Source organism: Neolamprologus brichardi, chromosome 7 (assembly GCF_056152115.1).
Source record: "Neolamprologus brichardi isolate AB-2024 chromosome 7, ASM5615211v1, whole genome shotgun sequence".
Taxonomy (NCBI): Eukaryota; Metazoa; Chordata; class Actinopteri; order Cichliformes; family Cichlidae; genus Neolamprologus; species Neolamprologus brichardi.
The window spans coordinates 56,293,162-56,348,596 of NC_142110.1; the positions used below are offsets into that span (position 1 = coordinate 56,293,162).

Here is a 55,435-nt window from a genome sequence, read left to right on the forward strand (position 1 = left end):
GACATTGGGTTTGTAAGACATTCCCAAAGACATTGTAAATTAAAGAAATAAAAATGACCCGAAATTCAGTGAAGCGTCTGTCTCTCACTTTTTGTTTACAACAGCGGCACCGGCAAATATGGCCGTCACTTTATATTGACACCCACTGTGCTTTTTAACATTGCTACTATCCACTGCGGATTATCAAGAAAACGGTTAAAAGAAGCACATTTCACCACAAAGCGACCAAATTCGCGCACGCTTTAAGACGCATTTTAAGCACATTTGCCAACCTTTATCCCGAGTTTACTTTAACGACACTTTTAAAAGACTTTTTTAAACAAAAAGTGTTTAAACGTGATATGTGTTTAGATGTTTTAAACTTAAATTTTTACACAACATTATGAAGGAGAAACTAGACTTTTAAAGTAGAATAGGCAACCAGACGTGGATACATGTATTTGAGGTTAAACTTTATACTCACTCATTTTTTTTTTAATATATATATTTTTTCTTTTTTTTTTAAGATAAAGTATGAAAGAAGACCAGCGTACCTGTCTTTGTCTGAGGGGTCGTATCCATTACTACTGATAGCAGTCTGCTTTACCTAAAAAGAAAAGTAACTGGAGTTAGAAGCAGGCGCTCTTATTTCGGAGACTTGGTTATCTTCAGTTTTTCAAAAATGTGCTCAGGAGTCATTTCAGTTCTTCATGTCCCATCAGTACTCTTGGCCACATGGTTGGACACACAAAGGCAAAAGTGTGGTCCAATCGTGGCTCTCAGGGTCATGACCCGGACCCCTGCCCACTCTAACCCCCCACCCCCAAAAAACGAAGGCGCACGTAACAGGGTGAAAAATGCACTGTTTAGCGTTAAATCATTTTAAAATAAACGTTCCTAATTTTGGTAATTGCAATCTTGGCGCAATGCAAGCAGTGGGAACTCATCAATAAAACAACCATATAAAGCTTGAGGTTTAGAAGACAGCAGTTTTTATGGATTTTTTAAATTATTATTTTATAAAAAATAATTAGTCTGACATTTTAAGGAGCTGGAGAATTGCTCCATAAAAACATCGTAACGGCCTTTCTGGGAGTATTTCACCATGCTTTCGTGTTTAATGCACTTTGTATTAACTTATGTGTGGGGGAATTATATGTAATGGCATTATATACTTAGTTGCCAGTTTATTAGCAACACCTAAAGTAATAGAGCAATAAATGCTCATATACACCTTACACGTTTAATATGCATGCATAATGCTTCTTCTGCACTTATTAACTACAGAGCTGTACTTTAAGTACCTAAATAAATAAATACAGAGTAAGCACCTCGCAGCATTCTCACATGGAGTATTTTTACTTTTCATAGGAGTATTTTTAAGAGTGGCATTACTGCCTTTAATAATAATAATAATAATAAAAAACCAAAACAAAAAACAAGCATACCACACTTGTCATCTCATATTGTTAGTTGCTGTTTTTTGATAAACAATTAACTGAAGTTTCTGGAAGAACTCAAGTCCAGTCATCTGTAACTGTAGTCTGCATATCTGGAGAATTCTATAATGTAATGCAGTAGCTTTTCAGTATTACAACACACAACAATGTAGAAGTATACCAAGCTTTATTGAGCATTGCACTCAGTCATATACAGGTAATTTTGAACTTTTGTACAACTCTTGTCAGTAGTGCAACTCGTGCAATAATGAAAGGAAAAAACATTTAAGTCCTTCAAGTGTTTCAACTTCAGATGAGCCAAATCTGTCGTGACATTTTGACAGCATTAAAAAAAAAAAAAAACAACAAACAGAAAAAACCCCAATGTTTCCAAGTCAGCCACCAGCCCAAAAGATAAAATAACATGAGTTGTTGGTCTGTACATGGTGCACATTCAAGTTAAAATGAGACTTCCCATTAGAGAGCAAGCTCTAACGAATAAGTTCTCCCTCCACCATAAAAAAAAAAAGAAAATTTAAAAAAGGATGCATGAACAATTTCAGTTTGACTCATTTTACAAACTGTACAAATGATACAAAGATTTGTTCTTGTTCCACCTAACAGTAACCACTCCACAGGTTTAGGAATCAAACACATCCTCTGTTTAATTATCACCACTGGGACAGCTCACGTATCCAGACTTTGCTCTGACCCTTCCAGGGCAGGTCGAGCATCACACAACATATGACTGAGGTGGTACAGGCTCAACAGAAAAAGTGGACTGTACAACAAACAGACCTTAATTACAAGTAAGCTCAAGAAAGCAGAGAAACTGGAGAACCATGTTTGGATGTTTGACACATACGAGCTGTAAATACAGCTAAACACACACAGAGCAACTGTACTGAGCAAAGATGTCCAAGGACCACTGAGTTCTAATCATGCATTTGCGATACACTGTAAAACTCTTGTGTTTTGGGTCTTCGTATGAGTTTAAACCCTGAGCAGATTTACATTTACAAAAAAAAAAAAAATCAAAGTAACAAAAGAAAAAAAAACACTGAGAAACTGAGAAGGACACAGTGATGCAGACTGCTGTGAAACCTTGAACATACGCACACACGAAAAAGGCTGTTGTCAACAACATGCATTTCACAATTTTTCAGGAACCCTTTATCTTTTTTAAAAACTAATCATTTTTTTCGCCATTTTCTCTGTTTTAATAGCAGCCAGCTAAAGACCAAGTCAAGAAATAAAACTGTTGTAATGGATTGGAAAGGAGTACAATATTAAATAGTTTTCCCCCCGACCCCAAACTATGACCTAAATTTTTCGATTGCCAAAATTTTTTTAAGCATCAAGTAAACATTTAACAACTGATTCACAGCACTGTAATGTAGCTTTAATTATTTAGCACTTTTGTCTATGATATTTCTTCTTGTGAGCATTCAAATGCTGCCACGTCTGAACAAATGACGACACTGAACCATTACAGTTGCCTAATTTATGTGCTTTGTTTCATTTCAGTGCAGTGTGAGTCTATACTGCACTTTGCAGTAATTTATGGTCTCTGCATTTTATCACCAACTGCCCCTTAAAGCCTCTGATAGTAAAGGGAAACACTGTATAGTAATGTTAAATGCCCTCACATGAGGAGATAAACTCTTAACACCATCTGTTTGTAGCTACAATAAAGGCCATAAATCATTTATCAAATGCTTCAATACTTTAATAAACACTAAATCGTATTTATTATACCTAGTTCCCCAGTTTGCTTAATATTCATCATCTCTAACATTTTAACACTAATATATATATATATATATATATATATATATATATATATATATATAAAATCACAGAGGATAGCTGATGCAAAAATAACCAAATCATCTTTGTGAAGGTGACCAACTGCTGTAGCTCCAAGTACTCACACAAATGCACGTTCACAAACAACTCGTTGATAAAGTTCCAACATGGACAAAGAGGAACAAAATGTTCAAGTTAAACATTAAAACAAACAAAGGAACTTTAAGGAATCTGAGACCTGTGTGAAAAACAGATGAGCAACAACAGAAATTGGCCTGATTTTAGAAGGAAGTGGAACCTGACAATAACGATATTTGGTTTTTACCGTCTCATGAGCAAATATGCCAGATACAGTGCATCAGAAGCCCCCCCAAAAAGCAAAAGGTTTCCTGCAGTAAACTGCATCACTTTTTCTACTTCAGAAAAAAACAAAAATTCTTACGCTGCAGTAGTGCTGGGTAATATCTAATATAATGAGTCTCTAGCATACTTTAATATGTGATTGTAGTTAAGCACTATATGCCCATCTGAGACTTTCCTCTGACTCTGAAAAAAACGTAGATTTTGCTTCATCTACTTTTGGTCCAGACCCACAAAAAGTATTTGTTTCATACTGAAGTGGTTCTGGGGTAAAACAGGGTAAAGTATCGGTGAGGAGTGGATAACTCAGATCAACATGCTCTCTTAAAGTCACAAATCTTCTCACTCTGAATGTCAGAGGAAAATACATCACCTGTCAAATATCTCCAGGTGAAAGAAAGAGTCTCTGGAGATTACAAATTTTGGAGGGTTGGGGGGGGGGGGGAAGGTAGAAGAAAAAAGAAAATTTCTCTATACAACCACTGCTTTACATCCGAGTGTCACCACAGCTTGGTACCACACCTCAGACCCTCAGGAACAATGAGGGTTGTGCAGAAGGTCCTGGAGCCTGCAGTGTAGAGATCCCTTCAGGGAGGGATGTGAACTTGAGGGGTAGAGATGGGGATTAAAGCCCCTAAACTATGTGTGGTGTGTGTGGCTCAGACTCTGAGGGTGAAGCTGCTGCCGTTTCTGCTGCTCCTGCACAGCCAGCTGCTGACACTGGTCCGATGTTGAGAGCTTGTTAATTAACGGAGACACACAGTTCGCCGGAATGATCAGTCCTGCATTAAAAACAACACAGAAATTCAAAAAAAAAAGGTCTGAGCATAAGCTCGGTGTCTACACATCTGTAGACACCATGTTACATGTCTGTCTGTTAAATAATAAGGCACAAAACATAAAACCAGGAGTTTCGCTGAGACGCCAACTCTACCAAGAAATGAGACTAGTTTCCAAAATATGAACTTCTCCTTTAGTACAGCAGTGACTTAACTTACCGACTATCCTCTGCCCATCTTCGGTTCTCAGCCGGACAATCTGCACCTTTACATTGGTTCCACTGACCGGGGTGAGCACTTCCTCCAGCTCATTCCAAACACTGAGCACTGATCCACACAAAACGTAGTACCTCCTGCACCGAAGACCAACTTCACACTGTAGACCTACTGATGCCTTCTTGCAGTTACCGCGCCTGACAACAGAAAAACACAAACAGGTTTACCAAAAAAAAAAAAAAAAAGGACCACAGAGCAATGGAAGCATCAAAAGGTTGAAGCTGCTGATGTCCTCTCATTAAGTTGTCTTCATGACAAAAGAAGAAAAGTGTTGTTCTAAATACTGGTACCATTTTCATTGCCAAATTCATCTGCATTTGGTGCTCTGAGAAGTAGTTTCTGTCATCAACAAATGTGGGATTAGAATAAAGTAAGCACCATGCAAATCTGAAGTGCACATACCAATATGCGTGTGAGCAGATTATTTCTGAAGACTTGTACTGGTCAGTCCAGTGCTGCTTGGCATCTTCTGACAAGACCTAATACAGGGAGGGCAAAACACATATGATTCACAAAAAATATTCTGTCTTTTTCTTGTCACAGTTTAAAGGAAAGAGTGTCATCTAACCTTTTTAAATTTCTTCTTGAGGTCTGCGTACGTCTCCAGTTTGACCTGCCGGCCGGTGTTGGGCCTGTACACCAAGAACAGCCTCTTCTTAGTGTTCACCTCTTTGACAAGGATGGCCGTTTTTTTGTTGTTCCTCATCTGAAAATCAACCACAGACATGTATGTCATATGTCACTGCTCTGCATTCACACACACACACACACACACACACGTACGAGTTAACTACACTTTATTACAATCTAGAGGCTAACTCACAGAAAGAGGTTTGGCTATTTGAGGCAAAAAAATAAAAAATAAAAATAAAAAAATAAAAAAAAAAATCAAGGAATTAAATGTGATCAATTACCAATGATTTCCATAACATTTATTAAGTGTAGTTAGTACTTCCATACCTGCACATAGAAACCATCATCAGCTCCATTCTGGTCTGCCCAAGCGTGTGTGGCTTCTTCCCAGGACATTCCCCTTTCAACACTTACCTGTGAATGAAGACACATAAAGTCAGGGGCATGTTTGCTATGACACAACATTATAAATGGCATACAAAATAACAAGTCTAAAAGTAAGAAAACACTTTAAAAAAGTTAAGACTGAGCGTATCTCTCACACACACACACACAAAAAAAAAAGGAGGTTAAATATCAACATTTAATAGCGTTAACCACAATCTTCACCATATTTAAAATGTCGCTCAAACAGATGACTTGACTAGACATGTGAAGATAGACGCGCTTTCTTTCCTTCCAGTCCACAGATCAGTTTACGATAAAATTGCCTACATTCAATCACTTATTTTCTTCCAATAGAACCAAATATTTGTCTGACATAAAACAAAAAATTAAAACATTTCAGATGTTTCGGACTTCTTATCACAAAGCGAGAGGCAACCTTATGTTCGGGCTCTGTAGAATATTGTAGTGTCTTTAGCCTACAATATAAACTACCTTGTGGTAACTAATGTTGTGAATTGGAAGTATATAAATAAGACTGAATGGAGAACTTAATTAGAGCCTACAATTAAAATCAGTCTTGGGCATTAAAATATTAAGAGCTTGTTCAACCTGTGTTTTGTTAAATATGTTCAGTATATGGGTAGTATTGGGTTATTTTTCTTCAATGTACATAATCTAAAAAATATGTTTTTCTAAATGTTGTCTTATTTTATTGTCAATTGTTGCTGTTTGTTATGTGCAAAAAAACAACAACACTCCTGTTTCCAGGCCCCCCCCCCCTCCCCTCACTGGAATATCAAAACTCAATGTATAGAATTACCAGTTAAAAGGTTCACCAACTTTTCCCCAAAGTAAGATTTAAAAAAAAGATTTCTTCAGTACCACGTCTCATCCTCATACATAGTCTATAGCTGAACCAACTAATCACGCAAATCTCTGACTAGAGCATATGCATATATGAACTTACAGTGTAGAGTTCAACATGCCCTGATGTAGTGTAGCCAGGTGTTAGAAATTTCCTGCAGTCCACCTTCTTTACCTTTTCATCACCCGAGCCCAGATCTAATAGAGGACAGAAATAAATGCATTGAATGATTAAAATGAAACACAACAGTAACATTCAATCTCCAAGAAAGAATAAAACACTTAATAATTTATTACAAAGGCCATCCTTTGGCCCAGCCTTGCTTCTGTGTTTGTAAAAGCAGTTGAATAATCTTACCGAGAATGCCCATGTCATATTTGCCATTCTTCTTTGCTTCCTGAATCACCGCTGCAAGCGTGTCAGAAAAGTACTGAAACAAAGCATTCTGCTGATGGACCTCCATGCCCAAAATACGATTCAGGAACTTCCCCATGTTGTTGTAGTCTGCAACAGTAACAAGGCACGTGGTTATTTAAAGGTTCCCAAGAAGTAAAAACAAGAGATTCTCCTTGAAATTTCCCAGTTTCTACTCACCTTTGTCTAGTGATAGTGTGCCAGATCTGTCCTCCACATTTATGAGGCCAACACCTACTAATCCAATTTGAATTTCTGTAGAAAAAAAAGACAATAACCATATGTGAAAGTAATTGATTAAAAAAAAAAACAACAACAGAAAGGTATACAACAAACATACCAACATCTACAGTATGAACTACATGCGCAGCAAACACAACAAGCCTGCAGAAATGCAGGAAATAACTCCTGTCCGTGGTTAACAGTGTATGAGTCATACCTTTGAAGAAATCCCCTTTAAAGTCCGAGGGTGGAGATACTAATGGAGTATCAAGCTTTACGATCGACTTCATCACAATTTCCAGAGCGTTTCTGCCATACTGTGGGAGAGTATGAGTGAGTCACTGCCCTAAAAACCACAAGACATCCTCTCAGAGAAGTGCTTGATGTTCTTACTTTGTTGTCAAAATTGAATCTGCTCAGATCCCGAGTTTCTGTTGCTCTTCTGTCACCATGAGTAAGAGCACCCTGTTACAAAGAATGAACACAAATGAAGTCCACATATGAAGAGAAAAGTCTCTACAAGACTTAAGAGAAATAAGAAATAAGCATCCTCACCAGGCTTTCTAGTCTTTTGGCAACAATGGATGCAAATCTTTGCTCTCCTGCAAGCTCCGATATGAGGAAGACATATTCTGGAGCTGTGACCTGGTTTGATCTGTGGGTTCTCCCTGTGTTTGAGAATAGAACATCAATTTTGTTACATACCTTTTTATTATTCTTTTTTTTTTTTTTTTTTAATTAACAGGGTGCAGTCTAACACAGGAGGAGGAAACCAAAGAAAAATCATGTACTGAGAGTACAGAGGAGTAATATCTACTGACCAAACTGCTGTATAGCCCTGTCTGCGCTCCATGGCAGCTCTAGTGTCATGTGGACTCTCCGCCGCTGGTTCTTCACTCGACGGTCAGCCTGCAGGGATATACCTGAGCTCGCTGCTTCTGAGATGATGGCTATGTTCTGGTTGAAGGAACAGATGAGTGAATGTTACACTCCAGACACAAAAGTGCAATTAGCAGCTGTGACGTCTGTATTTATAGACACATGTCAGTCAACCACAAGCCACAGCTTTGAACCTTGTTGGTTCATTTCTACAGCAGGCCTACAGCAGTACAGTTTAAGTGCATATTGAAATTGGTTATATGCTAGGAAGGTGGTGAAAGCAAACAAACCCAAAGGATTAAAACTATATATATATATATATATATATATATATATATATATATATATATATATATATATATATATATATATATATATATATATATATATATATATATTTATTTTTTTTTTTTATTTTTTTTTTTTTTTAAATAAAATAAATTACTTTACCTTCTCTCCATCCATGAACCTCTGCTTCTCAGTGAGATTGAGTATTTCCACAGGGACGTCCAGCTCAGAGCGAGATTCATAAGTGATGGTCCCGTCATCGTTGCTGACCACGCGACCTTTACGGCCAGTCATCTGAAGCACAATTAAAGAATCCGCAAAGTTAAAATTCATACAGGACAATCCAACTTAAAAACTGGTGGGGTGGGTGAACACGGGAACTGGAAGTCCAGCCTACATACAACAATTATTTTTTACCTCAGCTACATTTTCAGGTCCTCCCAAATCATCTATGAGCTCATCCAGAGTGTTGGGAGGCAGATCCTCTGCCAGATCCTCCAGTTTTTCAAGCAGTTCTTTCTTCATTTTCTGGGCAAGTTCCACTGAGTCCTGACTTGTTAGGCAGCTTTCCTGACTTTCTGATTTGACTGATGAACAAGGAAAGACACAGTATTCATTAACCTCCAAAAAGCTCAGTCAGGGTAATACAAGTTTATCTTGCCATGCTGGAACATGCTTACCTGTGGCAGGCGTGCTGGGGGGATTAACTGAGGCAGTGAAAGTAGGCCTAGTGGAGCACAGCCCCGAGGCCAACAAGGCACTTTGAATCGAGTCTGGATCAATACTCTTTCTCCTCTTTTTCTTCTTCTTCTCCTTCCCTTTCTTTGGTTCCTTCCTGTTAAGCCATGGATCTAGAAGAAGGAAAAAAAACCAAAAAAAACAAACCACTGATTTGCTCAAATTCACTTTGAAATGCTTTAATTTACATCCAGGCTCCCCCAGTATCCTCACCATCGTCATCGTCAGACTCTTCTCTGAATGGGTTGAAATCATCATCTTCGTCTGCTGAGCTGACTGATTTGAAGCTGTCATCACTGTCACAGTCTCTGTCCGACTCCTCTGACTGGCTCTCATCTGAACTCGTACCCGACAGACCCCCATGCTTCCGGGGACGCTTTTTCTGCTGCTTTTTAACCTCTGAACCTGGAGAAGCAGAATGAAATAAGAATGATGCAAAAGCACAACTTGATTTACACGAGCCATCTTTTTGCTGAGCTGAGTTTTAGGCATCATTAATGTTTTTATGATTTTTTTTTAACCTTTCCTCTTCTTGCCCTTCTGTTCTTGTTCTACTGCTGTGTCACTGGGAGAGGGGGTCTTCTTTGCCGAGAGGTCGATACCCAGCAGGCTGTAAAGCTTCTGTCTGTCTGGAGCTGGGAAGTGCTTTTCAATCAAGGACTGTAGCACACCTCTACAACAGAAACATTTTATCGCATTATTGTCACGATAAAGACACAACTATGTTCACACTGTCACAAAACTGTCATTTTAAGTCAGTCCGTACTTTGCAGTTGAAACAAAGTCATTGAGTTCTCCCCCTCCTTCCTCCAAGGCCTCCAGTGTTCTTGCTTCACCAGTGGACTGAAGGCCAATCACCACACACTGTAAAGGTAAAAACTGGTTAGCTTATTTTTTCTCTTATTTAGGAGACAAATGATCACAATTGCACAACTTTATATTTCAAATCACCATTAAAGTTTGTGGCCAGGGCTTTGGTCCCTAATGTTATTCCCAATTCCAATTACACCCAACTCTATTCACTTCTCTGTTTAGCTGCCATAAAGATATAGGGCATTTTAGTCCCCCACAGCAGAGGGGAAAACAATTCAATTTCATCCACTGGCAAAAACTGAAAACACTTAAAAAGTTGCAGTCTGGTGGGATTCACTAACAACAAGGGAAATAATCCACAGCTACATTTTATAAGCTGTGAAAGTAAAAAAAACTAAACACATGATAAAAACATCCTCAGTATGTCTACGTGTGTAGCAAAACAATGTATGCTTAAGAATAAGATAATACTTTATTTATCCCAAAGATGGGAAATTCCTTTGGTACGGCTAAAACAAAACAGAATAGTAAGCAGCTCGATAAGATCCAATAGGACCAAACAAATTTGTGAGTTCTGTTTGCAATTACCTTGTAATAACTAAGAGTGTTAACAAAACGCCTTTAGCTAGTTATAAGTGTTACATTTTGCTATGTCAAGGGCCTGAAGCTGATTTTTTTTGAGGATAAAAAGTTTTCCCTGTCAACTGGTATGGTTCATCGCTTCATCACTTAACAACTGAATTGGAGATTCGGTCATGTTCTCCCATTTGGCTACTGATTGGTCCTTTAAGAGCAGGAGCTGGCTCAATCATCTATTCATTCAGGTGTCGTTCATATCGTCAATGACAATCACAGGATGCACAGTTGTGCTTTTATTGTGGAGTAAACCTACAATTGACAGTTACTGCTTCAAGTCACTGAGTATTTGTTTCAACGGATCTCAACAGCCACACAAACACAACTACCCAAATTCAGATTGTGTGGGAGTTTTAAATTCCACTATGTGTAGCACTTTGTGGCATACACAGCAACGCATGCAAACATGCGCACACACGCACGCACACACACACACACACACACACACGTCTGATTAATTTGCCAAGTGTGCCTAACTTTAGCTATCACATGCAGCCGTATTTCCTTGCAGGTTAAAGTCCACGCCCCTGCAGAAACTTGCTTCAGCTGACACACCCTACATATCAAATATATTGACATATCAATTTGTTTAACCAGTTAGTGAGGGCAACAACATGACTGTTAATCACACTACAAAAACAGTTTTACCTTTCCATTCTGAACCTCTTCTCTGGCCAGCTGAACCACTCGGTGGACTTTGGAGGCAATGCAGAGATACTTAAAGAACCTTTGGTGGGCAGACCAAAACTGGCCCCACATGGACTTCTTCATGCGTTGCTCTGCATCCATGAGGTTTGCAGCCTGCTGGAACCTTTCCCGTGCACTCACCCACTGGAAGAAGCAGGAGACAAAGTTGAAATAAAATAGTGCAAGCACAAACGGAAGAATTAAAGTGATGAAGAGGTAGATGCTCACCAGTCTAACAGATTTGTTGTACATGTTGATATACTGCTGAGTCAGGGGAACCTCGTCGATCTTGAAAGTCACACCTGTAAAACTCAGCTGTCTTGCAATGTACATCCCTCTCAGCTTCATGTCCATAGCTACAATCTCCATGGCACCAACACCTCTGGAATTGAGAGGAAAATATATGCAAAAATGACGTGCATGTTATGACCTACAAGAGGCTTCTATGAAGTATGAAGCAGCCAGTGGAAAAAGTAGAAAAGCTATTAGCTAGCACCCTTTTTCGAATGTTAGCTCATGTAATTTCATCCTTAATTTTTTTTCCTCCTTGTATCAAAGCAAGCACTTAGTGGGAAAAAAAAAAACCCACACACACATACAAAATTAATCACAGGGCTGGGCGATATGAGGAGAATCTAATATGGCGACATTTTTTGGCTATATCACAATACATGATATATAAATGTTATTTTCAACCATATAGTGCCATAGAATTCAGGACACAAAATAAAACAGCGGGAATTAAAAACGTCCTCCTTTGTGCTTATAACACATAAAAATTGGAAAATAAAAAAATTTGACGACCAGTGTAGACAGTGACTATAAAAACAACTGACCAAGAACAGTCACAAGTATCACAACCGATTTATTTAACTTTTTTTTTTTGGTGTGCGTGGAGACGATGACATGCCAAGTTGAAAACAGTCTTCGTTTTCCAGTGAATGACTTTTAAGCTGGTGGAATAAATTTGTGGTGCTGCTACCTTTTTCCAGCAATAGCTTTAACACATGCTTTGCAAATGAGCGCATTTTGTCTGTGGTGGGGACCAGTTTGCGGCATAATTTGCATAGTACAGTTTTCTGGTCCGTGTCGGACTTTTCATAAGCCCCTCATTTAGGAATAAGGCCCTTGATTTGCTTTGACAGGTCCTTCTGTTTGGAGCAACCTGGTTCTGCCTCAACTTCTCTGGCCATGTTGGTATTCTTTGTGCCTGCATCCACGTGGTGATCATCCAAACAATGAAGAAAAAAATAATAAATAAAAAAATACTGCAGTAAACAATGTATTTTGCGACACCACGAAACAAACGATAGCGTCTAATATGAAACAATAGATGTTTTACTTTCGCCATCCGATATATTTGATCATACCGCACAGCCCTAATTAATCATTTAGCAAATTTTTCAGAAAGACCCCTCATGACCTTGATTCCAATATCAGACTTCTTAATGACTTTTGGGAACTTTGTCTTTCAAGTCTATGGCTTCTTCTGCAACTAAAGGCTTACCTGCGCTCAACAGCTTGGATAAAGTCCCCAAATTCTCTGAAGGGTGTTTTGTGTCCCCATATGCCCAACCGGTTCATGTAGGCCATGTTTCGTGGTTCAGAGGCACCTACATAGGATTTTGTTTGTTACAATATTTAATGTTTGCAAAGATGCATAATAATAGGATTTAAGACTGCCAATTTATTCATGGATCAAATTATGTTTGTGTTGTTAACAAACCTGTAGCACTTGCATACACAACCCGAGCCTTTGGGAGTTTGTTCTGCAGCTCCAACACTGCAAGCCCAGTTTTTGTAGGCTTGGAGGAGCCAATTGGACAAACGTTTTTGGCTTTATGACACTCATCATAGACAATCTAAAGGACATTTTGTTAAGGAAACCCCTTATATTTATCTTATTTATATCATTTTACATATAACTAATCATACTCATGTGTACATGAAAACAAAAATGGTCTAATCAACCTTTTGTATGCATTTAAAAAAAGAAAAGAAAAAAAAGGAAACACTTCCGAAAGGATACGACTCCATCAAAGTCTTCGCCACACCAGTGGAGAAGCTGCTCAAATCTGGTCTTATATTTCCCTCCTGACTGGCTCTCTCCTATCAAAGAGGAGTAGGTGGCAAAGATGACACCTTTCTTCACACTTCCATTGTGCTTTGAAGAGATTTTGCCATATTTGAACTGAAAAACAGAAAAGTGTAATGTCATACGAGTGAGTAAACACTTGACATTATTGTGTACATCATGAAAGTGTTTTACCTTGTTCAGGGAATGAACCTGGATGTTCTTGGCTCCAATGTCTCTTAAATCCCTTTCAGCGTCATACTTCAAATCATTTGAGACACTAAACCTTAAGAGAAGACAATAATACACAAAATATTATACAGAGGACATGTTTAGGTTTTATTTTACAGTCAATCATCTGTCAACGACTGTGGCAAATATTAGAACTTACCATAGTGACCTCTTCCTGCCCAGGAGGTAATTCTCATAGATGATCCCTGCAATCGTCCTGCCTTTCCCCACACCAGCTCCATCGCCAATCAAATAAGCAGCTCGATCACCATTTGGGAGGAATGTCTCATGTTGCTGTGGTACAGTGAGATAAGAAATTTTATTTTTCAAGATAGGGAATAGCAAAGAACTCCACAAAAATAAAAATACCTAAACAACAATCGCAGCAGAACAGAAGATCATCACATTAAATATTATACACCATTTTCAAATAGCAAGTTTTGGTGAAACAACAACAGAAGAGTTAAAGTGGAACAACCAACCATAGATGCATTTTTTAGTCTTATTTTTTTTATGAATAAAAGAAAGAAAGTTACTGTATAGTCAGTCAGTTTCCAGTGATTACCTGAGCTGCATATGTAATAGCTTCCAGCTGCAACGCAGAGAGGCAGCCCCTGTCAATGACTTCCTCTGGGATGGTCAGTCTGTACCACACATCTGGAGGGCTCACACTGGACAGAGAACTGGTCTCTACAACAGGATCTGGGTGCCTCAGGCCAACCTTTACTGCAGTGACAAAACCAAGTGGTCAGAGGAAGAAGGAAGCAGCAGCAGCAGCAGGCAACTGCTTCTTGTTTGATTTGATGGAGCAGTATTGATTAAGGGTGATGCTGACACTGCTGTCTTGAGCTCCTTGCTTAGTGACAAAATGTCTCATTATTGATGAAACTCTTTGATTCTTTGATTTAAAACAGTAGTACTTACATTTCTGTGGCATGTACTCTGCATAAGTCTCAGCATGACCCAACTCATCCTCCTCTTCCTCCTCAGGCTCATCCTCTTCCTTCACCACTGGAGGTTTCTGTATAGAGTCATGTGTAAGCAATGTTCTGCTTTTAAATTGTACGCCAAAAAGAACTATTTAGAATCACTTATATCTACTCTATAAAGAAAAATTAAAAACATGAAAATTACCATGACTGTCCACCTTTAATATTATAACACTTACCAGAGAATGTGGAAAGGTTTGTAGTTTAATGTCATCATGAATCCAGATCCTGGCAGCATCTTTACCCAAAACTTCTCTCTTGATTCCATTGTTCAAGTCACCTAAAACACCAACACGCCATTAAACTGTTACTGGTATGGTCAATGCCACATGGATGACTTGTCATTTTTGAGGCAATGCTTATAAATCAGAAAGATGTCTCTGCTAAACTATAATAGTTAGGACAACAAATAAACAGCATATTGTTAGTTTATGCTATTATTTCTACTTTTCATTTTATTTTCCAGGTAAACATCTCTGTCTCATGAGATGCAAACAGAAAATGTTCAGCTCTGGATGAGCTCAGCCAGGATTTAAACCAGTTACAACCGCTTCAACCAACTACAACTTTAAAGATCATATTAGCTCTCTGGGATTGAGGTGAGCTTAATGATTCTTATCAACAGAATGATTAAAACGTCACAGCTGTGGCATGGAGTTGACATGATTTGAAGAACCTGAAATGATTTATGCGGCCTGCTGTGTTAAGTATTAGTCGAAATGTTTACAATACATATTTACAAGAACACATGATAACTCACCTGGGCCTGTGGCTGTTGCTACTGGTGGAGCAATATCAGGTGGAGGCTTGAGCTTCATGAGCTCTATCAGACTGTTGCCCTTTAGACCAGTGCTCTTCACACTGCTGGGCCGAAGGAGGTCTTTCAACTGAATCTGCTGAGATTAGAATGATTAGCATAACCAAGTAAAATGCTTTTCCACTGACTAAACTACTTACCCACTGAAAATATGAGCTGCATAAACTCACCTGATCTCTGTTAGAAGGCACTACTGTGGATGCTGAAGGGGGAATACTTGTGGAAGAGGGAGCTAGTGAACTTCGCAGGGTTGAATTCGCCACATGAACCACCTTGGTGACAGTTATGGTATGCTTGACAGGGTTAATAGCAGACTGTTTGGTCACAACAGCTCCCAGTGGAGGCAACTGATTCAGCTGATTTAAGACAAACGTGGTGGTTGATGGCTGAGGTTTGTGCTGGTAAAAAATAAAGATAGTAGATTTGAATTCACAACGCAAAACATAAGCTGCAAAATACCAGTGTTAACTAAAACAAGAGGAACATATTGTTCTGTAATCTCACCCTGATGGTAACAATGGGGACTGCAGCAGGATGTTCAGGTCGAACAACTTCTACTGACTCTGTCCCCACACCAACACCAACATCCAGGGCACTGATGGAGATAGACTGTAGGAAAGCAAATGATAACATTAACATATATACAGATGTCTAAACGGTAATTTCGCCATAAGAACAAAAACTAAGGATCATCTTACTTGCTGGGTTGTAGAGGGCTGTGCAACATCCTGAGAATCAACATCAAATAAGCCAATATCATTTGGGCAAATTCCACTCTCACTGAGAGCGGCGAGAAGTAAATCCTGTCCGGGATCCATCTGCAAGACAAACGTTAATATAACCTTATGGAAACATCTTCCATTTAGAGTGTTGATTAACCTACAGGTCCAATAATGATGGTATGATGAAAATCACACTCAGAAGTTAACACGGAGTGGATAGAAAATCAGCAGCCATTTTGTTAATTGTGTTATAATGAACCAAAGGGGAAATCAACAAAAAAATGTTTCCGGCCTCTCAAATGTGAACATTCCTAGCCTAATACGAATCCCTCTAAAAACAAATAATCCGAAGACCTTTTTGTCATATGTTAGGTACGTGTCATCTGCATTTTTTACAGTGTGTAATCAGCCAATACAAACAAAGACTAATTGTTAGTATAACTTCTCTTCATCCGCAGCCCTAAAAATTCTCCAACACAGCGAGACACCCTTCCCTGGGATGAAAAAGAAACTATTCACTCTGTGCAACCATGAAACTCAACTGCGAATTTAAAAATGAATGCTATTTTCAGCCAAATGAAAACTTTCCACGTCAAGCAACATGTGTAGCCTCATAAGGTTACATCTTTTACCCATTTAAAGCTCATTTTAGTCTCTAGTTCAGATTCAGATGCATTAGAAAAACTGAGCTCTGCTTAAACAAATACAATCAAACGTTGCCATCAAAAGCAAACCAGTAATAATCAATGCTCTTTCTTACATGTCATTTACAGTCACCAGACATAGAGACATACAATGGGGACAGCTTACAAAGGAAACCCAAAAGAGTAATGTAAACCACAAATATCAAAACCCACATGTAAAGCACACGTGGGGTACAAAACAATCAGTGTAAAACAAAATCCAAAGCTACGCTTCCCGATGAAAAATAAATTATATTTCACACTCAGCATGAAACAACAAACTTTTGATGCTAAACTTAAATCCGCAAATGCTGTTTCAATCAAATATAAGCTGTTTGGATGTTTAAACTCTCCTCAACTCTTGCAAGATCGAAACAAGCAAATTAATGATGAACAATTCTTGTAAACGCTGACTCGATATACTTTAATTCAGTCGTTAGTAGGATTAACAACACGAGAATTAAAGCTAGCCGAGTACTATAGCAACTTCTACACACCCGTGTGATACAAAGACTTGTTCCAAAGTGACCCAAAACAAGACACGTGTTTGCAATGCCCTCTTGTAACTTCCTGCTCTCTCTGGATCATCAGAGGTTCTCCTTCCTCGTTAGCTCGGGTGGTTCATAGCCTTACTATTTATGCATACAATAATATCGTATATGCTAAAATATTATGTAAGCTCAAAGAATACATATATATAAGATAAACACCAGTCTGCAACAGCCACTGCGTGGTTTTTCAGAATGTTGTACAAGCTAAACTGGCCTGCTTAGATCAGGGTGACACAGCTAAGCTACGCTAGCTTGCTCACTAACCGAAAGCTAAGCTGCTGAAACTGAAAACCAGTTTCATATTCAGTATTTCAGTGACAAGTCAGAAAGGTGAAATGCTCTCAAACTGACAGAGGCTAACCTAATGCCAAGTTCAACCACGTACAAAATTCAGAAAGAAAGCTTACAGCCGTTATGGCTCAATGTTATTAACGGTAACCACGGATACTTGCTTACGTCCATATGTCAGTCCATTTATCCTACTGTAGATTCTCGCTCCTGGAAATGTTTGTTTTCTCCAGGTTTACTTTATCTCTCACTGGTCTAACTATCGCGGATACTTTGATTCCACTACACCGTATTAGAGACCTCTAGCTAGCTTGTTACGTCGGCGCTCCTTGAAGTTGATAACGAGTTGCTGATAAATGACGTTAGCAAGTTTTTTTCAGCACTAAGTGAGTTTTAAAAAATACCAACTTCGACTATTGCCATGAGGCTACCCCTCCTACTCTCCTGCACCACAGCTAACGAAAAAAAAAAAGAAACATGCTATCGACCCCTCACATTGTTTTGATACTCACTGTACTCTCCCCCACTGTGTCGCGGCTTTTGCTAGCTAACATTAGCAACAAGGAGCGTTCAGACCAGCTACCCGCTATCTTCAAATCGAGAACTTTGAATTTATTCTTCAACAATCAGCGCAACACCGTAATTTTTACATTTTCCTCGCGAAGAAGTTGAGCTAGCGTTAAAACGAAGCGTTCCCACGCCGATGTGCTCACCTGGTGGTTGAACGGCCGCTGCGGCTCGCGATCGGCAGCGCTCAGCAGTTCGGGGCTTGTTGTCCTATCCGCTCCGTCGCGCTCACGCCATCTTTTTATCAAACGCTCCGCCGCATGCTGGTCACGTGACGTGTAGGCCTACAGCGTCCGTTTTCGAAGTCAAACTCTTCGGGCAGCGCCGACAAAAACGAGTCTCTGAGCAGCCGCGCGGCATCCCCCGATGACAGTAAACTGATAAAAGCGTGAAAATCAACATTTCTTCAACGTTTCCGCAAACGATAAACATAGCAGAGTCATCGAGCTAATACCACATCACGTGACCCGACCAGGTCTGGATAGGAAGTGACGATGAAAATTGTTTCTTCTTCGTCTTCTTGTTCCTTTCACACCTCTTCGTAGTTCTGTTTTATTAAACAGAAATATGCGCATGCCTCAAATACAGAGGCAAAGTATCGATATCGTTCGTTTTTAAAAAAAAAAAAAAAAAATTCATAGTTTTTTCATCGTTCTATTTTTTTATTTTACTATGAAATAAGATGTGAACCCAGTGGGTAAAATTTGGAACGACGGGATATTTCAAAAGGATCTGACTGTTATGAATACCATCCAGCACCCCTCGACCCTGAATCAAATAAGTGGGAGTGAATAGATGGAAACAGAGGGGTGTATATTTTACAACTGCATGAAGTTAATCAATATAAGTAATAAACAAATACAAATACAAAATTAAATAAAGGTAAATGCATTTTTGGGACATAGGGTTTTTACAGACTTCTTGTTCAAGTAAGAAGAAATAATGCTCACATTCGCTGTCCAAAACACTAAAGAAGTGTTTTTGTTGGCAAAGTTGATTTATGACAGTTGAACACATAAACACAGAATAGTTATATAATGAATCGTTGATGGTTATTCGTCATTCTTTCACCTATAAAAATCAACAGTTCACAGTCATTTCATAATCCAAAATCAAATAGTCATTTCTGTAGGCTCTAATAATCTTAGTAACCACAATGTTTTCATTTAATAACAAAATAGAATAGAATGAATGTGCCATAAAAAAAGAAAGAAAGAAAAAGACATCAATCCAAAATCAGTGAGAGTACATATTACATGAGAATAACAGATGGAAGCATAAAACAGGAAATATGGATTTAGGACTAAATGAAATATTAACTGGAACAGATGAACAGTGTCACTCCATACCCTGCCACCCACTGGTCGTTTAATGTTACTATAGATGTATGACGTGTTTCATTGTAATTATTGTTATTTAACCTTGTCATGCATGAAGTATGACAACCTCAATCAGGATTTTGTTTTTAAAGTATTTTATTCATCTCTTCATGCCTAAAGATTAATACAAATTCTTAAGAAAAAAATCCTGATTGAGGTTGTCATACTTCATGCATGAAAGGGTTAAGGGCAACTTCAGGGCAGTTGCACAAGTTGTGTGCAAGTGCAGAATATAACAAGGTGATGCCCTATCCCTGCCGTTGTTCTGAACTGAAGAAGCTTCTCGGATGAGAGGTGAAATGTCTTCAAGTAACTTAAAGAAGTCCAGACGCTTTTCTTTGCAAGCTCCTTTGACTACGATGACCTGGATGACTGAGAACCTTCACAGACAAACATAAAATGTAGGAGCACAAGAAAATAGAAGAAAAGAGGAACCGGGGACTGAAGAAACAAGTGGAGCAGATGTGAAAGATTAAGTCCAAAGTCTCCCCAGTGGTAACAGGAGCATGAGAAAATGTTCAATTTAGTTCAAATGTATTTATAAAGCGCCAAATCACAAAAACAGTTACCTCGAGGTGCTTTTTATTGTAAGGTAAAGATCCTACACTGATACAGAGGAAACAATATAAACCCAAATCTTCAAGAGTGGCTCCAGTAGATTCCAGGCACAACATCAGAGGCCTCTGCTCAGAAGAGTGAAGTCCTAGGAACACCTAAGATGCTGTGCAATACCTTCAAACTCCCAGGCCTCTGGCAGAGGACCCGAGCTTGAAGAAGCATGCAATACACTCATGTTTTCTCTATATAAGACTAAATTTTCTGGTTTCTTTAGTTAATGTAAACATATAGAGTGAGTAAACAACAGATTCCCTTTCCTATCATAAATTATGAACCAGATTCAACTCTTTGAGTCATTACAGCATGGTGCTGCAATGGTTGATACTGTAACCTCAAAGCAAGATGGTTCTGGGAGAGAGTACAGTACAGCTGTCTGTTTGTCTGAAGAAACAAATTTGAGTAATATATTTTATGAATGGTCATGAAGAGAGCTGTACAACACAGTTTTTATTTTTTTCAGTGTGACAGCTTACAACATCACAATGACGCCATAACAGTCTGATGTAATCATATTGTAGCAAAAGCAGGCTGGCATCAGCAGTAATACAAACAACATAAAACATCAAAGCTTTAGTATAGCCCTTGTCCATCAGGGGGCCCTGCACTCTCTTAGTGCTGTTGTTTATAAAACTACTGTTTTGATCTTCATTATATCCGTATAAAGAGTCAGATTTGGTGTCTATGCAATCATTATGATATGTTACAGCTTTGGCAATATTTTGGGGATTTTTCACTCTACTGGTATCCACATACCTTATGACAGATATCAACACAGAAGCCATGTAGTGTTATTCAGTTATGAAAAAACAGTGGCTTTATGTATTGTACTGAATTGTATTGTAAAATCCTTTGCACAGAGGCGATTGTAAGTGTGAGTATTTCAAAAATGTGACAGTTAAGTGAGATTTCTGCTAAGCTAAGAAAGAGCACATAGTTTTAATTTCAATCTGCTGCCCCTTGTCCTGTGATTTTTTAATGTTTAGCAAGTAGACCTAAACTGATTTTAGTAAACACAGCTACAGATACTCAATAAAGAAATAAATGATATTAAAATGTACAGTGAATGTACATTTTATTATTATTATTATGTTCTTATTAATTGATATATGTGCACGTGATGACTGACATTTACTTTTGGTACTTTGTACTAAGCTGTACATGAAAGATTTTGAAGCAGAAATTAAATCTTGCCTATTTCTAACTCTATAGCTTTACTCTTAGACTCTACTAGAGTTGCTTTGATTTACAGTTACAAATAATCTGTATTTTTCTTATACTGGGCCTTTGTGATACACCTCAGTTCATTATCTGGTATAAACTGGATATTTAAGTTTTCTAAATTTTAAGGTAACCACAGATTAATAATAACAGACATAATATATGACCAAAAACTTATTAATTAATTAACTAAGAGGTCCTCTTTAATATAGCTTTAGCTTTGTTTATGGAAGACTGTTGCTCAAATGGTAGAGTGGTAGCCTACCAATTAAAAGGGCAGAGGCCTCCAGTCCCCAGACTGAGCCATACTTGGGCAAGGTCCTCAACCATCAGAGTGTGTGTATGTGTAAATGTTAGAAAGCAATTAGGCATAGATAAATGACCCTACAGTAAAAAGTGCTTTGAGTGTTCAACTGAGTAGAAGGCCACTATTGAAACACAAATCCATTTACAAACTTACAGTCTGCACTGGTGCCCTCTGAGTGTTGATAATACAGTACCTACACAGGCTTACTGCGTTAAAATACCAGTTAATTAAAAAAAAAAAAAACAAGACAACACGGAAGCCTGGAAGTGTTGGTTTGTTTTGCGCGGCAGACACTAAAGGTATCGAAATTTTGGCTAATAAAACCAGAGAAAACGGAAAGACAAAACACACAATAATTGTACTGTCGCTGTGGACCCGCAGGGGGCGCCGGAGTTCCTCCACACCTCTCCTTCATTTACAAGCAGACAGGAAGATGGCGGAGCGGAGCTGTGGAGGCTGTATTGGCTGAGCTGCTGTAGGTTTAAATGCAACAGAAGGGCACGCAGTCACCGTGGAAGCGGCCGACGTGAAGGGACATCTTTCCCTTGTAGGAGCAGGGCGAGGTTAGCCTTTTACTGGATTTTCTGTTTGTGTTTTTCTCTAATCGAGAGGAGAGTGCCGAGCGAGGAGCAACGAAAACAAGTCGGACATGAACGGGGTAAGTTTGCTTGTTCGGTCATCACCGTCGAGCCAAACTGTGGTTAAATAGGGAGAGCTAGCTAAAGTGGGATAACTCTTGAGACTAAGGTGCTTGCCGGTGGAAATGTATTTAATTAATACTTGTAGCCCAGTTGGGTAGTATTTTTTTCTGTAAGTTAGTGTCGTTAAACTCGCTACAGAGGTGCCGTTTTGTTGGGGAGTGCTTGTTTTGGCTACTGAAAGCTACATGCATGTGTCTGGCAGCCGAGGACACAACAGCATTTTCGGATGTTAGAAGAGATCGAAATACGTGATATTGTATTTCTATTTTTGAGCGGGGTTTATAGATTAAAATCAGTTCCGTGGTTTGGTTTGAATGGATCTGATCGGGAGATAATGAGTCGGGAGGCCTATCTGTGCCTTCACTCTGGATTTAAAGGGGCTGACTGGGGAGTGTAGGTGGGTGTGGATCCAGCGTGGTGCCCTTTTCCAGGCCCCACCCACAACACTGGTGGAAAGTAGCGACTGTTTTGTACTGAAGGAAATGATAAGATTGAGGAGAGCTATTAAGGAATCAATGAATATAGAAAGATAATTACATGCATATGTAAAATAAAGTAGATGAGATAAAGTGTGTGACAAATTAAAGGAAAAAGTGATCCTCCTACCTCTACAACGAGGCGATCCGCTGCGTGTGTCATGCTTTGGGGCAATTTATGATGGATTTGTTTAGCTACACTTCTTCTCGACAAAGGATACGATCACTCAAGTGTCTCACCAGAAAGAGAGCACCAATTTGTTTATTTGGTAGTTCAATGAAAGGCTTCAGTTAGTTAAGAGTAAGGGAAAAATGCGTTCACATCTGCGGTTTTATCTTGTTATACAATATTGGAAATTTAAAAAAACTAACAAAACACTAAATTTTCGGAAATATTTGTGGGTGTTTTCTTGTTTGTTTGTTTTTGTACTACTCTGAACACTAATGTGGCCCTCCAATGAGATGACAGTACCAGCAGTGGCCCGCAGCTCATTTAAGTTTGAGACCCCTGCTCTAAATGAGCACAAAGTTACTGTGAGTGATCACCTTCGTCCTATGTTGAAACATTCTGCCCTGATACGAATGCTAATTTCCAGGATGGCAATGCTTCTGTCCTGAGGGTACAAGGTTCACTGAAGGGTTTATTTAGGATGAAAGTCATGTGGGTCATATCTTTTGGGTTTCACAGTCTTCAGATCCCAAGTCAATCAAATACCTGTTTGTGATTTGGGTCAGACCTATGAGAGTTCTCTCTAAATAATAAATGAATACATTTCTTTTTGAAAACTGGTGTTTGGTCCATCCAGTAGTGAGTCTCAAAATGGTAGAGAAACATTTCTAGCCTGGTTGGTAAAAATCTTAATGATACTTTATTTATTTTTTTCTATTATTTGGCACCCATCTCGATATTTTATTATAATGATTATAATATTGTCTTTCTTGTGTGTATTCTAGTGTTTAGACATTGCATTTACATTTAATATGCAAATCAAGCTCTAGATTTTCAAGTGAAGTAGTTTAATAGAATTACCACAAAACACGCCCCAATCGGACTGTTTTCACCGTGACAAAGTAAAAGTGGCTGTTGATCTTATCCCTTCCTGTTGATTGCATCATTTCAGCTTCATTCATACAGAAGAAAACAAGCTACATCTTATCAACAAATTAGCTGAGCCATATCTTGAGTGACTCATTCAACTTAATCCCTTTGCATTTTGGTTTGGATTGGTGATCCGCTTTTGTTTTTGTGCGCCATTAAACTCATTTTATTTGTTTCTAATATTTGTTTATTTCCAATAATATAAGCCTCACATTCAGTTACAGGTGGGCATAGACTCACAATTATACCACAATATTTCTGACAACAGAGAAAAAAATACTTAACATTTTACTGGTGCTTGCAGCTTGCACACAGCTCATCATATCATATATTGAGACAATGATTGTTATTGTCTCACTGATAAATTCCAAAAATGTGGCAAAAAAGTAGGTGGACATGCATAGGAGGAATCAGTGGTACTGAACAGGCAATCGCAATAGTAGTGCTTGGTTGTACGAGATGTGCCGTTATATTTCCAGGGAGTTGCACATCAGGTTCTAGCAGAGACTACGGTGTTGGGTTTCCAAGGGTTTGTAGTTACAACATAGGTACTACATGGATTTCCTGCTGAAGCATGAATCCTCAGTTATAGAGCAATAATAGTGCACGTCAAGCAGATAGGGTTGCACATCACCAGCTGCTAGTATCTCCTCCTACTTACTTTTTGGTGTCCTTTTTTTTCAAATTGTAAATTGAGCTTGTTGTTTCCACCTTTAGTAGGAAGAAGTATTGTGCTTTGTTGGGGGATGTTGAAGTAGCTCCCATTTTAGGTACTAAATCGCCACCAGAGGCTGTCGCACAGCTTTTACCTCAGATGTGCCTCACCTTGTCTCGTTGCTATAAATGGACTATCCCAAATATTCCTCTCCATGTTTTGTGATGGATCATTCTAGAGAGTGATCAAGCTTTCTCTCCTTTCACAGGACACTGTATGCAACAGCCATTCATTCGCCCTCTTGAGCTGCACCAACTCCATATCATCAGTTCAAGATGAAAAGCCCACCATCAGGTTGACACAGGACAGAAAGTGCTCTCCAGTTTTGTCCTTGCAGAATGATGCCCAGAAGCCAGGAGAAGGTGAGTATGTTTACTCCAGTTCTTCAGTTTGATTGTCAGCAGAGGAGAGCTGGTTTAACAGTCCATGGGACAGTAAATGAATCCCTGTTATTATATATATCATGTAAGAATTTCCAGTGACAGAAATTAGAAGCACAAGATTTGTCTGAATCTTAAGGATGATGTTTCTCCATTCACTCTCAGGACAGACAATGAATACCATCAGCACTCCAACGAAAGACCCAAAGGCAGATTTCACAGAGATGGAGAACAGCTACAGCCAGTGTTCACCCTGCTGGTCTGATGAACAGCCATCACCTCTGCAGCTCCACTGCACCGAAGCCTACCTTTGTTCTCATCCTGAACTCTCCCTTCCCCTCAGCAATGGCTTAACTCATACTCCCCTACATGCCAATAATGGCGGCGCTCTCCATGGCCTCCAGAGGAGGGGAGCCCGGGTCAAGGTCATAGGAAAGAAATCCACTCGAAGAATGTATGTGTTGATTACTGATGCATTTTTACAACCTTTCCTGATGGTACATGCAGAAGAGTGTGCTCTCATGCTGCCTTTTGTATACAGGAACCATACATAGTATAAATGTCATGTTCATACCCCAGATACCATGTATGGATTAGGTGGTCTGATTAGATTTTGGAGCACCTTTGTAAGTGAATTTATATCTTAATTACTACATTTTCTTGTAAACACGTTAACTCACAAGAGCTACACACTAGATAACCACATGGACACTATATAAGGAATATAGTTATAGTCTGAACTCTTTTGCATAATGTGTTATATGTGTTTTCGGTGACTAACTTGTACATAATGTAGACTTTTAAAATATTTGGTCTAAATCTTCCAGTGCTTTCTTGACTAGTGGTAAGCCAACTAGCTGTGACTTAGTTACTTAGAATATATGTGGTAAGTTTTAGTCTGGTAATGTTGGTTGATGAAGAAATGTAAAAATTGACAGTTAAATTACTAAATCAGCCCTGGTAGCTTGGATGAACGAGCCAGTCTTATCCACTCAAGGGAAATTTTGCTACAGAAAATCCTAGACATTACCGTTGAAGAGCCTACAAGGACTTGGCTAACCTTAGTTAGAAGAATGTTGGCTCAAGGTCAGATTTGATCTCAAAAGCCAAGTGATCCATTAATAAATTGAATGTCTTGCTGATGTTGACTGTAGTTTTTCACTGACAGACAAATTTCTGTTTGGCTAGATGGGCTTAATTTGATTAAACAGACTTTCTTCTGGCTAATCTTGATTAATAGACTAGTGTTTAATAGTATCATATTATACTATAATATTATATTATATAATAATAAGTTAAACTATCACCACCGAGTGTCTAAATGTGGTTAGGGGAAGGCTTTTCAGTTGGAAGGTCAGTAGTTTGATCCTTGGTCCTCTAAATCCAAAGAAAACTTTTTTCCCTTTTTGGCCTGAATGAATATGGCACCTATCCATGAAGGAGTTCAAATGCCTCTTGGTAATAAATGGTGCAGTGCTGTAATAGCCTATCATTAGGCTGAATGGGTATAATAGTTGTTAATGTTGCAATGTGTTTATTTACTATAGGGCAGGAGGGGAAAATTCCCAAAACCGGAAAGTTACTGACTTCTATCCAGTAAGACGAAGTTCAAGAAAAAGTAAAATGGAGCTCAAGGTAAGAAAAAAGTCTATTTCATAATGTACTACAACATATGTTATAGGTAGTTAGGCATAGGCATATTATTTGATATTCAAGTGGTTTTCTTTGGAGAAGTGGGAAAAGTATGGGTCTTATTAAAGTGTTTGCCCTCAGCCAAAACCTGTTTTGTCTTTGTGACAATTATGTGCAACCCCCACCCCCACTCCACACTTTGACACAAGAGCAGGTCTGAATTGTTTGTGGTGTCACTGAATATCAAAGTAAGGGCTGAAAATAGCTGATATAAAAAATGTTTTTAAATGTATACAATCACCATTAGAAGATATTCTCTACAAAACCATATCTGAATATGAGTGTTTAGTACCTGTAGGTAAGATGCAACATACTAGAATCTGCTTTTAGTTTATACTGTACCTGTATTTGTAGGCTATGGCTGGATACATTATGATGATATAGCCTTTTTGTGTGTGTTTGTTAGTTCTTGTTTTTTCGGTTGATCAAAATTTGTGAACAATAACTGTCAAACAGAACAGGAAGTTGGAGTCAGAAGACCTTAACTGATTGGTTCTCAGACTGATGAAAGTGTCACTGCTAAGTAAAAATTTTCTCGAATGGAAAATTCTGGTGGACAGTTTCCACAAGTGCAGATTTTCTAAGAGTAGATAAAGTTCAAAGGTGGAGTTTTGACCTTAGCTGTATCTTTAAGAATGCTCATGACAAAAGCTTTGTCCTAACATATACTCTCATAGCATGTTTAGTATTGCCAAAAACATTGTCTTTATGTTTGCACTTGTGTGGTGCTCTGACTGTGTTTGAGGGAAATATACTTTTTATTAATAATGTGGATGTACCGTGGGGGTAATAGTTATCTGAACCCTGCTTAAATTATACATTTGCTCACCTACAAAATGAACAGTCTCTAATTTTTATGGTGGTTTTGTTTTAATGGAGAGAGACTTAATATTAACCAAAAACATAAAAAATAAAATTGATTTCCATTGATTTGTCATGGAATGAAAGTATTTGATCCCCAAACAAAAGATGAGTTGGCACTTGATAGAGAAACCCTTGTTCACAAGCACTGCGAGAGATCTGGGGATTAAATAACTATTACCCCCGCTGCATGACTCTGTGTATGAAGACAAATCTGGTCTGGCCTGTTTCATGTTCCGTTTTGTTACCAGTGCGAAGAAAAGAAGCTCATAGATGATCTCATTACAAGTGGAATAGAGGAAGGAATGGAGGTACGTTGAATTTTCTTTGTTTCTTCTTTCTACATCTGAAGGAAAAATCTTATTGTCATTGTAAATGAGGATTTACTGTAGACCTTTAAAAAATCCTTAAATTTTACTCAGTCATGTTCTCGTACAAAAATGTCTTATTTTAAGGATTAATTTGAATATGAAGCCCGCAAAAAGGCTCAGAGTGACCTAATTCAAATTGTACATTGTTCATATGTTTACTGAAGAACCTTTACTTTGCCAAGCTGTGTCACCACAGAAAGCCTCTTGTACTGTTTTTGTAGGTGCAATACATAGAAGGAAAGGGGAGAGCGGTGTTTGCCACTCGGTGTTTTCAGAAAGGCGATTATGTGGTGGAATACCACGGAGACTTGCTACAGATCACCGATGCTAAAAAGAGAGAAGCCGAATATGCTCAAAATCCAGCAACCGGCTGCTACATGTACTACTTCCAGTACCTCTGCAAAACATACTGGTAGGAGGAAAAGACTTATCTGGGATTCTATGAACACTCATTGGACATTTTGGAATTTGTGTTATATTAAGTTATGAAACCAGTTTACCAAAGCCACCAGTTTGATAGGACAAATGATTAATTTCGATTTTTTTTGTTTTATTCTTTTAATGAAAAGGAAACATTAACATAGCAGCTAATATGGTCACTGAAAACAATTCAGTATTTAATATGAAAATGTAAATGCTGTCTTGTGAACATATTGTGTATGTATATTAAACAACCTCTAATACGAACACCAATGTAATTGTATGTGTTTCTGCCAACAGTGTGGATGCTACAAAAGAGACTGGTCGAATGGGTAGGTTGATAAATCACAGTAAAAATGGGAACTGCCAAACCAAACTCCACGACATCAACGGTGTTCCTCACCTCATTCTCATCGCCTCTCGAAATATTGACAAAGGCGAGGAGCTGCTTTATGACTATGGAGACCGCAGCAAAGCTTCCATCGCTGCTCACCCCTGGCTCAAATATTGATTAAGAGGTCCAGAGAAAAAGTAAAGGGAAACGTACAGTAAGACTTGTTTTTTCATTAGCTAGTGTACAAAAGGCCTTAGAAACAGAATGTGTACCTTTTTTTTTTTTTTTGTTTCAATAATGAGGAAGCTGGGGTGTGTGAAGGTTTAGTAGACATTTATGGGTCCAGGTCATGGGGGCTGATTGGGTTCATATCACATTTCAGTTAAGGTCCATCTGCCTTGTCAGATGTTATCTGTACTTTTTATTTATGTGTGTTTCAGAAACATTCTTTTGTTTTGCAGCACATTTGTTTTGTACATTTTGTATTACCTATAGAGTAGTGCTTCTACAGCATGCAGGTAGTAGTTGATGCTCTGCATTTTTATACAGCTTTTTTTAATTAGTACGTAGATACTTGGCAATACTTGTATTTGCTCCCCTTTTTGAATCAGCAGAAACTATGAGATGCAAATTACAAACTCTTTTTAGATATGTATTCTATTCAAGGGGTATCTATTTTCAGCAATTGGACCTCACACTCATTGTTTAGTGGGGTAAAATAGTTAATCACGTTCACGGTTTATTTGGCGTTTCAGGATTTTGGTTACCAAAAAAGATCACATGTTTTGACACTGGATGAAATACTTTGTGTTGATCATGGAAAAGATTACATTAGAATATGGGAATTACTCTTATGAATGTTTATTTTTTAGGATAGATTGTATTTTATAATATTAAACATGCCATATACAAAGAGTTAGTATGTGGTAAATTTTAAAAAATTAAAACAAAAAGTATCTGGGAAAACCTACAGAATATTCTGTGTGACTCGAAGAGATGATTCGCTCATGCAAGTAATAGTTTCGGTGTCTCTCTCTAACCTCAATTGGCACACACGATTATCTCATCTGTTGGATTTAGTTTCACTTAATTATAACTTCTCCCACTGATGACGACACTGTCTGTGGTGCTGCACTTTGTAAATATATTTATTTGCTTGCTGTTACAAATCCAAATGTTGTTTCAAAAGAAATACTGTGACATTTTGGGAATTATGTTGTATTTTTTTTTTTTTTTTTTGCTGAGACTTAATGGGAAGATTGATCAAACTCTCCTGTGTCTATGCAAAATGTCAATCTGATCACCTTTTTTGAGAGCGGACACCTGAGCTTAAATCCAATGCATTATACTTGCAGTTGCATTAATTTAAGAGGGGAGAGAAAATGTTGATGGTTAGGCTAAAATGCAAATTCTCAGTTTTATTCATAAAGGTTTTATCAGACAGATTACACCCGTTGCCTTAAAATTAAACTCCTAGCTGAAATATCATTTTGAATTTTTGGACTATCAAATCTGTCATTACTGTCAATTATAGTGAAGCTGTGTCGCGGTTTGAAGAGCCCAGGGGCCAGGGGAGGTCAAATCTGCTTATTACTGTAATATAACACCACTGTTAGCATTATTAGAGTATTTGCTTCTGAATGATTGCTTAAACACACATCTGGATGGAGAATAGTGTAAATTTGCTGTACTAGTGAAACTAAAGTTCCAAAAACCAGCCAGAAGGGTGTGTGCTCTTGTAATTAACAAGGTGCAGTACAGGTACCAATGAAAGTTTGTTTATGTGCCAAATCTTCACGATGTTTGGTAAATACAAACTGTGATTCAGTTCCAGTATCTGTAGATTCCTGTTTCAACATACAGACATCATAGTCTTATTGAACCCACAGCAAAATGGGAAAATGAATGTATTTACCAAATTCAAAAAAAGCAGTTTTTGACTGTGAACTCCATTAGTTTCTATTTACGTACAGATATAAAACAGAGTCACAACAACTGTATGGCTTTTCTTCTTACAGATGTTCCAAATTTATTAGCTCAATTGTCAACAGATTTGCTGTTGTTGCATATATATCCATAATTAACAGTGCTTATACAAATCAGTGGACAACAAAAAGCCAACTCGATAACAGCTGACCCCTTCCTAACAGTGTAGTGTGTTATAAATGGGTAAAGCTTAACAAGTTAAACAACAGAAACGCAATCAGACTTGGTTACACACAGTGTTAATTGGCAGCTTAATCCACATTTGGTGTTCTAGTGAGGACAGCACAGGATTAAATCATGCATTTGTGTTTATGGTAATGAACAAACATGTCACCCAGTCCCACAGTCTGACGCACTTATGTTCTTTAGCAGTTTATCAGTAACAACAGAACTCTGTGGTACAAATACAAGTAGTTAATTAACAGCATAGTTCGTTGTTTGTTGTAGGTTATTCTGCAAGTGTGTGAAAATGATGATGGAGTTTAGTTCCAGTTGGATGAGTTTAAACGTACTCAAGCTGCCACTGATGCTTTTCATCTCACTGATGCAGTGATTTTAAAATGGTGTACACGTGATCTGCTTACCCATTGTTTCTAGTAGTAGTTCAGACTTTTACTTTATTTGGTTTTCATTTATTTTTAGTTTGTGTAGTTTTAATTATGGTTTTAGTCAGGGGATCCATCGGGGCCTGTGTTTAAAGACACAGTGTTACCAGATCTCAGAAAAAAAAGTGTGACAAACAGTGTTTATGTGGGACAAAGTAGGACAGGATGATGCAGGGAGGCAGTCCAAGATATCTGAAAGCAACTTTTCTGGCTTTCTTGCTCTCTTGTAAATACAAGAAGAATAAAAGGAAACGTATGCTGCCCTTCTTACTAGCGCAAATTTAAGACGGTTGTGATACACAAATGCATACTGTGCCACCTCACACCATATTTTCTCCTGTGTGAAACTGAAAAATAAATTTTAAAAAAAGACATGTCAATTACTCAAACTGCTGCAAAGCTTGTTATGTTTTGGTAACTTGAACAGATGGGCTAAGCTTCAGTTGACTATAATAAACATGTGCTTGATCAAAGTCATACTTTAGAAAAGTGTGAACCAGTCAAAATGTGGGGCATTGTCTCAAGATGTGGGACAGGAGGACAAGGAATGAAATTGCAGTGCAGTCCCACATGCAGAGGGCATCTGGTCACCCTAGCTCTTACTTATTGTCTAGTTGAGAGTTCAAGAAGACTAGCCTAGTTTCATGCAAAGACTGAAAGTGAGAGAAACGATGTATGACCTGTGGCTGCTTCCAAAGGTCAAGCCCACAGACTGGCATGTTACATATTGTGTTGACTCAACCTTGCAAACATTTGTACCTAAATAACATGTGCTCTAATTCAGCTTTTTCAACCGTAACAAGTTAATCATGAATTAAATAAACTGAAATACTGAAATCGGTCATTTCATTTAGATTAAATCTCATTTAATTCAATTCAGTGAGTGGCTATGCTGCTAAGCTTAGCTAGCTCATTTTTTCAAAAGAAAAATTATTTATTACTTTTCTTCACCAATTTTACCAAGCCTAGTATACTCATAAACTATTTAAATACATTAAAGTATGTGATATATGAGGTAGCTTGTACTCATGAAACCATGAAAGCCATTATAGAGACAGGCACCACAGCTAAGCTTGACTAGTTAACTTTAGCCTCCTAGCTTTTAGAAGGAGGAATTCATTCCCCTTGTAAGTTGTCCTGTGTCCTGCACACATTACTGAAGCTTAAAACTTGCACAAAACAAACTAAAAGTTCTTCTAGAATCAAGTCTGCTATCTTGTTTTGTTTTTGGGTGTTTGGCAGGGTGCCATATTTCTCTTATAAAATCTCTACTTAGCTGTAACTAGCTAACTAACTAGATACATGTTGTGTTTTTTTTTTTTTCTGTTTCATAGTTATTGTGATTTTTTTTTTTTATTATTATTATTTTTTTAGTTTGCTCATTTCCCCCAAAATTACACTCTAAAATATCTTTGTGGTGTATATATATATATATTTTTTTAAATTTATTTTTGTTTTTATAGCCAGGCTACTGTTTCCCTTGTTTCCAGTCTTTCTGCTATGCTAAACTAAGCAGTTCCTGACAAATTCATGTTAACTGTACAGATATGACTTGTATTGATTTTCTCAGCAAAAATCCAAATGAAACACAATTTCCTAAAATGTTGAACTATTTCTTTAAGCCTTTTATTTTATGTTTTTAATTTCTTACTTGATTGTAGCAGCTTTGTTTAAAAATGACCCAGCTAAACAGTATATTGTACCTTTTGCACCAATTTCTCTACGTGCTTATTGTCTGTACAGCTGTCGAGGTTATGGGGATTTCCAAAAGACAACAACAAATCCAGCTCTCTAAGTTATTCTTAAAATATTTAGTATATTTAATGTTTGGATTTCTGTTTTTGTTAATATTATTTAAATACAAAAGGAAAAAAACAACAACAACAACCCAGTATTAATAATAAATAGCCCAGTCACGTGTATCCGAGGAAGTACATCTTAAGTGATGCACTGTGTTTAATACATAAGGATACACCTTCCTCTACTCCCTCTATCAGTAGCATTGTGTATGAAATGTTTTCATATGAGCCTTTCTTGACACAGATATTCCACTCTGGATTATTCTATTGTCTATGTGGAACTAATGCAATAATAGTTGAGGGGCAAAACAAACCTGTTGGCTGTTTTTTAGGGCATGATAGATCTTTGCTGTTGTAGCGCTGATTAAATCTTAATGCTGGGGTTTTAGGCATTGTTTAATAAAGATGTAATATGCAAATTAAACACCTTGGGCATCTGATTTGTTCTTCTATTAAAAGAAAGAAGTACTTTAATGCTTAAAACAGTTTTGAATAAATGGGAATTCAAAAAAAAAAAAAAAAGATGGGAAGAACTCTTTTCTACCATGAGGGTTGATGTTGTATAGTTTGTTCACCAGAGGGCACTCTGCACCACACCATCTGTCCATTTTATTCCACCTATCCAGTTTAGGGTTGGGGCTAGATCCTATCTCAGCTGTCACAGGGCGAGAGTTATAGTACACCCTGGACAGGTTTGCCAAGGGCTATTACAACCATTCACTCCTATTGTCAATTTAGAATCACAAATTCCACACAGCAAAACCCCAGGTTGGAATCAAAACGAGACCAGGACTTTCTCACTGTGAGGCGACGGTATTAACCACTGTACCACCATGCTATCCTCATCTAATTGAGATAAATCCTATTTCTTCTTGTCACAACTTTCCACACTAACCCAGCATCTTAAATAAATAAATAAAATCATCCTTTTTTTTGGTGAATTGGACTACTACTGCTGTGCTTTCTGTTATGTTTCATATTTACTCTTCTTCATATAGACCTCTGATTTCTAAATTGTTACATAAGTGCAAAAGGTGATATATTCTATACAATGGAATTTCAACCAAGACAGAGGAAAATTAATGTAGTTAAAATCTTTCCCCATGCCAGTTATTTTACCACACTGGATGTTCTTTGTTTACAAATGTATGTTCCCTTGCCCATTTCCTTTTACAATTATGAACAAATCAAACACTTGAACGTGACTGCGATCTGTTGTTATGCAAGTTAGGAAAAAAACAACAACAACAAAATAAAAAAACCACACGCAAAAATGTCAAATATTACAGATTTTTATTACTGATGTGACATGTTTGAATTTCATAAAGCATTGATCCATTCAATATATCTCTTAAATCTCCACTTTAATGGGCTTCATAGGAGACTCAACAAAGGAAAAAAAAATGAAGATTGGAGTGAGCACTCGGGTAGGAGTTAATTTCCCTTTAAAATATTTCACTGTTTAATTCCTTCATGAATAAATTGAGCAGATCCCTTTGACTTCCAAATAACATGTAAAGTATAATTTCTCTTTAACATATCTGTGATTTCATAAAAGGGGGAAAGCTGCTTTGACACACGTCTTTAGCCTCATTTCTCAATCTTTTCATTTGCCATTCATTTATTCCACCTTCCCGGGTGAGTATAAATGAAGATAAAGTGCCACTACTGTTAACGTTTCCATGAAGGCATCAGCTGTTAAAGCACAAGCACCATCCGCAAAATAGTCTTTTTTAAAAATAAATGTAAACACACTCTTCAGCTTAATTATCATTATTTTAAACCATGCACAATTTGAGAAATAATTAATCCTTCATGACTTACAATGTTTCTAAACAGAGCCTTGATTCATGTTTACATTTGAGGCCTTGTATAAATGATGCATATAAACACAAACGCACTGACTTCTATTTTGCACATGATGTGTGATGATATTCGAGGTTATTATTGTTGCTTATGCTGAATATGAGTATTTTATCTAGGGAAAAAGTGCAAATGTAAGATTTAGGCTCTTACTGATGGCACAATATGTATTAATTAAAATACATTTTAATTTATTTTGCTTTTATTTGAAGTGAAAGCTGCTGTTCGTTTTTGTTATAAGTGATTCTAATACAATATTACACTGTCTCTTCAGGTCTATGTTTGATTATAGAAATTAAACAGAATCATATCATATTATTGCCTGCTATGGTTTGGCTGGTGTTACAAAACTGCAGATTTGCATGAGCACAATGTGGAGCGTCACGTTTGCCACTGAAAGCGTGAAATCAGACTTTATGACAAATGTAAGTTTGTATGTAAGGCTTTGTTTAGATAGTGTAAAATATTAGGGGAATTCCCATGGCACAGCTATTCTCTCTTTCACAAAAGAGAAATCTGTGTTAATTGTTAGAGAAAAGGGGCACATAAAAAGAAAAAAGAAGCATCACAAACATAAATATATTCAAATTTCTAGAAACAAAATAAAGAGATACTAAGTCAAAACTATAGTGAGTGAAGAGCTTACTATGTCAAAATTATGAGACAATACATCATTATTAAGTTAATAAATTAGAATTAGATTGACTAAAAGAAAATAAAAAATTGCAGCAATGAACGAAAAGCTCAAGCTATGATTTACAACTTTTAATCTATAAAAAGATCATTAGTATTATAAAGATCTAATAAATAAAACGGGCCTGCTAAATCTTACAATTTAATTTGTAATTTGTTTAGTCAAATGCATTACATTCATTTACGGTTTTCAGATCATAAAAACAAGAAATTATTAAGTCAGGTGTTAAATTTATACTAAACCATGATGAGTGAGTAAAAAATGTAAAATAATTCATCAGTAGTAGTTGACTTAAATAAAACTGGAAAAGTTTTATAATGAACTAATTCACTATGCCAAAGCTTTTATATTACCATGAAATTATGGAATATTGCAAACACTGACTTAAAAAGTACAAATATGTGAATTAATGACTCACTAATTCAACATTAAAGCCACAATGTTGCTTATTTTGTATAATTTTTGTAATTTTATACAACACATAGCCAACATTATAGGAGACGTCATGAAATGCTAAAATGCTTAAACCATCCTGTAATAGGATAGTAAAAACTATGATGAATGGGTAAAAATGCAAAGACAAATTGGGATTATGATGGCCAAAATCTAACTTTCACTTTACACGAGTACTTTAAATTCTCATACCCAAGTGTTTATGCATTCATTCTTTCTAGTCGCAGAAACTGCTGCATTGAATATGAGAACAAAATATCTTCACACCTTCACACAGCTTTAAATTGTGACTGCATGCAACATTTAAACAGAGGCCTCAATTAGATTTCATAGAGCTGCATAGACTCAACTTGCAAAACGCTGGTGATGGACTGATTAGCTGCCCACTTGACAGAAATTGGAAATAACTAAATGGGATATTAAAATGTTGCTCTCATTAAAAAACTAGTGACACTCAGGTGTGCAGTCATTTTCCCCCTTGTTTACTCCGGACCTCCAGCTCCTTATCATTTACCACCTGCCAAAACATTCCACTCTCCACAGTCAACCTGAGTTTACCCTCTCGCCTGCACGTCAATCCTGTAAAACACTTTCAGGGATTTTTTTTTAAATGGCAGAATTTGAAGTATACACAGTATTTTTTCCAAGGACATTAGATTCTTCTTGTTTCTTGCCATCTTCTCACCTCATGTACATGGCATTTCAGCTGCAGTGTGAGTTGCTAATATTGGTTTGGTTTGATGCAGTTGAGTGATGGGAGTGTTAAGAGTTTTAAGTCCCATACGGTGACTACATGTGCTGCAACGCCTCCTGGGCTTGTTCGGTGTACACGTCGTCTTTGCCTGCCCACGAGCCGAAGCCGACGTCGAAATGTGCACTGCGCTGCGAGCTCCGCTGCTTGTCACGTGAGAAGAAACTAAACCTGAGACGAGAGAACGGAGAGAAGAAACAGGCGGTGGGTTACAACACCATATATGTAGGGCTAACACGGAGTTTGAGCTACATGTAAAGCAGTGTTAGAGTAATGGTAAATTTAACAGACAGAATGCATCACAAGTGAATTATTTTAGTTTTTAATTACGACACCTTCTGTATAATTAGTGTAAACAAATGCCTCTATGTTACATCAGTCGTTTTGTTTGGATATCTGCTCCTGACACTTAAAACTGGTTTATCTGAATAATCTGAACACTTCTAATGTCAACAGGATTGTTTTCCTTTTGTCATATGTCAAGTTCTGTTGTAACCCTGATTCAAATTAACACTATAACTATATAGAAATTGAAGTAAATTTCTGCTCATTTAAACGTCCCCTTAATTCCAATATGTAATTTTCTTTCCAATTTAACCTTGTCAAGTGAGGTGATGTGGTGCATTCATCACTACAAAGCACTAACACTATTTTTCAGCGATTTTTCCCTCATGAACCTATTACTTTCATCTCTAAAGTTCTCTTGTCATTTTACCCCCTTTTACCCAGCCCCTTTTTCCTCTTCACCTGCCCTAATACACTATTGTAAAAATTCATAAATTGTAGCAGAAATTATTTCGTCATTTTCTGTAAATTGATCCGAGCAGATGATAAAATATTAAAGCATTAAAAATTAAATTAATCCCTAGCTATGATCTAAAAGCACTTTAGATCAATTTAGATTGTAAATTCCACACAATCATTTTTAGTGCGCATGGTCAGTCAGGATGGTCAATGAGGGTAAAAGTTGAGACATTAGACTACACACTATTCTGACTGGCTGATTTATTTTTTGCACGATCCTTGGTCATCTCATTCAACAAACACAATAAGACAACCCCACAATCAGCCAATCAGAATACTACAAAGGTGCAAAAAGAAAGCAACCCCCTGGACATGCAAACGGGGTGAAGTCTGTTAGCTGAGACAGTGATGGATTGCAAAGCCAACCAAATATAGAGTCATACAAGTGACATGAGGCGTCTGATTGGCTGTAAAGTGGGGTCATCTGGGATCAAACCAGCCGCTACCATTGGCATTATAGCGGTGAAGATCCTGTTACACAGAAGTAAAGACACGAAAACACACATACATAGGGGATGGGGGAGGACAAGGACCACATCAACCGTTGACCTCTGTCTGAACCAAACCTCATTAAAGCTCAAAAGATGTCAAGCTGAGTTTATTTTAAACCAGAGAGGAAAATAAAATTATGATATTGAATTAAAAAATACAACAAAATCCAAGAACAACTCACAGCATGTTAAAAACCAAAACACAGTGAATGCAACTTAGTTTGCACAGATAAACTGTATAAACATGCAAACTGCTGCTAATGTTGCCACCTTATTGGTATAACGACACCTCCTGATACATTTAATTAATGTCCCGAATCTTGTACTTACACTTGCTACTGTGCACACTGACAGAGCTGCCACATAATTAATTAAAAAAAAAACTTAACCAGAAAGCTTGTAATAGTCTGCCACACACACTGGAGCAGCCTGGGATTGAATCATTTCTTCCTCCTGAGGCACAGCCACCTCGTATAAATAATGTAATGCATGGTAAAATAAAAAGAACATGTTTTTAAATACTAAAAAATATTGTAGAAATTACCATTTATTGATATCACCCTAATCTAATAATGTCTGTTTATTGTTTTGGAAAACAATTGTTTTATATTTTGAATACTTTTAGTTTTACATTCATGAAAATATTTACCCTCATACAGTCACAGGACTTACAGGAATGATATGTACTCTGTATCAGAGAGCTATACAGAGACACAGGTTAACAGGTAAACAATTTCATTAAAAAATTCTCGACACTAAAAAAAAGACATTCAATTAAATATTACGTTAATAAAATAGTAAAGTGTCCTACAATTAGAATACTTGGGGCTGCTTTTAGTCTTGAGTCCTTGTCAGAATGTGACAGCTAATTGGAAACAACCACAGACTCCAGTTTGTACATGGCTGACAAACACAGGATAAATGTATGTTTACTTGTTAGTAGCCCAGCTACCTCTGTAAAGTAAAGTATATATAGTATATGGTATCACACGAGGGAAGTGAAGTCTAAAGCTAAAGCTGCCAGCCTGAAACAGCGTCTGGCACTGCTGCTGAAGAGACAAGAACAAGCATGTAATATGCAAATGACTGAGCATGTAGAGACCAAATAATCAACCGCTACTCACAGCATGCAAAGTTCCCATTAATCACAGGAAGCAAGGTTTTCACAGGCAAGTGTTTTCATTAGCAGATGTTACATGAGTGAGAGTATTTGTGTGAGTGTGAGCTCCACATACAGGCGTTTGATTCCCGATTCTGGCTGGGCAGAAGAGCGGGAGTGAGTCCTCAGTTCAGGGGAGGGAGAAGAAGATGGAGTTCCAATCTCCTCGTCTGCCTCATCACTGCAAACACAGAGACCACCAGAATTACAGAGATCAGGATTACTTTATCTATGAAGCACAACATATCAGGCTTTTTAAGATAAGATAACTCTTTATTGTCATTGCACAGTCATACATAGTACAATAGTACAATGAAATTGGAAAACTGTCCTACGTCGGCACTACATATAACACAACACGACACGATATGACACATCACAACGCAACACAAACAACACAACACAGTATAATAACTTAGTAATAAAAAAAGAACACAGGGTTTCACAGATGGACAAAAAGAATTAGATGTAAAAAGGTGGATTTTTTTGGAGTAAATACATTTTTAACTTAATGTGCTGGCAGAAGGATGACCAAAAGATGTGCGGAAAAAAGGGAACAAAAAATATGCTTTAGAGAATTTAAATCGGTTGTTAGTCGGATTTTAAAGCTCTGTGGCAACTTGTGTTGGTTGTGAGCAACCCTCCAAGAAAAATATTAAACAATGTGAATGTCTAACACTAAGAATACATCAAGCAATACATCTTAATTGGGAAATGCATATGGTTTCTTTATGGCTTCTTCATGCACTGATTTTTTTTCTCTTCATCATCCCACAACAAGTCATAGTAAATGTCTATCCCTTGTGGAGGAACGGAGTATTTCTTTACTCAGTCCCTCCACTCATACTTATGATATGGGTGGACACCAATAACATAACTTGCCAAAGTATCATAATAATCTTACGGCCGAAAAGGCTTCACAAGCACATAAACAAAAGTCTGAAAGTTGAAGTAAAAGCAGAGATAACAGTACAAGAAACACGAGGCTAAAATATAACTGTGCTAAGTAACAGAGCATAAACATGAAAGAATATAATAATTAAACTGAAAACAACTACAAATAAGTGCAATTGTAACATATATTAATGAGGAAACAGCAACTTAAAGCACTCAGCAAAGAAGCTGGCCCTGTGTGGTCTGACTGAGAAAACAAACTTCTAAATCCTGTTGATGCTTTAAGCCAGCGGTCCCCAACCTTTTTTGCACCACGGACCGGTTTATGCCCGACAATATTTTCACGGACCGGCCTTTAAGGTGTCGCGGATAAATACAACAAAATTATTCATAACACACGTGAAAAGACCCAGGAAAATCGAGTTCACGATAAAAACGATAACAAAATAACGCTGAAAACCGATAAAAACCCTGAAAACCATACATTTCACACCTGAGCCTGAACTCTCGCAGCCCGGTACCAAACGACTCACGGACCGGTACCGGTCCGAGGCCCAGGGGTTGGGGACCGCTGCTTTAAGCGCACGATAAACACCGTTTTGTGCAGCTTGTAAATATCTCTCTCCACAGGAGGTGGGTAATTGTCAATATTAACATGTTTAACACCTAAATGTACCTTTTATAGTAGGCCAACTCCTCCTGCAGCAGGAACACTTTGGCCTTTAGCTCATTCCGCTCATGCAGGACATCCCTCAGCTCCTGCAGGGTGAATCTGGGCCTGTTGGGGTCCTTTGGATCCAGGGCCCCTGACTCCTCCTCACACAGCGCCTCCTGCCGAGAGAAAAACACATTACACAGAGTAAACTAAACCAGAGAACAGAAGGGAAGAGGCAGGGGCGGGGAGTGAGGATACCTTAGTGAAATATTGGAACACAGCAGGCATGTCTTCATCGCACATCGCCTCCTGGTGGCAAATGTTTAACTACAAGTCAGACACAGGGCCTTTTTGTTCCAATGCATTGGTTTAGTTCAGACTTCACCCCAGTCTGTGAGCTAAAATGCTGTTAGCTTTTTTAACTTTTTTAAAGAGAAATTTACTGAGTGTTAAAGGAAAACACCTGAAACACATGCTGCGGACACGAGGCACTCATGCAAAATTCTACCCTAAAATGTCCAAAATTCTCACGCTTTTCAGGATTCTGTACACAATCTCAAAGTCCAACTGGAATCACATGTTTCGTCAAACTTTTTAAACATTAGAGATTATCCGAATGTGTGTGCAAATGAATAAAAAAATGGTTTTGTGATGCGCTTTAGCTCAGCCACTCCTGACTTTGTTGTCTGCTCCAGACATTTTCAGCTCACTTGGCTGTTTCACAACTATTCTTCCCTGCAACACTTCAACACTTGAACAAATTATTTTACAACATGTTTGTTATATATTTGTTTATATTGTCTATCTTATTACTTAATGTTTTCTTTATTTTAACCTTTGTGTACAGCGCTTTGTGACTGCCTGTCTACAAAAAAGCGCTTAATAAATAAACCTTACTTACTTACTTATATTTTTTCTTTCATTTAAAACCAAATAGTACAGATTTTTTCATGTGGTCGAACTGACAAATGCTTATTGTCTAGCAGCCCCAATGCTAAAGTGAGACCATCTTTACATCTTGCTGGTTAATGTCAAGCAGCAACAGCAGGAAATGTTTGCACAACTTTGGATAACTTGTAACCACTGATTGTACACCAAGGTGAACAGATAGGCATCTCAATAGAGTTGGGCCACCTCCTGAAGGCTGATCTCGGTCATAAAACAGTAGTTTTGGAGGCTGATGAAGTGAAAAGGACCAGATGTGAGTCAGCCGTGGTCTGTGGCTTATTTTCTCATTTATCAGGGATCAAAGAGCCAGAACACACAGACCTGTTTGACTCACTGAGAGCACACAGTAGTAAAGACAATGGTGCATGTACATCTTCCACCGCAGCCGTCTAGTGTGCTTATTTGGCTCAGATTCAGTCCAGGTTCAGTGTCGCTGTGAGAACAGATTTATCGGCATGTCTCCACCTTTGTTTAGCACGTCAGATGTTTCCATCAGTGTGCTGAATACTGCTGAGCGGCTAAAAAAAACTCAACCATGAGCTTTCATGTCATTAGCTGCACTAACTGGCTAGTTAGAGCTGTCATTCATTTATCATTTATGAAATTTTTCTGAATGTGTTTTAACGTGTTTCGAAACATAACATCAATTGTAGTTAATATAAAAGTCTTAAATGTAGCTACATTAAAAAAAATAACATTGTAGTACTCTTGTTTCCTTATTCTTTCTTACCACTATTACAGCAGAGAAATAAAAAAGAAACACTTAATTGTAGCTTTTTCTGCCGTCTGTGTTTCAATCTCAGGGTGCATGAAAGGACAGATTCAAGTGTCGTTAAAGGCTGGGCTCTTGCAGTATTCTATATTTAGAGGGGTCATGAGTGCACTTGTCCAGAAAGTCACTTAGCTGTGGAGAGGAAATCCATGCAGAGTCGTTTCAGCACAGTCCACATGTCACAGAAATGTTAGTCTACTATCTTCCTTTGTTTATACCCACAAGGCTAATGTTCCATGGGGAGGAGTGCAGGTTTGGAGTTAGAGTCAGGACAATCACATCACTCTAGTGCTAATCAGCACATTTGCATTACCCAAAGCAACACTGCATCGTCCTCAGCGTCCTCGTGTGTCTCTGGGCTGAGGGAACCACACAGAGGCCACGATACACCATCAACCCCCCCAGGTGTCAGCTCTGAGGAGCCCTCAGCCCCCACCAACACTGTAGCAATTTTACCACACTGGTGAGGCAAAAGACAGTTTGTGAGACATATAATAAACTATTGAGTTGGCCTGAGGATTTGTGGTGCACAAATCCACAAATAAAGTTCAAATAAAAGATGGTGGTTTGAACAACTGCATGTGAAAATGATCAGATCTGTTATACAATGCAAACGATTTGCATAACATGCTAGTTTGTTTGCTCATTTCTCACAAGTCAAGAGAAGATCAAACTAAAAGGTTAGCTTCACACAAAGACTGGAAGCTGGGGGAAACTTCCAATAATGTTTCTGTTATTATTTTTCACCATCATCTCACAGAGGCCCCACCTACTTGCTAGTACAAAACATCTGTGTTTTGTTTGCAAAGGGCAGTGAAGAGAAATTTGGGGGAATTTAGCAAAAACATCTTGTTTCACACAGAGAATGACCTGAGGGGCTTCACCAAGGCCCAGCATAAGATAGAGAAGGATTATTTAACTATATAACATACAGAGAGTCCAAAAATTAAGAAATATAGAGCTTGTGTAATAGGTCCACATTAAAGTAAGCAATGTTATCTGTACAAAAAACTAAAATGTGAAAACAAAAAGTTATGTTCAGTTTTCCCTGTGCTCTGTTACCTCTGCAGGTGAAGGAGGCTGAGGTGGGGGCTCGTCCGGGTTCTGAGCAGGCAGCTCTCCTTGAAGCCTTTCCCTTAAGCGTGCCGCTTCCTGTCGAAGAGCAGCAACTTCCTGTCCCCGAGCCTGAGCACTGGCCTCCAGCTCAACCTTTTGTTCAATGAGAGCTTTCCCTTGAGCTTCTACCACAGAGATTTTATGGCGCAGGTCATGGTTGATTTTCATAAGTCGAGACTGTTGCTGCTGGAGCTGGAGAAAGAAACAGAGAGACAATGGGCTGCATGGTCTCGCGTATGTTGGAAGCTAGAAGTGTTTCCCGTTTCTCAGAACTGCCACACAGGAGAAAAGCCAGCCATCAAAGGTAAGAGCACGCATTTTCAGGCAGTCTGTCTGAGGAGATATTGATTGTGCTGTACTGGGTGACACACAAACCATTAGTGGGTGTCAGGGGGTTTCTAAAGCAACAGAACAAATGAACACTGAATTCATGGACAAGTGAAATAATACAAATGACTGAAATGGAAATTCACTGTTAAGATCCTAAAATACCTGGGCCTTAGCATTTCAGAGTGAGAGTGCCTAGGCTGCCTTTCCCAGCATGGCAGCAAAGGAAACCAAATGAGTGACGTCTGAGTACTCAACTTCACTGTCTATCTAAAGTAAGTTTCACATGTGGAAAATCTTGGACTAAAGAACATTTTGAACTCTCACAATGCACATTATTTTTCTACCTACCCATGCGTACAAATTCACATACCTCCTGAAATGTTCAGGAACCTTTACATATCAGCCTTTACTTGGCTGATATGTTTCCTGTTTTGAATGTTCAACTGCAGTATCACATACTATCACATAGTTCTGTGTTGTGTCTTATCTGCCTATCCAAGTTTTTTTTCTTCAGATCTCTAGTAGCTATTTTGGTGTCTCATCTGTCCTCTGCTGTCTCCCATCCCGCTAACAGTAAACAGGAAGGTTATGACAACAAAAACTGTTCCCTAAATTGTATTTTTTTTGTCATAATTAGATCATTAACCCATGTTAATTATCATTTTACTATACACATAAGCACATGTATTGGAATCAGTCTTATCTATGATGTTGTATACAGCTGTATTCACAAGCTAAAGTGTGAGTTGCTGATATTTATGTTAGTAATGGTTTAGTTTTCTGACAAAGATTTGGAAAACCAGTAGATCAATAGTAGATTAGCTGACTTGCTAAAGAATCTTCTTCATCGACATCCTGAACTTGAGGCCACAGCATTTTTACGTTCCCTTTATCCACCACCTCATCCAGGACTCATCCATCCTTTTTAAAAAAGGCTCTATTGAACCTGACATTAAAAAACTGGCTCTGCTGTTATTTTCTGGAAAGCCATCTTGTGAAATTTTACATGTTTATTGGAGAAATTTTAGTCCTCTATGTCAGCTTCTGACTCGTTGACCTTTTCCAGATCTATGGCCATGTCTTCAATTTGCTACACAATGGTCTGTAGTGATGTTCTTTGCATGACCTTTACTCTGGCTTGTTCACACTACACTGTCGCATTTAGGTGGGATCTCTTTGTTATCTGAAACCTAATCTATACAAAAGAAATACTCACAGGCTCACAAAACACATCAAACACCCTTCATCTGATAATGTGAGACTTTGTAAATTATACATGTAGGCTGTTTGTTTTTGAGACTTGTATGATCCACTTCAAAGGTTTGTAAAATCAAGATAAAGAAGTTAAATTATTTGAGACTTTGCAGAAATTATGTACGAAAATAAACAAATACTTTGCACATTTCCAGGGTTTCTTAGCCTATGTTGAGGTGGGAAGCTAGAAATTGAAGGTAGGGAACTTGGGCACTCTGATAAAATAATCTTAAGAAACAAAAGTCTGATCAATGATTAGAAAACTAATTTGTTACAATCTATATATAGCTATTTTTAAAATAGATGCTCGGAAGACCCATTCTATCCCTGAACTTTTTTACCTTTTTTTAAACAGTAAAACACTGGCAGCAAATATGTGTCTGCTCAATACTGAGCCAAAACATTTGCTGCTCATCTCGATCTAACCAGGCCTCTCTTATATTTTAAATATAGAAAATATCTGAATTCTTTATAATTCACACAAGAAAAAAAAAAAACAACCTCTTCTCATTAAGGCGCCGAGTTTTTGTGTCCTTACTGCTTCTATGTCCTCGTTTTTTAGAGTCAGTTCACGGTCCTTGGCTCGAATCTCATCTCTCTGCTTGTCCACCACTTCTTTGAGCTTCTTCATCACCTGCCTCTCCCTTTCAGACATACCTGGAAATTGGTGACAGAGGAAAAAAAATTGTCAGCCATAAAAATAAACAGGACAAATAGATTTTTCATCTGGGCTGACAGGCAGACATGAGCTCTGATTTGTGTGTGAGGCTGGCAGGTGTGCTTGTACACTGAAGCTGGTCTGTGCGTCAGGGTGACTGTGGCCTCTGTGTGAGACCACGGAGAAGCCTCTGACGCAGGGATGAGACTGGCTCACCATTAACACAGAGAAGGCTCCCTTTGTTTGTGTTTGTAGTGTGGTACTGCGTGCACAGCAGAGAGAGAGAGAGGGGGACACACATGAGAAACTTATCGAGGGCAAACGGACAAGTTTCGGGGCGCACACGGCACAAACTTTAACTGAATTTCCAGGAAAATCAGCAAAAGACAAGCTGTTTCATGCTCTGCTGTGATGTAAACATTACTAGGTATCAGCAGGTTTTGAGTGGTAGCATGCAGACTCCCAACACTGAAGCAGGAGTCTGTTGTTTGGAATTATTACCAGGAACATGCTCACAGTGTTAGTAAAAAAAATTACCCATGTACATGTTTCAGAAATCCGACAGTAACTGCAAAGCTCTTTGTAGGACCAATGCATAACCACACTTTCCCTGAAAAGTGATGAGCCTACTCCATGAGCCTACTTTTGACTCGATTCAATCTTGGTCTCAAAGATTTGCATAGAGGGCAGTAACATTTCTACACACATATTAGTGAATAACACATAATAATGTTTTAAAGCAACTGACTTGTAAGTCATTCACATTCTCAGTCACTTGTAAACTGGTGTGTATCATGAAAAACACACATACAAACTTTCTTTTAAGCTAGACAGTACTTTGCTCTGATGGAGCCCCACATCCTTACCCTCATGCCTCTGCAGCTCCTCCTCGCTCATGGGGTCTTTCATGGACATATTGGTGAGAAGGGTTTTGTTCTCTTCCTGCAGCTGAGCAATCTGGGAGAGCAAATCCTGAGCTTCTCCCCTCCACACATCCTCCACCAGCTCCAACTCCTGCGCTCAGACACATACACACATACTGTTATACTGTACATGTATCATTACCGATCACGTTTGTTATGGCTCGGTAAAACTAGAGTTAAAAAAATTGGACTGAAGGCCTCATTGCATTGAGGTTTTTTTGCTGCCTGACTGTAAGGTGATTGTACATAAAAGCAATATTACCAAGCATATATGTACAGACCTGCTTCCCTGGTTCAAAGAAACCATTTCAAAGCCAACAAGCAATTTCACTGCAAACATTCGCAATAATTTTGGTTGTGTAATGGGAGGATCAAAGCATTGCTCCACTTTGGTCCTGAATATCTCAACAACAACAACTGGATGGACATAGTTTCTACGAGCATTTATGGTGCCCAGACCGGCATTACAAAACAAAACTGGCACTGCTGTGGTCTTCTGAGTTTTTCCTCTTTGTGGTTTATGCACATATGTAAGAAAAAGAAATCTCAACATCTCTAACTTTCAGAATTTACTGCAGTAATTTGCTTTTAAAGAACACAACTGTCATATCAAAGAGTAATGCGTTAATGACAAAAGCCTATAAAACACAATCGAATTGACTTGCTTTAAATTGTGGAAAAATTTTGGCAGATACTAAAAACGAAACATCTTCCTCAAGTCAGTCACTCAGACCTTAAATGATTCATATAGCAACTGGAAAACCAGGAACAAACAGGAAACAGGAAGCATGAGTCATTCTGTTCATATTGTCAAAGCAGCCACATTAACAAGAATGCATAATTTGCTGTTTGTAGTACATTTTTCCAGTTTACCTGTGAATGAATAGGCAAACATCACTATTACTTTAAAAGTAAGATGCATGTTTTTCAAATGGGATTCCATATTTAAATGTTTATTTTCAATGATATCAGAGGTGACTGTATCCGAATCATTGTTGAACAGCTAGTTAGGATTCTGAGCAAAAGTAAGAGTTACAGTCATCAACAAGAGAGAATTTTAAAGACTTTTTAAGGATTGTAAACATGCAAAATTTGACACGTTGGTCGCTATCATGATGAAGGTACCACGGGAGGCTACGCAGACTGTGCACGGGAGGCGTGGAAATGACAGATTCTGTGGACATGTGCCATTTCACACTGCTCCGAGGCCTGCTGGAATCAGTTTCATTGATTTTAGTGGAAGCTTAGTATGGGAGCACGTGCACTACACATGGGCAACATATGCTACATGTTCAGTCATTGGGTTCATGAAAAAAACAAAAACAAAAAACACACAAAGTTTTATTATATACACTGCTGCACAACTCTTACATTAGCTTTTATATACACAAAAGAAAACTGTGCACGGAGCCAATAAACACTACACCGCATATTTTCACTGTGGATGTGAACTTTTCATTTCCATGTGAAAACTGTGCTAGCTTCAAATGGCCTGTGAGTTGCAGCACAAACAGCCTTCTCCACTTTATCACGGTCACGAGACAGTTAATATGTGAACCGATGGCTCAGTCACTGTCACGAGAAACTGACACACTAACTTTTTTTATAGCACTGAGCAGTCTGAGTGTCCGGCTTATTTCAAACCCCAAACACAGGGTCTACTTTTAGATTCACAAAAATGGAAAATAAATGAAAACATTTAAAGCTCGATGCTTTAATGCACTGCATTTAGATTTTACTTGACCATTTCATAATACTTTACATTTAGATTCCAAAGGGAAATGTACTTTTTACCCAGTTCCTTTATGTCTGCCAGCTATAGCTACTTTCAGATTATATACAAATATATAATTGCCTTATAAAATACAGCACGTGGTTAAGGATGATTTTTTCCTTTCATGGTGTATGAATACATTTTTACTCCATAAATTGTTTTTAGTGGTTCTTGAACCATTGGAAAAAGAAACCCATTCCTAGACATTTCTAAAGTTTACCCAACTCCTACACCAATGAATATGAATTAATAATTTATACTCACCTCACTAACACACTGGATTAATCTATATCTAGATTTAGAATAAGTACTATCTGTATGTAAAGTCATTTCAACCACTGGAGCTCCAACTCAACCAACTTCAGTCACAGACTATATTTAAAACTGGACATAATGATGAAGGATTTGATCTGACAGGAGTGCTTGATGATACTACGTACAGCCATACTGTGACACTCTATTCATACTGTAGTGATTTTTCAATCAAAGTAAGCCTCGCCCCAAACCTGATTTGTCGATTTTACTTTAAATATGACTAGAATTTACTAAATTAACATAGTCTGTTATGAAATGAGACTTGAAAAGACAATTCAGATCATAAGTTCACAAAGTAAGTGTTTGCCAAGATTATAAATCATGTCAGAAACAGGATCACTTTATCATAGACTTCTTTCTAATCTAACTTCCGTTTGAAACCAGAGTCACTGCCCCCGCTATCTATTAAAAAGAAAGGTTTAGAAATTTCACCTCCTGCTTCACTTCTTAGAGCTTATGTCCAGCTTTTATTCTGACTGAAACACAAAAATGCTATTTACTATGGCTGCAGCTATGATGTTTTAATTTTGACTATTTTGTGCATTTCTATTTAGTGTTATACATTAATAATGTGCACTAAAAGCATTTTATACATGTTTTACTGTCAGTACTTGCTTTTATTTAAATATAATGAAAAAAAGACTCTTTTAGCAGGGTATCCTTCCTGTTATAGGATTTTTACTTAAGTAATTGTTACCACTATCCACGTGCCTTGTAATGCTTTTTGTAGATATTTTACTGTTTGTTGTTTTCTTTTGTTTTTTCTATGGTTGAGTGCAAAATATTACTATACAACATTGACTGTAATGGATCATATTAATACTGTGTACGTGTAGGGGTGTTGTTGTTGTTGTTCAACTTGTTTAACATCCAAAACTTTATTGTGCCTGATTCGTTTTAGAGCACAGTGACACTTACTACTTTGACTCTGGTCACATTATAAATGCAGGACATTTTACTGTGGTATTAGTATTGTCCTAGGAAGACGACCTGAACACGTCCTACACGGATCAAAAACATAGTCTGACAGTCACTGACAAATTAAATCTTGATTTCCACTTTTATTCTGTATAGCAGAGAGTGATTTGCTCTGTGGCTGTGCAGTGTGAGACCTTTCTGTGCTTCTTCTCCTTCTCCAGCCGGTCTATGCGCTCCAGACGCAGCTTGTCCAGCTCCAGCCTCAGCTCTTCGGTCTCCGGGCTGATGCTGCTGCGGCTCACCATCACCTCCAGGATCTCCAGGACCCGCACCACTTTGGGCATGAGCCTAGACAGAGCCTCGCAGCCATACTGGTCTATGATCCGCTCAAACTCCTGCCCCACCACTGCGGCGATGTCATACACGTCCATCACCGTGAGGTCAGCCACATTTTTCTCCAGGGCAGACCCGAAGTCCTCCATGTCGAGATATTTTGTCCCTCCCCGGTTTCCTATTATGTTCCCTTCGCCGCAACAAACTTCCTCCCCCGTGAAGAACAAGCCTGCTGAGTTACGCTTTATGTCCTCAGCTTGATAAGCGGTGTCCAGAGACTCATTAAAGCAGCATATAACACTGGAACTATTGCATATCCATCACTAGCGGCTCAGTCCAGCCTTCCGTTTGATTTTTTTGAGATACATATCGCCTAAGTGCCATCGCTGTCCCGCCGGAGCTGCGGTGCCCTGTAAGCTAGCAGCTACCACTGTCAACCACTACAAAAGTAAACTTCACAATTTCGGCAGCACGTTTCAAAATAAAACCCGCAAGGAGAAAGATATTCCAACCTCTTCTCATATATTCATAATTGAGATGTTTTAACTAATGCAAAGCAAAGCAATGTGCTTTTAACAAATAAAAACAAGATTCCAAAACGTCACTTTTAAGTAAATATGGGGAAACCATTTAATTCTATTCTTATACAACGAAAAGTAAAGGCTCATTCATTGAAGTAACATTAGAAGCACACTTATCGACTCCTGTATATCAAAACAAGCCCTTCCAAAATTAAATACCTTCCAGCTGAACACGAAGAAACAACCGCTATGATTTTATGGTCAAAACATCTGTGTATGGTGTTGAAGAAAGATCAACAGAATTTTAACACGGGGCCGAGTCAGTCTTTCAGGTAATACCTGAAGGCGAAGCCTTAAGAACATCTTATTTAAAATGGTATCCTGGCAAAAGGGGGAGTATCTTGAGGGAGTGTGGGTAAGGCTAAAATTAAATATGAAACACTGAAAGCGCCTGTCTTAGAAATTTTCAACATACCCCGAAGTAAAACGTGGTGAAACGCTGATATATTTTGCATCACCATGTCACTAGTAACGTCATCACTTTTTGCATGTGCTGTTCTTGAGGGCCATGACCTGTATCCACTGCTGTTCCTATGGAGATCAATAGTCTTATCTCAGTGGACAAAACAATAATTTAACAGTGCAGCAGGTTTGTAAAATGGTAAATGGCCTGTATTTATATAGCGCTTTACTAGTCCCTAAGGACCCCAAAGCGCTTTACACATCCAGTCATCCACCCATTCACGCACACATTCACACACTGGTGATGGCAGCTACATTGTAGCCACAGCCACCCTGAGGCGCACTGACAGAGGCGAGGCTGCCGGACACTGGTCTTGCCCAGGGACACAACGACCGAGACTGTCCAAGCCGGGGCTCGAACTGGCAACAGAGTACCAGTTGTGATTACACTGTTACCTTGTACCGTTTATTAGTGCTTTTATTTTAAATATGATGAAGTCGAACGCCGGTGGCCTTTCCCTAACTTTACTTCCTGTTTGGTCCCTACGTGAATCACAGTGGCTACTTCCATAGTGGTGAGGTTGCAGTTTGTATTGCGCATGACTGAAATAAGAGACGGACGAGGTCGCTGTGTGAATATATTACAGCACGAAGAGACGATTAACGCCTAAAACAACGCATCACTCTTCAACTAAACCGAATAAAGTGTGCTTTATGGGGGGTAATCCAAGTCTATGTAGAGTCTTTGAACATTTAATGAATCACTGATAACAGAAATAACAGAACTGCATTCATATTTACTGATGTCATATTATATGAATTGTAACACTGGGTTATAATAACAATAATAGGAACAATGATATATAAAGGAATATTTCTAAATGTTAACAAAGAAGGAAAGAGAAGTTTAGGGCTTTGAGAATTTTACTGTTCATAAACCAGCAATCTAAACATTTAGATTTGTAAATTTTGTTTTGTAAACAGGAGAGGTTTTGCATGGCTTGGCACAAACTGGCAACAAGGTAACAAAGTTAGTCAATGACAAGCAGAGGCATAGCAAAGACAATCTGGCAGAGATCTGCTACACCATCCAGCCCCCAGGTATGAGAAGGACAATCTGAGCAGAACTCCGCCCACAGGCGAACCCACAGAGCCCACTTCCACCTAGAACTCAAAGCGACTTTTACAAAGTGAGAGAGGAACAGAAAATAAACACAAAAACATCAGACCCTGTACAGACCATGACAACTATGTTGAGAAATGAGGGTTGAAATGTGGGGAGAGTTCAAACTGTGGATTTTTGAGAAATATAAGAGCAGGTTAGCACTAGCTGGCTAACCTAAATGCTAAGATCCTCAGAAGTGAAAAATGACCATTATGTGTTTATGTAAATTTTTTTAAGCCCAATAGCAAAAACTGTGACTAACAAAGAAAGGATAAAGCTGAAGCATATGGAAGACAGAAAAATAAAAAATGAATAACATGCATTAATGCATGGTGAAGATGAGCTCAGTGAATCATGGGAAGTCCAAGGTTAATCAAAAATGGAAGTTTTAAGCCACGTGACTGTTAAAAATCACATTCTTTAAGAACAGAGGAATGCCACTTTCAGGAAGTCAAACATCTTTCTTTTGTTTTGTTTTTTAAGAGGCGCCAGAGGATCATAAGTAATGAGTCTGTAGGACTACTGATGATCAGGCTTTCAGATATCTTAAATGTAATAAAGAAAGCACAGTCAAAAGACAAACAGCACCTTAACGAGAGAAACAAAAACAGATACACAAACATAGCATCTTCTTGTGTGAGTGTGATAATGAGGGTGAGAAGCTATAATAATAATGAATCCCCTTCCTTGCACAGAAGAGACCTAGCCACCCTGGATCACAACTCCCAAGGAAGTGAGTCGACAACTACACCAGATCATGTGGCCATAAGCCCCTGAAACACCAAGTACTCACATCCCCAATGAGGCAGCAACGGCCAGTGGGAGCAGTAGGAGGGGCTGTTGTACTGAAGTTGAGGGACAGCAACCCCAGACATATAGACATTTACTGGCCACACAAACCAGACATGCAAACACAACAATGCACATCCATCCATGTTGATGTGTGTATGAACAGAGGGTGGGTGCTGGGATGTAAAAATTGAGAAGGCGAGAAAGGAGAGTAGGCTCCAACTGACTCAGTAGGTACCTCAATTCCCCATACTACCCTGCCACGCAGTGGGAATAAGTGGGCCTACTGCAACCACATCCTGGAGCACCTCAACATCCAAGGCCAAAAACGAGATAAGGGTCTCTTTTACAGAGTGAGGGAGGGTGGCTAAAGTCAAGAGATGTTGATTGGATGGGAACGTACTGCTTTGGCGACACATTTGATATGCATCTAGACAGAAAGTGTTGAGTCCAGAACGACACCCAGGTGGCAAATTTCTGGGCATAGCCAGATGGTGCAACCGTCTACATCAATGAATAGTCTTCCAGATTAGGACCATGGGAGCTGCAACCAAGAGCTGTTTTATTACTGTTGACCTTGAGTAAGTTAATATGTCTGACTCTAAACAGATTTTGGCAGTGTTCTCAACAACAGCATTCACATAGCATTTGGGAGTTCATAAGCAGGTGGCAGCACCTGTTGGTGCGCCTTAGTATCAGTGGCAGCAGACACTTGGCCCTCAGCATCTGCTACCATTCTTTTCCTTGGTAGGAGGGGTTTAGGCGACTAGGTGACTTTTTGCTTTATAGCATAAATTGGTCCAACAGATGAATATGAGTGAGACTGGTCATGTTTGATACACACCATAGCTGAGAATGTTTAATTTCTGTGGTAGGAGTACAAGCATAAGATGTAGTTGCAGGTGAGGGAATAAGTATTAAAGCTTCCTGTGCACATTCCCACTTACAGTGGGGCAAAAAAGTATTTAGTCAGCCACCGATTGTGCAAGTTCCCCCACTTAAAATGATGACAGAGGTCAGTAATTTGCACCAGAGGTACACTTCAACTGTGAGAGACAGAATGTGAAAAAAAAATCCATGAATTCACATGGTAGGATTTGTAAAGAATTTATTCGTAAATCAGGGTGGAAAATAAGTATTTGGTCACCTCAAACAAGGAAAATCCCTGGCTCTCACAGACCTGTAACGTCTTCTGTAAGAAGCTTTTCTGTCCCCCACTCGTTACCTGTATGAATGGCACCTGTTTGACCTCATCATCTGTATAAAAGACACCTGTCCACAGCCTCAACCAGTCAGACTCCAAACTCCGCCATGGCCAAGACCAAAGAGCTTTCGAAGGACACCAGGAAAAGAATTGTAGACCTGCACCAGACTGGGAAGAGTGAATCTACAATAGGCAAGCAGCTTGGTGTGAAAAAATCAACTGTGGGAGCAATCATCAGAAAATGGAAGACATACAAGACCACTGATAATCTCCCTCGATCTGGGGCTCCACGCAAGATCTCATCCCGTGGGGTCAAAATGATCATGAGAACGGTGAGCAAAGATCCCAGAACCACACGGGGGGACCTGGTGAATGACCTGCAGAGAGCTGGGACCAAAGTAACAAAGGTCACCATCAGTAACACACTACAACGGCAGGGAATCAAATCCCGCAGTGCCAGACGTGTTCCGCTGCTGAAGCCAGTGCATGTCCAGGCCCGTCTGAAGTTTGCCAGAGAGCACATGGATGATACAGCAGAGGATTGGGAGAATGTCATGTGGTCAGATGAAACCAAAGTAGAACTTTTTGGTATAAACTCAACTCGTCGTGTTTGGAGGAAGAAGAATACTGAGTTGCATCCCAAGAACACCATACCTACTGTGAAGCATGGGGGTGGAAACATCATGCTATGGGGCTGTTTTTCTGCCAAGGGGACAGGACGACTGATCCGTGTTAAGGACAGAATGAATGGGGCCAAGTATCGTGAGATTTTGAGCCAAAACCTCCTTCCATCAGTGAGAACTTTGAAGATGAAACGAGGCTGGGTCTTCCAACATGACAATGATCCAAAACACACCGCCCGGGCAACAAAGGAGTGGCTCCGTAAGAAGCATTTGAAAGTCCTGGAGTGGCCTAGCCAGTCTCCAGACCTCAACCCCATAGAAAATCTGTGGCGGGAGTTGAAAGTCCGTGTTGCTCGGCGACAGCCCCAAAACATCACTGCTCTTGAGAAGATCTGCATGGAGGAATGGGCCAAAATACCAGCTACTGTGTGTGCAAACCTGGTAAAGACCTATAGTAAACGTTTGACCTCTGTTATTGC

The 55,435-nt window shown here is 38.5% G+C and overlaps 4 protein-coding genes across 12 annotated transcripts in view; 1 reads left to right on the top strand and 3 right to left on the bottom strand.

Annotated features, from left to right (window-relative positions):
• The window catches only part of cdk2ap1 (cyclin dependent kinase 2 associated protein 1), a 4,976-nt gene extending 4,209 nt beyond the window's left edge, over positions 1–767 (bottom strand). Inside the window, exon 1 of one of the 2 annotated variants that reach the window (XM_035913863.2) lies at positions 534–767. In XM_035913863.2, the coding sequence (XP_035769756.1) occupies positions 534–561 (28 nt within the window). In that variant the 5' untranslated portion in view covers positions 562–767. Of the gene's footprint in view, positions 126–533 lie in introns of those variants that run through there. The other variant, XM_006804719.3, reaches the window with a different exon arrangement.
• Positions 768–1,589: 822 nt separating this feature from the next.
• sbno1 (strawberry notch homolog 1 (Drosophila)) lies at positions 1,590–18,622 on the bottom strand. Of its 5 annotated transcripts, none has more exons than XM_087843918.1 (33): positions 18,273–18,622; positions 16,014–16,133; positions 15,820–15,924; positions 15,486–15,713; positions 15,259–15,394; positions 14,678–14,778; positions 14,434–14,530; positions 14,075–14,235; positions 13,670–13,803; positions 13,474–13,564; positions 13,234–13,395; positions 12,931–13,066; positions 12,712–12,817; positions 11,433–11,586; positions 11,166–11,348; positions 9,835–9,932; positions 9,590–9,741; positions 9,282–9,473; positions 9,011–9,181; positions 8,748–8,917; positions 8,493–8,624; positions 7,985–8,120; positions 7,719–7,831; positions 7,557–7,628; positions 7,381–7,480; positions 7,122–7,196; positions 6,885–7,031; positions 6,630–6,724; positions 5,603–5,689; positions 5,211–5,348; positions 5,045–5,121; positions 4,586–4,779; positions 1,590–4,369 (listed from the first exon to the last, which is right to left on the bottom strand). In XM_087843918.1, exons 2-33 carry the CDS (start codon positions 16,131–16,133, stop codon positions 4,227–4,229), a joined length of 4,206 nt encoding a protein of 1,401 aa, XP_087700044.1. In that variant the 5' UTR covers positions 18,273–18,622; the 3' UTR covers positions 1,590–4,226. The 5 variants fall into 5 exon arrangements, with proteins under 5 accessions (XP_087700044.1, XP_087700042.1, XP_087700040.1 ...); XM_087843916.1 differs by lacking the exon at positions 18,273–18,622 and adding an exon at positions 18,072–18,262 and having other exon boundaries at positions 15,259–15,391; XM_087843914.1 differs by lacking the exon at positions 18,273–18,622 and adding an exon at positions 18,072–18,262.
• Positions 18,623–22,075: 3,453 nt separating this feature from the next.
• Positions 22,076–32,671, top strand: kmt5aa (lysine methyltransferase 5Aa). The gene is made up of 7 exons (XM_006804716.3): positions 22,076–22,306; positions 24,848–25,001; positions 25,185–25,473; positions 26,567–26,654; positions 27,824–27,883; positions 28,165–28,355; positions 28,664–32,671. Exons 1-7 carry the CDS (start codon positions 22,298–22,300, stop codon positions 28,872–28,874), a joined length of 1,002 nt encoding a protein of 333 aa, XP_006804779.1. The 5' UTR covers positions 22,076–22,297; the 3' UTR covers positions 28,875–32,671.
• Positions 32,672–34,363: 1,692 nt separating this feature from the next.
• Positions 34,364–50,625, bottom strand: rilpl1 (Rab interacting lysosomal protein-like 1). 4 transcript variants are annotated; one of them, XM_035913851.2, is made up of 10 exons: positions 50,054–50,625; positions 46,796–46,943; positions 45,810–45,928; positions 43,634–43,879; positions 42,885–43,031; positions 41,110–41,160; positions 40,873–41,027; positions 39,379–39,483; positions 38,036–38,123; positions 36,907–37,019 (listed from the first exon to the last, which is right to left on the bottom strand). In XM_035913851.2, the coding sequence occupies exons 1-10, from the start codon at positions 50,339–50,341 to the stop codon at positions 37,014–37,016; spliced, it is 1,353 nt and encodes a 450-aa protein (XP_035769744.1). In that variant the 5' UTR covers positions 50,342–50,625; the 3' UTR covers positions 36,907–37,013. The 4 variants fall into 4 exon arrangements, with proteins under 4 accessions (XP_006804776.1, XP_006804777.1, XP_006804778.1 ...); XM_006804713.2 differs by lacking the exon at positions 38,036–38,123 and having other exon boundaries at positions 34,364–37,019; XM_006804714.2 differs by lacking the exons at positions 38,036–38,123; positions 41,110–41,160 and having other exon boundaries at positions 34,364–37,019.
• Positions 50,626–55,435: the final 4,810 nt, after the last annotated feature.

Excerpts from the sequence above, each read along its gene's own strand:
- rilpl1 (XM_006804713.2), bottom strand. The coding sequence starts at position 50,341 with ATGGAGGACTTCGGGTCTGCCCTGGAGAAAAATGTGGCTGACCTCACG. Across the intron at positions 45,929-46,795 it reads GGAGCTGCAGAGGCATGAGG|GTATGTCTGAAAGGGAGAGG; the intron begins GTAAGGATGTGG and ends ACCAATTTCCAG. Across the intron at positions 43,880-45,809 it reads AAAACGAGGACATAGAAGCA|CTCCAGCAGCAACAGTCTCG; the intron begins GTAAGGACACAA and ends TTCTTTCTCCAG.
- kmt5aa (XM_006804716.3), top strand. Across the intron at positions 26,655-27,823 it reads AAAGTAAAATGGAGCTCAAG|TGCGAAGAAAAGAAGCTCAT; the intron begins GTAAGAAAAAAG and ends TTTTGTTACCAG. Across the intron at positions 28,356-28,663 it reads TACCTCTGCAAAACATACTG|TGTGGATGCTACAAAAGAGA; the intron begins GTAGGAGGAAAA and ends TTCTGCCAACAG.
- sbno1 (XM_087843914.1), bottom strand. The coding sequence starts at position 18,113 with ATGTTAGCTAGCAAAAGCCGCGACACAGTGGGGGAGAGTACA. Across the intron at positions 15,925-16,013 it reads AGCCCTCTACAACCCAGCAA|TCTATCTCCATCAGTGCCCT; the intron begins GTAAGATGATCC and ends GCTTTCCTACAG. Across the intron at positions 12,818-12,930 it reads TGTGTATGCAAGTGCTACAG|GTGCCTCTGAACCACGAAAC; the intron begins GTTTGTTAACAA and ends AATCCTATGTAG.